Raw genomic sequence first — 72,089 nt, 5'->3', positions numbered from 1 at the left:
CTAAACTTGAGGACTACAATGGATGTTGGTGTCGAGTCTTAGTTTTCTTTTGATTTTATCTTTATGGTGACATGTCTTTTAGCTTTTTTGGGATGTCTCTGACTAGAGATTCTATCTCCAGGATGTATTTGATTAGAAAGGCGAGGATGGGGTATCGTCACCTATTTTTATTTGCCGTCTATGAATTATCTCTTAGTAATGCTATGAGTTGTCCAAGGATATGAGGACACTATGAATCTAGTGTGAACTGGGGCATTCCTTGTTTGTGACTGTCTTATCTCCATGCAAATAGGTACAATGACTTTCAAGGTCGAACATATGCCTTGATTGTCATAACCTATTTTGCCATAATAAAGCTCAATGATGATAACACACAAGAAGCTCTTTCACTTTCATATCTTCTATCTTCCATCCCCCGTTCTTGATTGACTTTCATTGTCCTTCCTGAGTCTGTGTAGTCTGCTATCACATGATTGAGTATAATGACACACCAAAAATATTTGCAATTCATATAGTCTACACCTGCATTACCACATATTAAGCATTTCATACATACATATAGATATCACAATTGCATCACATCCTGTACACAACACATGTCAACACATTCTACATTTTATTCATCTGCATTTCATACATTCACATTTGCATTTGCATAACATTTAAAAACATAAAAGAACAAAAACATTTCATTTCATCATCTACATATTTGCATCCATAACATAAACATCACATAGAAACATACATCATGAAACATCTCATCACATAGTTACACATGCATATAGCTGCCGCAAAGATGAATCATCTCATATATATAATCATAAGTGTCATAATACAATGATGTCAAAATCATATGGCTACAAATCACCCAAAGGTGTCTACATCATCATACAGAAATTGTACAAAACTGATACATAGGGAGCTTTCTAAGGCTATGATGAACTCCCTCCCTCAAAGCTTCTTGACCTCGATGGAGTCTGAGCCCTGGAAGGACCCACCCCATGATCATCTCTCCTATCCCCTCTATCTAGTGGTGGTGGAGGACCCATGACCCCACCACTAGACTCCTGTCTCTTGTGACTCCCTCCAGTGGTCGTCGTTGTCCGTGATGGTCTATGGAAGCTCCTCGCCTGCTGCTCTGGTGGCACTGCCCCGTAGTATAAGTCTCACCAATAACCTATCTCCTCCCCTACCCACATAACATAGGCATATCTAGCCCTTATTTCCTCTGCCGCTTGCCTCCTAGCCCTTAGTGCTGTCTCATCCTCAGTGTAACGTTGGATAGCCTAATCTCGCTCCCGTTCAGTGTCCCTGAGCTATCTCCTGAGTTGATCCCTCTCCCTCTCCAGCTCTTGGATCTCATCTGTCTATCCCTGGTAGATCTCCCTCAGCTCAAATAGCTCATCCTCCTCCTCCTCGACCCCCTGTACCTATGGCTCTACTTGTCCCTACCCCTATACTGGTGGCTGTACTTGTGGCTGCTCATGTGGCTACCCCTACCCTTGTCCCTGTCCCTGCACCTATTTGGGACCCTGTAATGGCAACCCGCTGTGACCTCTCACCACTCAAGCCTATCTCTCCTCTCCACCCTTTCTCCGCGGAGCCACCCTCCTCTCTCCTACTGCACCTCGCCTCCTCCATCGACCTCTACCCCCACCATCTCCATCATCATCCTCATCCTCTCTACCATCTCCATCTATCAACTCTCCTGGATCTGTCAGGCATGGAAATGGATGCTCTACCCAATATGTAGTATACTCTACATCCATCCCTGCATCCTCAATCTCAGACCACATATCCCATGGCATGGGCACCATCTCTACCAGCTGCATCACTACTTGATCATATGATAACAGTGGCCCAAAGTGTGCCTGGTCTCGCACTGTCCGTGCATACATACCGGAACCTCATGGCATCTGCTGGATCCTGCCAAACTACCTGCATACCCTATCTACCAACTGCCTCTCCAGTACATAGGGTGTCCACCCAATTAGATATTTACTCCTGAAGGTATAGGGTAGCTCTTCTACATCATCCTCCCACTACTCGCACTCTCGGTACGACCTCCATATCACAGTGTCAATCTCATCAAGGACTCGATGCCAGTACTCCAACCTACCAATCCGTGGCTGTGATGTAATCATATCATACAAGTGCACAAGGCTGCATCCATGACCCCTACCTCTGAAATGTATCGGTTATGTCACTGACAGATGCTCATAAGCCCATACCTGCAATAATGTCACTCCGTAGCCCAATCCTACAGATCCATGGTATACAAACTGATGGAGCTCATAGTACAAATGTGCCAGCATGCATGGTCCCCAGGCATATCTGGTATGCTATATCACCAGTGTCTCCAAGGTGCTCCCCCAGCTCATAGCCAACCCTCATGTCGCCCTATCTAAACATAGGAACCCACTGATCACTCCTCCTAGCACTGCTGGTAGCACTAGTCTTGTCACTGTCATGGTGTCCTAGGTGACATGTCTTGCCCTCATCTCCAGTTCCAGATCTCGAAACACTCGTCTCAATGCCTCCCTGTCTCCATCTCGATCATAGGGTATCAACTCCCCATCGATCAGTATCCACAGTATCTTGTAAACATCCTCTAAGGTGACTATCATCTCACCCATCAACAAATGGAATGTGCATGTCTCAGAATGCCATCTCTCAGCAAGTGCAGTCAACAAACCCATGTTCGCCCGAAACTCAGGCACATACAGAAAGAATCGCAAACCCATAACCTCAATGGCAACTCGGTCCTCAAATGTCAGCTCCAGTCGTAACCTCTAAGTCGACGGGAATCTCTCTCGTGATTGCAGCATATGTAGGTACTCCTATAGTCAAGCAAATCAACCGTGTCAATCAAAGTGGCATTCCCTATTCATCACAAAATGTTGCTTTTTATCTTAAGTGCTTATGATACTATATCCTAGTGACACTCACTATTCATCACAAAGTGTTGCTTCTATCCTAGTGACACTCACTGTTCATCACAAAGTGTTGCTTCTATCCTAGTGGTACTCCCTGTTCATCACAAAGTACTACGTGTTTTGCACTCCCTGTTCATCACAAAGTGCTGCTCATATTTTAGTACTCCCTGTTCATCATAGAGTACTAGGTGTTTTGCACTTCCTATTCATCACAAAGTGCTGCTCATATTTTAGTACTCCCTGTTCATCACAAAGTACTATGTCTTGATACTCCCTATTCATCACAAAGTGCCTCGATCTATCCTAGTCTTCCCTAGAGGACCTGCTTGAGTGTATCCTCTCAATAGCTTATCCAATAGACATCATATGTTCATCACAGAACTGCCGATTTGCCCTAGAAGACATTGTTACTACTTATCAAATTTCCATTAGTTTCATATCCAAAGTCATACTATATTCTAGTCAGTTAGTATTATCAAATCATGTAGTTAGTACAGACAGAGAAGTCGGTATGAACAGTCTAGTCAGTTACAAAAGAAAGCAGTCACAGAATGCAGTATTCACCGAGCTATTTACCGAGTAAAGTTTCATGGCTACCGAGTGGTAAAGTTAACTCACCAAGTTGATATTCACCGAGTGAAATATTTTACCAGATACATTGAACCTGAACATGCACATGAAAATATGTTACAATATTGAGGCACATCTAACCATTTTTGCATTGGAAATTGCATTAGGAGATTGTGTATGATTACAAGGTCAATCTAACCAATGAGATATTTTGTTTAGTCATTCATTCAAAGAATCTTTTTGTAAGATCGAAGCAATGAATTAAATCACCACTATAAGATATCTATTTATACAACATGATTCTAGGGTTAGAAAGGGGGAATGTGTGTATGCATGCATGAAGGAAGACCATTACAGAGACACAGAGAGGTCACCGAGAAGGTTATCAGTGAACAGTCGAAGAACAAAGTAAACAGAAGGGTTTACCGAGTTTCATTATGGGTTACCGAGGTATGCTACAAGCTAAGTAATCTTATTTAGAGCACATAGAATCTGCTTTAGCATTTCAGATGTAAAGTTGCAGATATTTGTAATGATTTTATTGTAAAATTTGAATTTGTAAGAGAAACCTTTAACAGGGTAAAAGACTCTAACCAAGTCTATAAATTGTAAATGCTTTGACTAGGTGCAACATTTATATAGTGTTGTAAAATCCTTTAGTAAGGTAGATCTAACTGATCTTGATACTCCTAACAGGGTAAGCTATTAGAAATAGCTAAATGTAGCTCTAACCAAACATTCTTTATTATTGTAGTAGTGAGTTGTGGGTGCCATCCCCACCACAGTTTTTCTCTCTAACCAAGAGTTTTTGCGTGACCAAAATATATGTGTTATGGAGTGAATCATGTATGATTGTTATCTGTTGATTTTAGTTTTATTTTATGTTACTACACTATTCTGTTTATGCATAACAGTAAGGTTATTATCAAAGAAAAGTTTTGGAGTACTGATTCACCCCTCCCCTCTTAGTACATTAGCTTTCCATATTGGGCTTAACAATTGGTATCAGAGCTTGAATCTTGGAAAAGGGTTTAACTACCTCAAGAGAAAGATCTTAGCAATGGAAGGCTACAAACAATCTCAGAGGATTGTGCATCTTCAAGAAGAGCTAGATAATGCAAATCAAGTGATTGTAGACATGCAAAGGCAAATGCAAAAATCTCTGAAAGTAAGGAGAAGATTATCTGATGACTTGCAAGATTCTCAAGAGCTAGTGGAACAAATTGAGACATCATCTGAGAACAGTATATCTGAAGAGACTGAAGAAATGATTGGAACGTTGAAAGAAAAGAACAAAGCTTTGGCTGATCAACTAAAAGCAATGAAAAGAGAACATGAACATTTCAGTACACAGATGACTGAAAATCTAGATGCATTAAGGATAGCTGAGGATAAAGCAAGAGATCTACAAAGAGAGAAACAACAACTTGAAGCTCTAGCATCTGATAAGGATGATGAGATCACAAGGTTAACTGGTATTCAACAAAATATGACATATCAACTAGGTTATGCACATCATGAAGCAATTCTAAAGAATGATGAAAATCAATCATTGAAACTTGAAGTATCAAGGTTGACTGGTGAACTTGAAATTGAGAAGAAATCCAAAGAATCATTGGAGAAAAGTTATGAAGTATCAAAGATGTTGGATGAGCAACTGAATACAAGAAGACTCTACAAAGATGGAGGACTCGGTTACAAAGGAAAAGAATCAACTGAGAAAGGAATTCATACCACTGAGAGAGGAGAAAAATCAAAACAACCTGGAAAAAGGAATAACATCAAAAGGAAGAAGCCTATTTGCTACTACTGTGGAAATCAAGGTCATACTGCCAACATATGCCAGATCAGAAAAGGTAAGCAATTGAATATCTCTAAGTTCAATGGATATTGTTACAATTGCAATAAATATGGTCACACACCTAATCAATGTAGGACAAAGTCTATTAACAACTATCAGAAGGCAAAATTCAAAGGGTTTTGTAAAAACTGCAATAGATATGGACATAGTAACGAGAAGTGCTGGTTTAAGCAAAAGAACTACATGAAGTATCCACACCGAGCAAACACTAGAGGTTATCGAACTCACACTGATCCTTACCGACAATATACAACAGTACCATGGGATTACAATACAAGGATATGGCGCGAATGTTGTGGAAGATATGGACATATAAGTGCCAACTGTTTTATAAGATTTGGAATGAACAACCAGAGATCATGGAGAAATCTTGGTATGGCATGTTTTCATTGTCACAAAGCTAGACATTTAGCTGGAGATTGCAGAGATCAACCAAGAAGAGACACCGAAGAGATAAAAAAAAAATTCAAGATGATTTGGAAAAAGAAAGAAATTATGTCTGATGAAGAAAACACCTTACCTACCAAGTTAGGTGCACCTATTTCAAATTAGTCAAGGAAAGGTATGAAGGGACTGCATTCTTTAAAAGTTAAATCATAACAATTCCTATTCTATTATGTACCAAATTCAAAATCTGCATAGTTAAGATGCAATTAGTCAGTTTATATACTATACAGGAAACCTGTCAAGTCGGTGTATATAGGAAACCTGTCAAGTCGGTTAATAAAGCAAAGTTGGGTACTCGGTGAAACAGAAAAAAGAGTAAATCGGTAAAAGGTGAACCGAGTGCATTTAATATCTTGACCTAACTTGCATGGAGCCCGATAAGGTATTTTTGAGTACTTAAAAGTGTTTTCGCGATCATTTTCGTTCACCGAAGTTTTCAAGAAGCAGAGCAGAGCGAATCAAAGCGATCAAACTTCATTCAGAGCGAATTTTGAGGTATTTACATCAATCTATTCACACTGTTAAGCTGGTTTCCGATCTAGTCAAATTGCTATTGTCTACCGAGTGTGAAGCGTCAGTCATTTGTAAACCCTAAGGATAACTTGTCAAATCTTACCCGAAATCTACCATGGCGCCCAAGATCCAAGACCCTATAGTTGTCCAAAATGTGGAGAAGCCCTCACTAAAATATTCTCTAACTCCTAAAGTTGCCTCAGAACCGGATGATAAAACTGCATTTTCACTCATCCCGGATCAAGTCTTGTTAGTGGAAGATGTCAGATTCTTTACCAAATGCCCTGTTGAGGAACTCAATCATGTAGAGCTTAGTGGCACATATGATAAACTGTGCATTGATGGCAAACTAGATAGCAAATTTGAGCATATCAAAATCAAGGGATTAACGGAAGCCCTAGTCTATCCCTGTGTGTTCAAACCCCAGTGGGTTAAGTTTGTATTGAGTAGAGTACATGATGATTTCATGTGGCTACAAGAGCAACCGTTCAAGATCACGAAGGAAGTCATTCACTTGATCACCGGATATCCCATCTACGATCATGCTCGTGCACAAAAAATGATATCACAAAAGGAGCTAATCAGTCTAACTGGAGTAGAATCTTATTATTGAGGACTAAAATTGAATAATGTCACTGATATCGAACTAAAATTTGCAAAGTTATTGGTTACTATTTCTTCCAATCTGCAAGGGAAAACAGTGTACCATGTGTTGCAGTCGACCTGGCCTCCAAAATAGTGAAGAAGGGAGTGAAAGTAGACTTATGTGAAGTGCTACTAAAGAACTTGTTTGAGAACCTGAACACAATAAGGAAGCCAAAGAAGAACAACTCGAAAAACACACTAAAGTTCGGTTCACTACTTGTATGTATGTTTTTCTATTTTGAGAAGTTCTTTCCTTTAGTCGGTAAAGTAGTATGGGAGCTACACCAACCTATCACCCATCATATCAATGACTACATCAAGAAGTTAGGAGATAACTTTAATGATATCATGGATGATTACTTCAACAAATTCCAAGAGAAAATGCACAACAGGTACAGGATCCCACCACAGCTGGGCAAAAAATACAAGGACAATATATGTTTTGAAGTCGACACTGATTATTGCTATGTAAATGTTGTTGAACCAAGGACTCAATCGTTGCAACCAATGGGTTATGAGATTGATTATGATATTACACAGCAACAAATTGATGCCTATCTATCATTGCCAAGGCATGCAACTGAACTAAGGTATGGAACCTATGAAGAGGTGAAGGAGAAAGTAAAAATGAGCATTGTAGTTCCTAAGGCTACAAGAAAAGCTACAAAGATGATAAAGGCTTTATATGAGAAATTCAGAGAAGAATCCTCCTCTACACCTATCAAAGGCAATCTTGCCATTCCCGAAGAGGAATCAGAAGCACAGGAGGCTGCAATAACATTAAGCACAGAGTTGCCAAAGGGTAAAGTTCTGAAAAGAAAGAAACAGGACATCACAAAGGCCCTACCGACTCCACCAACAAAGAGACCCAACACCAGAGCATCAGCTGCATCACCAAGTAAGAAACAAAAGACTATTGCCGCTCCTAAGGTAACCAAAACTTATAAGAAATCTACTCGAAGACTCATTTTGGCAAAAGAGTCGAGTGATACAGAGTCTGATGATGCAAACAAATTCCAGATTGTGAAAAGCAAAAAGGTTAACATTCACAATGTTGAAAATTTTTGTGCCAATCTTAAAGAATATGGTGGATTTGCAGGATTCAGATATGTTAAGTATGAGACTAGGAATAATGATGAGAAACGACAGATTGAAGAAGTTGTCATATGACACTTTTGAAGTTTTTGTTAGCACCATTAGAACTAGCAAAGTCACTTCTGAGTGAACTCTACTCACACATTGATAACAGATGGAAATATGCAATGGATTCAGAGAGACAAATAAGAGAAAGAAGTCTAGTCCATCTATTTCCTGACATGTCCATAGCTGAAATCAAGGAGCATCTGACCACATACAATTCAAAATTTCTTGTGAAACAAAGAGCCTTAAAATTGATGAATGGGTTATACATTGATGTGGAGAATGAGACTAAACCCAAGTGGTAGGAGATCTTCAAACAAAAGGATGTCGGTGAACAATCTCAAATTGAAATTGTTGATGTCACCAAGCAATATCCAGATGTCATTGAGCAAGGTCCAGACCCGATTGACACTATACAAATTGATGAAGATGTAATGGATGAAACAACACCGGAGCAGGAAATGATTGAAGGCACTACTTATGCAAAACTTGTCTCTAGTGAATCTGTCTTAGAACAAGTTTAGCCTTATCAACCGATGAAGCCACCAGTCTCAACCGAAGCTCCCAAGGACACCGTGCAAGCTACCAAAGGCAACAAATCTGAAGCTGTAGGTGATACAACCAAAGATCAGACGTCTCAAGCACAGACATGCACTGCAACTATTACAACTGAGACCTCTAGCACCAAGCCACCCAAAGACACTGCAACGGCTACAAGAATAGACCAAAGTGTTGCATCTACCGAGCAACCTACTGAGGGTCAGCAAGCCTCACAAGCACTTGTATAAGTGCCACAGACCAAAGGAAAATAAAAGAAGGTGAGAAAGCATGGTTTTAAATTTGACTTATCTAAACCGATCGTGTTGCCCAATGTAGACATTTCCAAATTGAAAGGGCAAGCACTCACTGAATTCGGTGAACTATGCAAAGCAAAGGCCAAACAGGAGAAGCAACTGGCCATGTAGAAAAATAATAAAGTACTTTAGAAAGTAAGGAAACTACTCACATAAATGCTACCATCAACAACAATGTCAACCGATGCAGCCATCCATATTCAGTTGGATGAACTCCTCAATCAGATTGAAACATCTAGAGTTGATGCATCTGAGTACTTAAGCAAGCTCAAGGATAAAGAGCTTACAACAAAAATGACAGAGGAAGTACAAAAATCAATTGCTGTTGGCAAGGTAAAACTTGTCAAATTCATTGCTGAGTTGTCCCCTCAACTCAAGCACATTCTTTATTTATTCCAAAAATTGTGTACATTTTCTTTATTTATTAAAGATATCAAAAATAAAACTGATGCAATTGAGAAAGAGATCACTGATCTCTCATCTAAGTTGACCACTGAACCTAATTCAGTTTAGAACTTTTACAAAAAGCTACAACAGCTCATGGCTCAGCAGCTAGAATTGAGGAATGAAGAGCATAAAATAAGGATGGATATAATGACCCTTCAAACATTATTCCTTCCTCATCTCTCATCAGTACAGGAACAACTCAACTGAGCTACACACTTATCAACTACACAAGAGGGAAGCACTCTTGATGGCTTGATATCACTATTATATGATATTCAAGCACAAAACTCATTAATGGAAAGTGTCAAGGACTCACTCTTAGTCGCCCTCACCAATGCTCGGACCAAGTATAAGACTATTTTTGATCAGTTATTGCCTCCAGATGGAAATTAAGTTTTTAATGTTTGTCAAAAAGGGGGAGTAATATTATGATACTACAAAGAGGAAAGCCCAGCAAAGCGGGAGTAATTCTACATTTGGAGAGTAATACAGTTTTGTTAACACAATTTTGAGTATTGTATACAAGGGGAGTATACTGAGAAAAATATATAGAGCATTCAGAGCACACAAGTACAGAACAGAACCAAACATGCAAAATTCAGAGTTATATACAAAATAATGATAAGGGGAGTATATCTGCATATACTATTTTTTTGACTATTGTATATATTGTCAAGTATATAGTTTTTGAGTTATGACTTTGTAAGTAGTTTTTGTCAAACATCTCAACTAATGTCAAAAGGGGAGATTGTTACTACTTATCAAATTGCCATTAGTTTCATATCCAAAGTCATACTATATTCTAGTCGGTTAGTATTATTGAATCATGCAGTTGGTACACACAGAGAAGTCAGTATGAACAATCTAGTCAGTTACAGAAGAAAGCAGTCACAGAACACAATATTCATTGATAAAGTTCCATGGCTACCGAGTGGTAAAGTTAACTCATCGAGTTGATATTCACCGAGTGAAACGTTTTACCAGATACATTGAAACTAGACATGCACATGAAAATGTGTTACAAGATCGAGGCACATCTAACCATTTTTGCATTGGAAATTGCATTAGGAGATTGTGTATGATTACAAGGTCAATCTAACCAATGAGATATTTTGTTTAGTCATTCATTCGAAGAATCTTTTTGTAAGATCGAAGCAATGAATTAAATCACCGTTGTAAGAGATCTATTTATATAGCATGATTCTAGGGTTAGAAAGGGGGATTGTGTGTGTGTATGCAGGAAGGAAGACTGTTACAAAGACACAAAGAGGTCACCAAGAAGGTTATCAGTGAACAATCATAGAACAGAGTAAACAGAAGGGTTTACTGAGTTTCATTATGGGTTACCGAGGTATGCTACAAGATAGGTAATCTTATTCAGAGCACATAGAATCTGCTTTAGTATTTCATATGTAAAGTTGTAGATATTTGTAATGATTTTATTGTAAAATTTGAAGTTGTAAGAGAAACCTTTAACAGGGTAAAAGACTCTAACCAAGTCTATAAATTGTAAATCCTTTAACCAGGTGCAACATTTATATAGTGTTGTAAAATCCTTTAGTAAGGTAGATCTAACTGATCTTGATACTCCTAACAAGGTAAGCTATCAGAAATAGCTAAATGTAGCTCTAACCGAGCATTCTTTATTATTGCAGTAGTGAAGTTGTGGGTGCCATCCCCACCGTAGTTTTTCTCTTTAACCAAGAGTTTCTGTGTGACCAAAATATATGTGTTATGGAGTGAATCATGTATGATTGTTATCTATTGATTTTAGTTTTTATTTTATGTTGCTGCACTATTCTGTTTATGCATAATAGTATGGTTATTATCAAAGAAAAGTTTTGGATTACTGATTCACCCCTCCCCTCTTAGTACATCAGCTTTCCATATTGGGCCTAACAGACATAAATGCATATTTTTGACATAAAGGCGCTTACATAATACATAAACGTGCTTGCTCTGCACAGACATGCCTTAAATACATATCCGTGCCTATGCTCTACACAGATGTGCTTGCTCTGCATAGATGTGCCCACATAGCACAGATGCACCTGCACAACGCAGATGCACTCACATTTGACATAGATGCTTTTTTCGGCACAGACGCGCCTAGCCAACCTAGACGCACCTAGCACCAACGCAGATGCGCCTCAACATTTTTTGACATTACCTAAAAGCACATTTATTGCACTACCTGAGATGCATTAATGACAACAATTAATGTGATAAAGTACAAAGAGGTTTTGTGTTACTTACCGACTCTCCTGCGTTGGCTAGCCTTTGAAATCGGCGAACACGATTGAATCTACGCACCAATGCCATCACTACTGACTGCTGCTACTCTATTCTCTCTCTACACTCTAATCTCTTGCATGTGTGGATGAAAATGAGGATTTTTTCCCCTCATGGTCTATTTTATAGACTGCCCTAGCCCTAGCCCTAGCCCTCATTTCCTGAGTCAGTCTTCATTATCTCGTGACTCTGTCACTCTATCCTATCTAGCCAGTCCATTCTAGCCTTCCTTTCTTATCGAGAGATTGTCTGCAATCTTTTAAGAAATTTTCATCCAATCTCTCGAGGGGGCATATCATTCCCATCTTGGGGCAACTTTGTATCAGTTCATATTATCTTCTTTGAAACAACGCGACAAGCTGCATTGTCTCATAGAGGGGCAAAATGTAGACACCTAAAATTGTCCTGTCTAATTAAATAAATATCTTTATTTATTTAATTATTTGAGCCTAATTCTTCTATTAATTAAATAAATCTTTATTTATTTAATTAATTCGTTTATCCTCTTCTAGCCTTATTTCTCATTTAAATAAATACATTTATTTATTTAAATTCCCCTTTTCCTAAATTAAATAAATATTTTATTTATTTAATCATCCCACTTCTTCTATTAATTAAATAAATCTTTATTTATTAATTAATTCATTAACCTTTTCTACCTATGACACATGTCATTCATCTCTTAATTCCTACACTACCTACCCTCTCATTATTTTCTTATTTTCTCTACCTACCCTTAAATCATAGCCGACCATTTATCTTTTACACCTCTCAATCTTATCCCTCCATTTCTTATAGTGTCTTCTATGTAAGGAGATGCTTTCTTCATTATCAACCCTAATCAATCTATGCATCCTGATCAATTGATGACCCAACTACGCTTTCGATCTTTCATATGTGATCCTACTTGCAACCATATTTCCATTCTTTGTTGAGCTCTTGTGCACATAAAATCTGAGAGCAAATATATAAAGCAAGATCAATGGAGATAGGAAGAATGGAGATCCAAACCCTATTGGACATGTGATGGTATAATCTTTGTGATTTCATTTGATTTGCATTGTCTTAGGTAATCTTCATATGTTATGGTGGATCTTTGTTGTTGTTAGGCTAGAGTTTTGTGGTTGAATTCATTTAGCCTTTCAACATTGTTGTTATCCATTTTCACTGTATACAACCTTTATGCAGGATTTTAAATTGGTTTTTGACAAATTTCACTCATTATTGTCATAAACTTATATTATACTAATGATAATGAGAAACAAGGGTTATTCTGCAATACTTTGTCATTGTTGGCAAAGGGGGAGCAATATTTTGTATTTTAAAATTTTGATGCATGTATACTTTCATGTTATTTCATTAAGGGAGTAGTATACATTGTATTTTCTGCAAAAAGGGATAGTATATATGTTTAGGGAGAGTAATTTTGATTATGGCATATTTTTGTTGTAAAACACTTAGATGTCAAAATTTTTCCTAAGTGTTGCCATCAATGCCAAAGGGGGAGATTGTTGGCATATTTTTGATGATGATGTTGTGACTGTCATTGATGGACACACACTTGCTTTGAGATCACCTTTTGTATGTATAAGTTATGCTCAACCGGTATTTGTCCAATTGGTATTATATATTATAGTCTTTAGACTATTGGTGTTTTGAAGAAAGTGTTTACCGATCTCAAGTGGTATGAAGACCCAGAGTGGTATGAAGACCTCAAGCGGTTTGAGGATCTCAAGCGGTACAAAGGAACTAAAACAGTAGTTATCATTTTCTTAGTCTTCATTTTGACAACCGATAATCGGTTAAATGTATGAACCGATATTACTTTATGATGAGTTACCAATCGGTATTTTTGTGATGAGTTATCATCCACCAACACTTTGGTGGTGATTCTATGTCGTGTTACCAAATGTGTCTAGATGCACTGAACCTAGGAACTTGCAATATAATCCTATTGTACCAACATGAAATCAGATTCTTTTATAAGGACATCATGTCCAGGGTTTTAGTATGTATGAGTGAGGGTTTTAGAAGTGTATGAGGTTTTTGCATGTGCAATCACAGAAGAGAAGATTAGGTCTATGTGAAGAAACAGTGTGGATATATTGAAGATTGAAGTAATGCTGAAATGCATTAAGAATGAGCTATCATGGATCTAACCAAGCGATCTGTGCTATTTGGTAGATCACCCACTTGTTGATTACTCACATCTTGGGAAAGTCTGAAACCCTTAACCGGGTAGGCCCAGAAAAGCCTTTGTAAATCCTCTAACAAGGTGGTTCACAACTGTGGATTTGAAATCCTCTTACAAGGTAGTCTTTAATCGGACTTATCTCCTAATAGAGATTGAGATTCCTAACAAGATTTGTTCTGGTGAAGAACATTGTATGACCTTAACCAGTCTAGTTTCTATTCCGCAGATAGTTACTTGTGATTTTCAGCTCACCATGGTTTTTTCCATTTGGATTTTGATGTCAAAACCTCTTGTGTTATGGTGATTGTGCTCCTATGGGTGAATGCCTTATTTGCTATTTGGTTTGCATTTGTATTAACCGGTTTGTTAGTAAATGTGTTATACCGGTTTACTGCTAAACTGTTTAAGTGTTTGAGTTCAGTATTTTTTGGTATACTTATTCACCCCCCCTCTTAGTATTCATCATCTAGCTGATTCTTCTGTAATTGCATTATAAGGCTGATCCATAGGCTGACATCCTAATAGTGGCCACATGAGAATAGGAGGCTGAAAGATCAGTGGTAGTCAATTGTTGGTCTTCTCTCTGCCTTACTATATATATCTGGGTTCTCTTTGCATAGCTTCTTGAAAATTTTGTAGTGAATAAGGTTCCCCATGCTTCAATTTATCTGGTAAGTTATTCCAGTGCTGAGTTAACCCATCTATTGCAGCTGCACTATCAGTCTGAACTAAATGCTCATATGCCTGGTATATCTCTTCTCTCATTGGAAGCACTAGTTTCCTAACATCATCCCTTACTAGTAATTTCTGCCATTCATAATAAAGAACTCTTGGTTCTTTTAATTCTTTCCTTAATGGCAATGGACAGTCAAACTCTAAATCTTTATATGCTCTGGCTTGTGCCCCCATGCTGATCTCATTTTGGATCCATGACATTAAAGATTTGATATGGATATCCCCAATATATAATAAAGGGTTCCACTCATTGTCTAAGGGTACACCATAGTTATGTAAATAAAATTCACATAGAAATTTTTTTATAGCTGGTGGAGAGGTCTAGTGTTTGTAAAGAGGGGCTGAGGTCCCTAATAATGCGGTTCAATTTGAAATTCACATAGAAATAATTCTTCAGGTGTTTCTAAAGAGGGGCTAAGGTCCCTAATAATGCGGTTCAATTTGAAATTCAAATATTGCTCCTTCAAATGCACAACATAAACCCTTGGAGGTGCCCTACATTGCATCAACTCGAGGACCATACCAGCAATTGTTTCCATCTTAGCCTCTAATTCCTCAATTTTGTTATCCCTCTTTTCAATTTCTTTTTGTTGCTTATCAACAATCCCTTGCATTCTAGCCCTCTCTATTTCCCATTGTCTATAAAATGTTAAAGCAATAGATAAACTGCTTAGGGATGAAGGAGGTCTAATAGGTGTTACCTTAGGCCATGGGATCTCTTCAATAATTTCATCAATCTATGCTAGTATCTCTCCAACATTTTCCTCAAACTGATGTGAAGTATCTCGAACAGTCTCTTAAAACTGCTCTGGAATCTCTCCAATTATTTCTTCAGGCTGCTGTGAAATATCTCCAATAGTTTCCTCAAGATGCAGTGGAATTTCTTCAATAACCTCCTCAAGTTGCTGTGCCACAAAAGCAAGATTTGATAGTCTATCTTCATCAACTTCTACCTAGATTTCAACATCCGCAAGGCTTCCTTCTTCTTGTATTTCAATATTTGTAGGCCATCTTTCTTCTGATGTTTCCACTGCAATAACCTCTGCCAGATCGCCTGCTGGATGAGCTTTCTGTGTCCTACTCCATTTTCTTCTCACATAAACTTTTGGAGTGGTTGCAGGAATGGCTTTAGTTGCTGCAAGAGTTTTTCTTTTTGTCCTATGTCTCTTGACTGCAGGAGAAATTTGAGTTGCATGCGGCTGGGCCATAGGTTCCTTCCCTTTCCTCTTAGCAATTGGTGACTCTCTTTGAAGAGAAGTGGAGGGTTTCTCCACATTTGCTTCACCCCTCTCTTCTTCCACATTAACCGCAACTCCTTCAGCAACAAGCAAATCATCCTCTACAACAACTACGGGGGAAGAGGGTTTTGCAACATTTTCTTCTTCAACTAGCAGATTCTCTACAATAGGAGCATTTTGAACAGGGCCATCTTCAACCCTAAATTGTAGTATATCCTCAAATACTCCCCATTCCATCTGTGAAACATCTCTAAGGGAACATTCTACAAGCAGTTTAACCAATCCATGATGGCTAACGAAACAATTTCCATTTTTCTGAGTCTTCTTAGCACTTGTAGAAATGAGGTGGTATAAAAAATTAGGGAGATTCACCCTTTGGCCATGCCATAAATGACTAAGTAATTTAAAATGTGGTGAATGTAGATTTGAATATCACCCTTCACAAGTAATTTATTTCATGACATACAAAGCTACCTAAGGCCACTCTGTTGGTAGGGAAACTCTTCTAGTTCCTTGCTTGTCCACTTTTAGAGGTCTATCTGTGGGAATTGTAAATTCTGCCTTGGCGCTCCTTGCATCTTTTGATTCTAGAAAAGATTCTCCTTCCTGCGGTAACCCTATTACTTCAGCTATTCACTACTCCGTAGCAATAACCCTTAAACCTTTAACTGTAGCTTCTCCTTCGTTAAAGGAATGCATAAATTCTGCAGCTATTTCTTCATTAAAGTCTTTGATTTTCAAAAAGTAATCAATCCAGCCATGGTGTCTAAAATCATGCACACAAAGAGCATCCTGTAGCAACACTTCATGGATTGTTGGCTCATGGCAGATTGTATCACCACCCATCTCTTACTTTGCTAGTAAGGACACTCTGTAGCTAAGAAACGAAGGAACATAATATCCGACAGACTTGCTAAATTGAAAATTCCATACATATCTCAATTTTGGTGGCAAAATTTATTATTTCCTTGCGTGAAATAATAACTTGTTAAACGATGATGGAAAGCAATCAATTCTAAGTACCAAAAAGGATGGATAATCACTAACTTTTGGAAACCGAACCATAAAGCACCCCCCAACTTAACCTACCACATGTCCACACAAGCTGACAAGATTTCGAGGAGTGTACACAGATTTAGAAAGGCTTAATCATAATGAAATAATAAATGAGTAATTAAAACAAAACACAATATGTACATACCTGCAGTTTTCTGAAAATGATGACGAAATGAAGTGAAATGACATATAAGAAAGTGGGATGGAATGATGTGGATGGAATTTTATTTACGAAGAAGAATATTCCCATAAGATATGAAAATATTTATTATGAAATGATGCGAGAAGAATTATGAAGCGGCAAGCATGTTCACTACAGTGGCTGCAGGAACCTTACCTTTATTACTTTGCTCAATTGTAGCAGGAAGCTAATCAGTTGCTGCAGGATCCTTGTCAGTTGCTGTAGGAACCTTTGTTTCATCCTTTTGGTCAAATTGCTGTAGGAACTCCTCTTTAGTGGCCGACTTATGATACAGACGTAGTCGGTGACCATTCACCAAAAGCTTAAACTGAATAGGATCAATTGTGGTCAAACAAACAACTCCATTATTGAAAACTTCTTTTATCTCATATGGACCTAACCACCTGGTTTGTAGCTTCCCCATAGCATCTTTATATCTAGAATCATACAGTAGTGCCTAGTCACCTGCTTTGAACTTCTTCTCTTTGATATACTTATCATGCCACTTTGCTCTTTGATTTTGAATCAGTTATGTCTGCTGGACAACCATTTTCCTACATTCATCTAGAGTATTCAATTGCTGAATATGTTCTTTCTATTCTTCAAATAATGTCATATTTAATTGCAAAGCTATCCTTAGAGTTTTATGCTCAAATTCAATAGGCATCATTGCTGCTTTTCCATAAACCATCTCAAAAGGTGTAAAACCAATTGGTGTTTTCCAAGTTGTTATGTATGCCCAAATTGCTTCTGAAAGCCTATGTTACCAGTCTTTTTTATGAACAGATACTGTTTTGGTAAGAATAGCTTCAAGATCCCTATTTGTAACTTCTACCCGTCCATTAGCTTGTGGATGATATGGAGTAGATTTTCTGTGCCTTATATTGTATTCATTGACCAAAGCTGCTATCAATGTTGAAGTAAATTGAGGTCCCTGGTCTGAGACAATCTCTCTTGGTACTCCATATCTTGTAAATATCTCTTCATAAAGCAACTCAACCACCTTATTATCTCTTCTATGTGTCATGGCACGAGCTTCCACCCATTTTGTTACATAGTCTGTACATACCAAAATGTAGGATTTGCCATTAGAAGGTGGATCAATTGGGCCAAAAAAATCTAAACCCTATTTATCAAATGGTGTTACTCATATTTTTGGATATAATGGCATCTCATTAGATTTTGTAGGTCTTCCCATACACTGGCATATGTCACATTTCCTTGTATACTGTGCTGCATCCTTGTGTAATGTGAGCCAATAGTATCCTGTATTTAATATTTTGAGTGTTGTTCTTTTGGCAGCAAAATGTCCTCCACATGGCTCATCATGACATGCATGCAGGATATCATATGTTTCATCTTCTCTCACACATCTTCTCATGACTTGGTCAGGCCTAGTATAAAACAAACAATCAACAATCCATGAGAAGTTAAATTTTTTTTCAACTAACAATCTTCTTTCTTTAGGAGAGAAATGAATTGGCATTTTAGCAGCAGCTAAATAGTTGGCAATATTAGCATACCAGGGAGTATGAGCTTGGATAAGAAATAAATGTTCATTTGGAAAAGCATCATCTATCAAGCTGTAGAATCTTCTTGTAACTAAAGTATTGAAAGATAGTCTGCAACCACATTAGACTTCCTTGGTTTATCAACAACTGTGATATCAAATTCCTGCATCAATAATAACTAGCGAGCCAATCTACCAGTAATTGAAGGCTTATTCATGAGATATCTAATTGCAGTATGATCTGTATGCACAAATATGGTATATCCTGTGATATAGTGTCTGAATTTGTTGAGTGCATATATAATAGCTAACATTTCCTTTTCAGTGACTATATAATTTAAATCAGGATCCTATAAGTTCTTGCTAATATAATATATTGCATATTCCAATTTGTCAATCTTCTATCCTAACACTGCCCCTAGTGCATAATCAAATGCATCTGTATGAATTTGAAATCGTAAAGACCTATTTGGACCTTTAAGAACTGGTGCTTGATTCAAGGCATGCTTAAGCTTTAAGAAAGCTTCATTGCATGCATAGGTCCATTTAAATTCCATATCTTTGGTAAGCAATGAATAGAATGGACTTGCAATTTTGCTGAAATCTTTGATAAACCTTCTATAGTATCCAGCATGACCAAGGAAACTTCTTACATCTTTTTGCTTCATAGGGGCATTGATATGCTAAATGACTTCAATCTTTGCTGGATCCACCTGTATTCCTTTTACAGAGATATGATGACCAAGGACTATTCCTTCCTGCATCATGATGAAACATTTCTCACTATTTAATGACAAACTATAGTCCTCACATCGTCGCAAAACTTTTTTCAGGTTCCCTAATGCTTGTTCAAATTTAGAACTATAAGTTGTAAAGTCATCCATATAGATTTCCATAATGTCTTGAGAAATATCAGAAAAGATACTAATCACTGCTCTTTGAAAAGTGGCTAGAGCATTACACAACCCAAAAGGAAGAACAAAATATGCATATGTGCCCCAAGGACAAGTAAATGTTGTCTTCTCTTGATCCTCCAAGGCTATTTGAATCTGATTGTAACCACTGAATCCATGAAGGAATGAAAAGTATCTTTTACTAGCCAAAGAATCGAATACCTGATCCATAAATGGTAATGGAAAATGATCTTTTCTTGTTGCTAAATTCAGGGCTCTATAATCAACACATACCCTCCATTTACCTTCTTTCTTAGGGACTATGACCAAAGGTGATACCCATTGGCTATCAGAGATAGGATAGATAAACCCGACCAATAAAAACTTCTGCAATTCTTCTTTAACTATCTCTTTTAAGGCATGATTGATTCTTGTTTGAGGCTGTCTGAGTGGGCAACATTATTCTTTTATATAGATACGGTGGGTGCAAACTATTGGATCTATCCCATGCATATCCTTGTAATCCCTTGCAAAAACATTTTTATGATATTTCAACAAGTCCACAAGGGCCTCTTTTTGAGTATCTGAGAGATCTCTATTGATATTTAAACATTTATTCAAATAAACTTCTATCTTGATAGTAAGATCAATCTAGTTTATATCAGAAAAATGAGAAGAAGATACTTCCTACAGCAACAAAGTATGCAATATATTGGTGGCTGTAGGAAAGTCTAAACCTATAATATTCAGAACCAACTCCTGCGATTTTTGTTCTTCTATTAACTCATTTATCAAAATTTTATAAAGAATTGATTTTTCATCATGTAATTGCATGAATGGGCCTCGATTAATCATCATAAGGTGATTAATAGAGTCAACTCCCTCAAATTCTTCTCCCAAAATAGGCCAAATGACTTGTTGTTGATCAAGTTGGGGTTGTGCAGGAGAATACAAGGATAATGTTTTTGTAGAATTCCCATCTGAAATAGTCATATCCCCTGATCTACATCCAATATATGTAGACGTATAAAAATGACCATATTCCTAAATGAATATTTTATGTTCATTTCTCTATTTAATTAAATCCAATTTAATTAAATTATCCACATTCTTCTATTTTATTAAGTAAATTACTCAATTTATTTAAATAAAATTCACTATATCCATTTAATGAATAAATCATTTTATTCAATTAAATCCCCCTAGCCACTTTTAATTAAATTCAAATTTAATTAAATAGTTATCCTAAATTGAATAAATCAAATTTATTTAATTACAACCAAATTGAATGAATTAAATTCTTTCAATTAAATCCTATTATCCCCCCATCCACTTGCAAAATCCCAAACCCCTTCCTAATCCCTTCTAGAATCTTCTAATCGCTTCTAATTAACCTAATCCTCCTCTAAACTTTGTCACATCCCTAAGCAAAGGGAAGTCACTTCTCAAAAACCTTAAAGTCTTTGATAACCATTAAAGGTTTTTCAACCTTCAACCACCAAAATCCTTAAAGTCTTTGAAAACCATTGAAGGCTTCCAACCTTCAACCACTTAATCCCCAAAGTCTCCAATAAACCATTAATTGTTAATTCAAACCCTCCCACATGGTTAAAACATTTGTTTTGACTCAACCTCTACCCAACCCAAAGGTCTCATCAGGCCATTAATGCTTTGACCATGATTATCTCTTAATCATTTGCACAAAGGTTTATCCTTGGATTAAATCTTAATCCATTGGGTAAACCTAATTTAGACTTGACCCTTATCCTTTAGATAACCATGAGGTCTTCTCAGGCCTTTAATGCCTCCAACCTCTTCTCTCAACCCAATCCTGTGTTGACAATTGTCACTATTTTATTGGTGCCAATTATGCACATGGATCCCCAACTTTCAAACTTGGCCCATGATTAAACCATTCAATCTTCACCATCCATTGCCCTGTTTGTGCTATAAATAGAGCTCTCATTCCTCCATTTTTAACAATCATCTTTCAAATTTGTAGCATCACATTTATGCTCAAATATATTCAAGCTTTCATTTCATATATGCTCATCATTTAGCCTCTCTTTAGATCAAGAATTAGACTAAATATGCATGTTTAGAGTAATTTCTTTATCATTTTAGCTCAATCATAGACTAAATATATCATGTTAGGATAGTATTCATACTAATCTTGTCATCTTATCATTTAGTTTATTGCATTTTTAGCATCATACATAGCTTCACATCTATTTCATACTAAATTTAGCAAAAGCATCTCTCGTTCTCATATTTGCCATCCCTAAACCATTTTGCTCAGTGATCTGAGAGTAAAACATTGGTTTGAGAGATATTGTGAGATAGAGAACCATGGGACCCTCCTTGGGAAGCTGAGTAATACTACGTTACTCCATAGCTTGCATCAAGAAGTCCTTTGTGTATGTGTGGACTAGTATTTAACTAAATTTTCACATATTAAGTTTTATTTGCCCACTTTTCCTGCATACAATATGCATCAGTTGTGGCAAGCCAAGGTCTTCCCAAAATCACTAGATATCCTCCCAATGTTTCCTTTGGAGATAAAATCATAAAGTCTATAGGGTATTCCTAGGAATCCAAAATAACCACTATATCTTCAATCATACCATCAGGTCTCACTGTAGAGCTATCAACAAGTTGTAGAACTGTGGGTGTAGGCCTTAGACTATTGATTCCAAGCTGTTTCATTACTTCTCTTGTCATCACATTAATGGCTACCCCTAAATCAATTAAACACATTTCTTATCTGACTGCCATTAATGACTATACTTACCACAAGACTAGCTGGATCAGAATATTTTGGAATGACAATCTCGCCTAACATAATATCTGCCAGTTGACCCATAACATGCACTATTTGTGGATCCTTCTTTTTCCTACCAAGTTTTTTTAGACATGCTTCTCTCAGTGCCTTACCATATATGGGAACATCTTTTATTGCTTGCAATAATGAAATTTTAACACAAATATGCTTCAGTTGATCTATAATATCAAAGCCTTGCTCTTGTTCTATGGGAACTTCCTTTTCTTGCAATCTCTAGGGAAATGGTGGTAATATCTGCTTCTGAGGTATTACATATGTTGGATCAGAGATTTCTTGTTCTTCTTGTACCTCAGTGATAACTGGAGGAGATTGATTAGGTAGTTTGTCCCAGATCGGAGGCGAATATCACTTAGAGATAGAGAATAGGCTAGGTATTGATTAAGATTTGCTGAATAAGCTTGTTGTTGTTGCTGAGATTTAATATTAGGATTTGGTAGTGGTTGAGTAGGCAACTGCATTGGCATAGGTGGGACACTAGTGGTTGCAGGAGGAGGCATTAGTGCAGGAGGTTGTGGCTGCTGAATAGGCTGTTGATAACCAAAAGATTGGGCATTCCATGGTTGACTCCCCCTCCATTAAGAAGCAGGTTGCCAATTCCCTTGAAACTGACTTCCTTAGCTTTGAGGTGGATACCAATTCCCTTGTGGCTACTGCCACTGTGGCATTTGATTACCAAAATGCTGCCCTTGGGCTTGAGAACCATACCAGTTTTGATAATTACCAAGATTTTGAGCATAAGGTGATTGCCATTGATTATTTGGCACATAAGAATTTCCACTATAACCAAAAAAAGAAAGTGGATCTGGAGGCATACCATGTCTTTGGAAATTTGGCCTTCTTTGAGCAATGTAGAAGACTTTCTCATCCTCACCTTGTATTGGCTTGAAGTCGGGAACTTCCACGTTTGCAACCATTTTGCATCAGTAGTCCTTCTTTCGCTGTCTATAATGCGGGCAAAATTCTGCAAGAAATGCATTAGATTGTTCATGCTTCTTCTTAGCTACAAGTGTATCCAACTAGGTAGCCATATTATTTATAATGTCCTCCTTCAAGTCCTTCAATAAATGGCTAAGTTCCAATCTAGAAACTCCAGTACCAGATGCTGATGATGGTGCTCCTGGCTTGAAATGCCTGTTCTTCTTAGAAGATCTAGAATACTTCTTACAAATTTGTCCTATTTTAGCCCAAGTGGATTGTGTAATGTCACCTCCTCCCATAAGATCCAAAGAATCAGTGCATTCATCACCGATTCCCTTAAAAAATATCAACTTGAGGGAATCTTCATTGAGAGTACTATGTTTGGACTTTTTGACACTAAATAAGAACCTCTCTAGATAATCTTCAAGACTCTCATCTTCTTTTGGTGTCATTCTAAAGATATCATCCCCATGACGATCAGTTCCTCTACAATAATCTTTGTATTTTGCAAGAAACAACCATTTCATCTCATCCCATGTATTGATTGTGCTACTACCCAAGCTCATAAACCATCTCAAGGATGACTCCTTCAAGGTGGCATGAAATATTTTGAGTCTATGGGCATCAGTAGTATAGTCAAAAATCTTACAGAGAACATCAAACTCAAACAAAAATGTGTTTGGGTCCTTCAGTTACCAATCCATAGAATTTAGGGAGGGAAGAAGCTAGAATGTTCTTGAGATTGGCATTATCATGCTGATCAGATACGGGGAACTCAAATGTTGGGTCTAGTTGTGGTGGTGGATTATTTCCACCAGGAGGTGGGTTTCCTTGCATTAGACTGTGGGGGTTGTTACTATATGAAATTCTTCTTCTTGAGGTCCAAAGAGGAAATGAAGACTACCTTCTAGGAATTCAGATTCAAGGTGATTCAAATTCTTTGGGGTTTGATAAAGTTCAACAAAAGGATTTACATCTAAAGAATTATTTTCAACATGATTAGGATGACTGGGCAAAAATCTACCTAGAACATCTCTTCTTTGTCTATGCATGCAGATTCATGAATTTTTTCGAACAATCAGGTATACCAAAAAAAAAAATTAACTGAAAACTGCAAAGATAATAACCATAACAAGTTCTTAGTTTGACACCATCCCCGACAATGGCACCAAAAATGTTCACCCAACAATAAGAATAATAACTCTAATTGAAGTCTCAATCCAAAGTTTGGTCATTCATTTGGTGAAGTCACTATTTCCATAGCTAGTGTTCATTTGATTGTCAACCTAGGGACGTAGTACTTGAAATGGGTCTACACTATATATGCACTAAGTTCCTACAACAACTATTATGCATTACTGCAACAACTAACATTATGCGGAAAAAGGTCAACAAGAATGGAAACTATGAAAAGGCTACAAGAAAAATTCTAAATAAATTCTTAAAAGCAATGCTGGATAAATTCGATATGATAAACATAAATTAATCTGTTCTAGCTTGGCTGCAAGAACAGTCAGTGGATCTGTTTCCAGTGGCTGCATGAATAGTCAACACAAGAACTTGTACTGTAGCTAAGAAAAGAAAAATAATTTTAACGAACATACAGGATCACTCACCAAATGGGCCCCCTTGGATGAGTGATACAAGGCTTCCCGAAAACAACTCTTAATAGATCAGAATAACATAACTTTATTCATTGCTTTCTGAAAGTGATTACATAGTTTTTAATATGAAAAGAAACTCAAGAATGTTTATAAAAAATCCTCTGCTCTATTCTTCTCCCTTCCGTCTAACTAACCCTAAGAAGAAGAAGAGCTTCCTTTTAAAAAGAAATTAACTACAATAGACAACACAAATCACACCCAAAAGAAGAGGTAGATGATTGACCAATAGAAGAGATAACTGGAGTGACGCTGTAAGAAATGTGGATCTAAACCAAACCACAATCATTGCATGCCATGCAGTATTTACAATTTCAATGCCCACTGAAGTTAGATATTGCTAGTGTCACTTGACTGCTCCGCTTATGGCATCCCTTACACTTGCTCAGCTCTTCTATAGTTTGATCTTCAGTTATCTCTTACATATCCTTCCCTTCATCAGGAACAATAGGAGAATATCCACCACGACATCATTTATAGCCTGCACTACAACAAAAATAACATACAAGGACATACATACACATTTCATTTAATTAACACATCTATTAATTCACATATGATATTGCCCTAAATAATCCGCATGGCAACAAGAACAAATCACATGGCTACAGGAATAAATGGCATGGCTATAGGCATAGACTAGAAAAGATTAAACATGATTTAATGAGTTCAGGCTTAACATATGGAATACATATAGTCAATTTTCAATACATCACTACTACTATGCAAACTAAAAGATTGTAAAAAACTCAAGAGTTCTGAGGATAAAAATATGACAAAGTCTCAACTTATCACCTATTATGTCATATTAGGTTCTATTTATATGACTTGACGTATGCAAAAACATTTCACATTATACTCATGAGCCCCCTTAAAAGGTGAAAGAGTTTGGATGGTACTACCTCAGAAGGGAATTGGGGAATTATGTGTAGAGCTCCTCATTCTAATAGAAATGAAGATGTTGTTAGGAACTTCATGACAAGTTTTTGAAATGATAATACTCGTCCTTCATCAAACAGTATAGATGTTATCAAGCAAAGGATTGGCCTTGATCATTATGATCTCAATGTAAAACATTGGATAGACACAACAAAACATGAATTGTATGTGTTGTTTACTAAAATAAACCCTCATATAAAGATTGGACAAACCATGTTTGAATGGTTAAAGCCATATTATGTGAAGGTAAACAAATTCTTCGAAACTTGTTGTCGTTATCACTTTGAATTTGATCTGTACTATCTGGTGTTTTGAAAGATTATAGAAGATAAAGATGGTTATGAAAAAGCTCCTCCTAAATGAACAAGTCAATTCATAGCATCCATCAGATGTGATAAATCAGAGGATAATGCAACTGGTCAAATAAATTGCATAAAAGAAATTTATGGAACATGTGAGGACTTGGCTAAATTGCCTTTGAGAGATGAAGATACTGACATGAGGAAGATGGTAAATTGCAAGAGTTACAAGTACAAAAAATTTGAAACAAAATTTGGAAAGGAATCTACAAGATTAGATCATGTAGAAGAGGAATAGTGTAAGAAACACTTTGAGCAACCTAATTATCCTGGTGAATCATCATCGAGAACATACAGACCCATTCCATATAGAGTGTTTTGGGACATAACTGGTACGTTTTCTCTTTTAGTGTTTTATTTAATTTTTAAAAAATGTTCCTAGTTCAAATGTTTTAATTTAACAACTTGATCTACATGTATGTTCATGTACATATGTACATTTTGCAGATGTGGATGGAAGATCAATGCACGAACGCAAGAGCATGGAGATGACAAGATCTTTGCATTGTGTCATGAGTAGAAATAATCACCCATGGACATTATATACTAGGGATTATTCATGTTTTTGTTCTGAATGCATTTTGGAAAACTATGTTGATTGCAAGAACCAAGAGCTTCGATATGTTAGTGAATGGAAATTGGTGCCACTAGATGTTTCTGACACATACGAGGATTCAAATGAGGACAAAATATTTGAAAACATTCCTTTGATTTCTGGTGATTATGATCATATTTTAGGATTGATTAAAAAAGGTATATGATGCACACATATATTTAAATTATATATATTTATTTCCTTAAAAATGTTGCGTACATGTAAATAAATTATATATAAGTTTTAAATTGAGTACATGATGTTTTAAATTTATTTAACTTGTTTCAAATTGCAAGAGATATTTTTGCAGTCATAGCAGAAGATGGAAATATATTAGGTGTTAGTTATTATTTATTGCGTTGCACAAAAGAGAGAAAGAAGTTAGCAAAATTTGAAATGAGCGATGCAATATCCTTTCCCACAGGTTTGAACTGATTCAATCTAAGTTTAAATTATTTTATATAAATTTATTTTAAACATGCACACATCTGCACATGTTTTCATTTTTATATGTACACAAATCGCTTACATGCAAATTTTTAATTTCTTGTTTCTTATATACATGTACATGCAGGCTTAGTTGTAGTGCAAGGGACATATTTTAAACAAGTTAAAATTGTTCAACATGGGATTCATTTCACTGAATACCAAATTGACAACAAGGTATATTAGTATAGCCACTTGGTCATTGTTGTTGGCCTAATTCTTCAATCAGTTCCACGTTGCAGGCAGTCTCAAAAGTGGAGACTAGATAGTGAAGATCATGAGAAAATATTAAGTTTTATTGAAGAGCGTTTTGAACCACTTGATGTGGTATGAACTATTTAGTAAACCAAAGTACATGTGGTTCAACCCATGAATTGAATTAATACTTGATAAATTAGAACTTAACTTGTTTTGAAACTTGGATAAATTATTATTTATGTACATTAAAGTATTTGAATTTAATATTTGATATATATATATGGCTTGTGTGGACCATATATTGTTTAGTTAAATATGAAATTTTCAACTATATTAAATTAGGATGTATGAAGTTAATTTGTATGTATGTTAAATAATAATTACGTGAACGTATGCAAAGTAAATTGGGACATATGGATTAGTTGAAAATGTGTTAAGGCCCGATGTATGTAGTTGATTAGGATGTATAGTCTATCTAATTCTAAATGCATGCATGCATATGTAATTTGTAAGTTGTTAAAATAATTTTAAAGCATGTATGTAAAGTAAATTAGGACATGTATTTATTTAATTAAAAATGCACATGTGTAAATTTAATTAAAAATGCATATTTAAATTAGTATGTATGTGTAAATTTGATATTAAATTAGGACATGTGTGTAATAATTGAAGAGCAGTCTGAACCACTAAGTGATGTGTTGTGAACTATTTAAAGTATGTACCTAGAAGTACATGGTGTGAACTATCTAGTACACCTAGAATTTAAATTATTGAATATGTTCATTAACTTGAGTTTGTTCATTTGATATGAACAAGTGTGAATTTTATATTGTTCATGGCTTGCATAGTGGAGTGGATATATATTGTTCACAAATTCTTTTAAATTAATGCATATCTACTGTTTACATGTTACATGTAGTAAAATTTAAAATTTAAATTCTAAACATATCAATCTTTTTTTAATCTATCTACATGTACATGTAAATTCAGTCACAAATATATATAAATTTGAAAGTTTTAGGGAACATGTGCATTCAATCATATATATAAAGTGTGTAAGTAATCTAACATGTGTGCATGATCATATATAATCTGAATATAAATGATGCGATATATAATCCAGGATCAAATGTACAAACTATACATATATAAAGTATAATCTAACCATACATGCATATGATATATATAATCTAGGATCAAACACAAACTGTATAAAGTACATAATCTAACATACATGCATGAAATATATAATCTGATCAAACACAAACTGTATAAAGTATAATCTAGTCTAAACTTCATACATGCATGAATATATAATATGGAAGTCTAAAATGTACATGTATATATAAAAAGATAAACAAATGAGCTATAAAGTCTAACAAATCAACAAGCATCATGTCGGTCACGAACATAGCAACCATCTGAGGGAGACTCCTGGTGAGAGTCTGGATGTCCAATAGACCCTAGGAAAAGTAGAATTTATTTAAATATTAAATATAGATCTCTAGACACATACATCAAATCCAACTAGAGTTAAGTTAAAATTAAAATATAAATTGTAACACACATACATACATGTACATATATACAAAAGACCATAACTAACTTGTCCACTAACATCATCGAAATAATCTCTCCTATGCACACGCTTAGAGCTCAAGCTAGGAGTGACATGAGCTAACTGTTATATATATATATATATGTATTTAAGGATTAGGCCAGGATCAATTTAAATGATACAAATTAACTTCTATTATTTATTAAATGATCTATATATAGATTTATCTTACATTACAACATATACATCTTGTAAAAAATTAAAAGCATGTATGTACATACCTATGTATTAGGAGTAGGTTGTATAATCTGATCATGTCCTATGATCATATCAACCACATCACTCATGCCTGCATATCTCTCTTTGGATGTACGTATGACTGAAGAGTGTAAGGGGCTAACTAGATGACTAGGCATCATGGATGAAGTGTTTGACTGTAGTAGCATATCCATAAACCCAGTAAGGATCAAACCTCACAGCTACTCCTCAAATGAATCCAAGCCCTCATCTATGATATGGACCTGATCATCTCGTATCTCCTCCTCTGCAGCAACAAAGTGATCTATAGGTGGGTCAATGCTTGGATCATGCGTAAAGTGATGAGAATGACGTGAGTGCCTTGAGGTATGCATTGATGTAGCAGTAGCCTGCTTGTCTCTGTGAATCTCCTCTCTAACAACAACCAATGGTATCCCAAGTCAAGATAAAATAAAATGGTAAGAATGTAGCAGGTCCTCGGCTAAATACTGTGACATCTGTACATGTCTACCACCTCCTACTATAGCCGCTACATCATCTTGGGAGGGGATGCCAACAGTAATATACTAAGCATCTTAATTTGAAGCCACCCTGTGACTAGAAGATGCATGATCTGTGGATGATCTGGAACATGGTCGGCTCATCATATATCTGCCTAGCCTGTCAGATGATATGGTGGCTCTTGCTAATGCAATCTATCCAATCCTATCAATTGCTTCTCTCTGAGAAGCAATCACAACATGATTTTCTATGGGGGTGAGGGTTGGGACTACTGCTAGAAATCTCTCGCCAACATGGGCCCTATGTCTAGGCGGAGCTCTATCATGCCTACGATATCTCTATCAACAATCTTGCCCCACCCTTGTCCGTAATATGATGGAATATCAAGGTAGTTTGGTTTCATCTTACAATGAACCTCAACAAATACTTATTGTGCAAAGTATAACGATATCTGGTCATTATTAGGATAATGACCATGGGTAGCTAAGAAGCATGGGTAAATCAATGATGCAACGTGTGGGTCGATACATCTCGTGACCTGATATCCTCTCACCTTACTCTTCTCTTGATACTGTGGAAAACATCTCTTCTTGATGGTCTCCTTTGAGACTACCCTCACCACATAAGAAAAAGAATTAGGACCCCTCACCTCACTCCTCAACTATCTATAAATATCCTTTATAACCTCAGGTGAGAATGAGGTGTGAGAAACTAAGCGGTCCCTCAATGTCTGCAAAATATCAAAAATGGATGTGCATGTACTATTGTACACACCATTAGTACGGGGGTCATCTAATATGACCCTCAACCTATGTAGCTCACAATCACTGTACTGGAAAATGGTAGCAATGTCAAGCAATGGGGGATCTTGGTGTGGATGATCTATATCATCAATGTGTGGCTCTTGATCAGGAGCCTATGCAGGTGGATCCTGATTAGGAGCCTGTGCAGGTGGATCCTGGGACACCATCTATCTAGGTAGGTCATAAAGTTAAAATTAATATGTTAGGGCACACACATGAAGTGCATTCAATTTAAAACATTAAAAATTAAAATCAGTTAAATTCTAGAGAGAGAGAGAGAGAGAGAGAGAGAGAGAGAGAGAGAGAGAAAGAGAGAGAGAGAGAGAGATCATTAATCTTGAGCTCATTAAAAATTAAAATGTACACATGTGAAGTTCTCACATAATTAATACACACACACACACACACACACACACACACACACATGTACATTTTAAATTATTAAAACATTAATGAGAGAGAGAGAGATCATTTTCATGACAGAGAGAGAGAGAGATAACATTAATTTCAGAGAGAGAGAGATCATTAAAGATATATATACATCATGTACTAAATTAAAACATATATGAATTTATCTATATATAGATCGCATACATACATTTTAAATTATTAAAACATTAATTTGAGAGAGAGAGGGAGATCATTTAAATAATGACATCTAGAGAAAGATCTAACATTAATTTCAAAGAGAGAGAGATCATTAAAGATATATACATACAACTTTACTAAATTAAAACATATATAAATTTGTCATTTAAATCAAATACATAAAAAATTCAAGAACATGATATATAATTTTTATAAGTCAATAACAAAAAAAATTAGACCTATATTTTATTATAATGTATAAATATTTTTATGTATATCAAAATTAATTTTTTTGTTCACTAAAACATGGGCATTGATACAAAATGGAATGTAACTTCTCTAAATTTTTTGACTTTGTTTGTTATTGAACTCCATATCTCAAAAAATAAAGGTAATTGTATTTTTGTATTGGGCATATGATTATAAAATTATTAAATCTGTAATATGTGATCCTAAGGGGAATGTCGTATGTACACTAGGATGTTATAAGGGGTCATATGTGGTCCTAAGGGGTCAAGCATGTGTTAGAACACATGTGTGACCCCTCAGGACCACATATTCAACCCCTTAGGACATTGTACATGTGATCTTAAGGGATCGTATGTCGTAGACACTAGGATGTTATAAGTGGTCATATGTCTAGTCCTAAGGGGTCACACATGTACAATGTTAGAACACACATGCATGACCCCTTATGACTGGACATATGACCCCTTCTAGGACACTATATGATTCTAAGGGGTACATGTTGTATACAATAGGATGTTATAAGGGGTCATATGTGGTCCTAACGGGTCACACATGTGTTAACACATGCGTGACCCCTTAGGACCACATATGACCCCTTAGGACACTATGTGATGGAATAAGGGGTATGTCGTTCACACTAGGATTTTATAAGGGGTCATATGTGGTTCTCAAGGGTCACACATATGTTCTAACACATGCATGACCCCTGAGAACCACATATGACCCCTTAGGAGACTATGTGATCCCAAGGGGAATGTCGTATGTACACTAGAATGTTATACTATGTGATCCTAAGGGGAATGTCGTATGTACACTAGAATGTTATAAGGGGTCATATGTGGTCCTAAGGGGTCACACATGTGTTAGAACTGCGTGACCCCTTAGGACACTGTACATGTGATCTCAAGGGATCATATGTCGTAGACACTAGGATGTTATAAGGGGTCACACATGTACAGTGTTAGAACACACATGCATGACCCCTTATGACTAGACATATGACCCCTTCTAGGACACTATGTGATCCTAAGAGGTACATGTTGTATACAATAAAATGTTATAAGGGGTCATATGTGGTTCTAACAGGTCACACATGTGTTAACGCATGCGTGACCCCTTAGGACACTATGTGATGGACTAAGGGGTATGTCGTTCACACTATGATTTTATAAGGGGTCATATGCGGTTCTAAGGGGTCACACATGTGTTAGAATGCATGCGTGACCCCTTAGGGCCACATAGGACCCCTTAAGACACTATGTGATGGACTAAGGGGTATGTCATTCACACTAGGATTTTATAAGGGGTCATATGCGGTTCTCAGGGGTCACGTATGACCCCTTAGGACACTATGTGATCTCTTAATGGGAATGTCATATGTACACTAGGATGTTATAAGGGGTCACACATGTGTGACCCCTTAGGACCACATATTCAACCCCTTAGGATACTATACATGTGATCTTAAGGGATCATATGTCGTAGACACTAGGATGTTATAAGGGGTCACACATGTACAATGTTAGAACACACATGCATGAACCCTTATGACTGGACATATGACCCCTTCTAGGACACTATGCGATCCTAAGGGGTACATGTTGTATACAATAAGATGTTATAAGGGGTCATATGTGGTCCTAACGGGTCACACATGTGTTAACGCATGAGTGACCCCTTAGGACCACATATGACCCCTTAGGACACTATTTGATGGACTAAGGGGTATGTCATTCACACTAGGATTTGATAAGGGGTCATATGCGATTCTAAGGGGCCACACATGTGTTAGAACACATGCGTGACCCCTTAGGACCACACATGACCCCCTAGGACTATATGATCCTAAGGGGAACATCGTACGTACACTAGGATGTTATAAGGGGTCATATGTGGTCTTAAGGGGTCACGCATGTGTGACCCCTTAGGACCACATATTCAACCCCTTAGGACACTATACATGTGATCTTAAGGGATCGTATGTTGTAGACACTAGGATGTTATAAGGGGTCATATGGCTAGTCCTAAGGGGTCACACATGTATAGTGTTAGAACACACATGCATGACCCCTTATGACCACATATGACCCCTTCTAGGACACTATGTGGTCCTAAGGGGTACATGTTGTATACAATAGGATGTTATAAGGGGTCATATGTGGTCCTAACGGGTCACACATGTGTTAACGCATGCATAAACCCTGAGGACCACATATGACCCCTTAGGACACTATGTGATGGACTAAGGGGTATGTCGTTCACACTATGATTTTATAAGGGGTCATATGTGGTTCTAAGGGGTCACACATGTGTGTCCCTTATGACCACATATGATCCCTTAAGACACTATGTGATCCTAAGGGGTATGTTGTACACACTAGGATGTTATAAAGGGTCATATGTGGTCCTAAGGGGTCACACATTTGTTAACACATGTGTGACCCCTTAGGACACTATGTAATGGACTAAGGGGTATGTTGTACACACTGGGCTTTTATAAGGGGTCACATGTGGTCCTAAGGGGTCATGCATGTGTTAGAACACATGCGTGACCCCTTAGGACCACATATGACCCCTTAGGGTCCACTATGTGATCCTCTATGGTCCTAAGGGGACGCATAGTGTCATCAGGGGCATATGTAGTCTTAAGAGGTCATAAGGGGTCATGCTGTATGTGTAATAGGATGTGAAAAGGGGTCAGATTTTAGAGGATTTATTTTATCTAATTTGTTTAAATTTGTTATCTAAGTTTTATAATGTTTTTTAAAATTTAAATTTATTAACTTTTCTAATGTTTTAATTTATTATATTTAGATTTATAACATTTTTCATTTTTTTTTTGCTAATGTTTTTCTTAATGTTTTTCTAAGTTCTAATTTACTACCTTAGTTTTCTAAGTTTTTCATAACATTTTTTTTAAAAGTTGAAAAAAAAATACATATACAGTTATGTAATTTAAAAAATAAATTGACAAATTTAAACCAAAACATTGAATTTTCAAACGTTTTTCTAAAATGCTGAAAAACAATAGATATACAATTATTTAAATAAAAAAAAACTTAACAAACAAATTATTTATTAATTTTTAAATAAATTTAATTAAAAAAAGACATTATTAAACAAAAAAGGGTTATTTTGTGCACCTGAAATAATGTAGGTTGAAAGTTGAAAGGTGAGATGCGCTGGCTGTTGCAGACAGGGAACAGTGACGTGGTGCTAGCGTCGGGTTCGCTCTAACCCCCTCTGGACACAGAAAATACAATTTTGAAAATGACAGTTTAACTGTCGTTTTGGTTTTTATAGAAGTTTGAAAAAAACAATTTAAAAATGGGTTCGATCGAACCCGTGTCCGATGGTGGGTTCAATCAAACCCTGAGGGGGGGCTCGCTCGAACACCCCTAGTTCGTTCGAATGCACCCCCCCCCCAAAAAAAAAAAAAAAAAAAAAAAAATTCTCCACCTTTGCCAATTTCCTTCGTTGGCAAAAGTGGGAACCATTAATGTGGGATAGTCTAACATAATGACAAATCAGTTATGTATCATTACCAGACCAACAACAATTCACAACAAGTTAATTGCAATCACATAAAATCCACAGAGCTGCTCAAGATAGTAATCCAAACAAATAAATGAAATACATATGAATACATTATTCTCCCCCAACTTTATAATATTACTTTTATTAAAATTATATTCACAATAATTTTTAGCTACTCTCGTATACAATATTTTCACACACAATGGCAGACAATCTTTCTAGAAACCAAAATGCAGAGGATAGAAATGCACTGACCTAGAGATCGAAGTGATGACAATGCAATCGAAGAAGAGAAAATCCACAATCCAATAAGCTTCAACCAAATTGAAATCCAAGTAACCAAAATCTCCAATGCATAGAAAAATAATTCCAAAAAGGCTAACCCAACAAGATGCTCACCCGATAAAATTCTTAGAGAGCTCAATAAATAAACTTCATTTAAAAACTATAGAACATGTCGGCTCAAGAAAAATAAAATATAATATAATATTATTTACTTACCCCCAAATCTCAACCAGTAGGAATATAGGGTAGGTAAGATTTATAATATTTAATTACTTAAATAGTAACAAGCAAAATATAATAATGTAAAGAACCAATAATAAATTAAAGCCCCCACAATAAATAAATCAAGGGCAATATAAATAAATGCTCCAATTAAATATAAAGCCACAAATAATATAAATAAATAAATGCATAATTAAATAATAATAATATCCTCATAATCACAACTCCCAAGATGACCAATCATAACAAGTTGTACGTACATAAATAATAACAAATAAATAACTAATAAATAAATAGATAAATAAATAAACCAGGCAAATAAATAAATAATCAAAACAATAAATAACTAGATAAACAATAAATAACCCAACAATAAATAAATAATCAAGGGCTCAAATAATAAATATTTAAATAAACATTAAACCATTAAATAATAATAATACTATAAATCCATAAAATAAACATTAATGAATACTAATCTCCCAACAATATTTATCACACATTAATATTAAATATTAATGCCATCCATTAATTTATTTAATGCTTTATAAACTATACAAATCAATTAATTATTAAATAATCGAATACTCACAACTCCACAAGGCAACCCATCATAGGGTTAGGCATCACATCACTAAATACCAATACAACAACTCACGCCATGACACTTAAACTAACAAGGATGACAACTTAAGCCTAGAGTGTGTAGAGGGAACTCATGCCATCTCCAATCAACTTGCCATTGGGATAAAGACACACTCAAAACTATGAGACTAGGTGGAGTCGATGTCTAGTACCTGCAATCCTACATCCACCAATATCCATAAAGAAACATATGTCATAAATGATTAGGCAAGTGAGAGAAAATCACAACGTCATATCATGCTCGTAATGAGTGATATGATATTATCTCTATCATGAATATAGTAGTAAGACAATCACGACAATCATAGCATCAACTCATCCAATATAATCATGAAGTGGGGTTAGCACTATCAAGATGCCATCATAATCTCGTAAACAATATAATCCATCCATGAATAATAGTCTAGGATATGACATCATTCACATATATCATAATGTATCAATTGTAAATATGGGATGTCTAAGATAATTCATCATAAGAAATAAACATGAACCTCATATCCTAACTAGTGAAATAACCATAGAGCTTAATCATTCACCTATCTTCAATAATTTGACCAGATCATAAGATTAATAATCATAATGAATCCACTAATGTCAGTGAGAATATCAATATTAAAAATGAAATAAGAGACATCCAAAATGTGAACAAATCGAAAAGTGTTTATCACATCCTCTCATAAAGGATGAGTCAGGGAAGGACACTACATTGCATGATTAGTTGTGCATGGGTACCTAATATGGCCTAGTTGCTAAGACCCATCATCATATCATATTTCTTTTTGCATTATAATTCTTCTCCCTAAGTTGCACTTAAGAGAGGGGGAGGAAGGGGGGCCTGAGTGTTAGAGTAAATATTATTTACTCATGCTTAAGTCCAACTTAGACATTGAATTTTAGGCATCAATATTTAATATTTAGTTGTTAGGTGAATATTATTTAATATTCTCTAAGTGCATCATAGTAGTTGTACCTACCCTTGCATCTGATTGCGACACATGTCCATATCATGTGATCTCCTACCTACCACTCTTTCTTATTTAAGCAAGGCTATTGTACATTTCTAATTATCTCAATAATATCATCTATCTTTCCTAGTGAAATCTCTCTCTCTCTCTCTCTCTCTCTCTCTCTCTCTTATTTTAGTTTGGGAGCCTTACTCCAACATCATCATCTCATAGTATGCCTATAAAATGCCATAATGAGATCATATAAATGTAACGTCGTAAATTGTACGCACTTGCTAGGGTGGTACAATTTCACACCTAGTTTAGCACCCGCCTTGGCACATTTTGCATTTTGCATTACATTTCCCCTTTAGCACTTAATTAATCAAATTAATTAGGTCTAAGGTTCTATTTTATCATCTCCCATATCATAAAGTTGGGCCCTTTCACTAAAGAGTGCCCTTTCCATTTTATTCCTCCAATACATCATTTAATCAAAAACCCTAATTAAGTCCTATTTTGAACTTGGGGGCTTGGTTTCTGGGGTCAAAACATCTTGAAATCACCTGTAACTTCGGGATTCTCTCTAAAATCATCATATCCGACGGCCCTGAAAATTTGGTGAAAAGTTGTCGGGACCGTGGCGCCCGGTGCACATGGTTCCAGACATTTTTCCCGAAATTTTGGGAGCATGATCCAATCATAAAATAAAGCTTAACCCCAAGAAATTGGTGGGATATTCAATCTCTAGGTCAGCCAAAATACGAATTTATGATCTAGGGTTTCCTACATAAGATCTCTCTTTCTTCATTTGAAAGGATCCGAATTTTGGTTTTCAGGACCTCATATGCAGCGAAAGAGCAGATCTTTGAAGACTTCAACAACATTCAACATCCATCTATCAAGCATTCATCAATTTCATTCATTCATTTAGGGCTTGGAAGACATTGAAGAACAATAGGAGATTACCGACTGAAGATTGGCTTGTACCCCTCCCTTGGGGGTTGGGTATGATTTCATGTTGTTTTCATGTCTTTGCATAAGCTTCAATATATCACTTATTCATGCTTTAGATCATTTTGCATCTTGATTTGGAGCATTTACATTATCATTTACAAGCAATTAGGGTTTACTTTCTAGGTTGCTCTAGTTTGCTTTCTTGCATTTTAGGACCTTGCACACACACTAGGTCTGCACACACAATATATTTTACAATACAACTTGGCTATTCGTGGAGGTGGAAATCACCGAAGCGGGGGTTTGACTAAGGCAAAACCCTATATAGCCGCCCAAACACCTTTTTAGATATAAGTGAAGGTTTCGGGACTCGGACGACGCCGCAAGTTGCAGATCCGGGAGAAGCAGACTGAGACCGACCTTCCCACCAAATTTCAGAGCAAAAGACCAGGACAGGGGCGTGGGGCACCTTGTTCCTACCAGGACAGGGGCGCTGGGTGCCTTGGTCCCTGGGACAGGGGCGCTGGGCGCCTTGGTCCTCCTGACAGACAGCATTTTCAGCATTTTTGACAGCTTTTCCAGAGTGCAAAACAACAGTTTTCGGAGCAGTTTCAGGGGTAGAATCAGGACAGTGGCGCCCGCGCCCCCGTCCCGAACATTTTTATTCATATTTTAACTCCGGGTACGCATTTTCATTCTTGTCTCATCCTTGTATTTATAGCTTTCCATTGTTTAAGTTCAATTCTGCAATCTTGTCATTAGTTCCTAATTGCATTTTGGGGTTAGGGATTGAACTTGCATCATTTTATCTTTCAATTGCAACAAAGGAATATAAATCCTAATAGGTATCCCGTGGCTCTCTCTTCCACAAAAAGAAGTAGCCAATTGTGTGATACCTCTAGGCTCTTTCGTATTCCACAAGTGTGTGGTTGAAAGTGAGATTAGGGCATGTTTGCTTAGTGTCACTTTTTCTCCCACACATTTTGGTGAACCCGACGTGAACTCCAATCTTCTCTAAATTCTGATTTATGTTTTCAAATTTGAGTGTTTATGCTATTTCAAATTCAAATTTGTATTTACAAGTTTTAGTTTCTTGCAAGATTCAAAAAATTTAGAGGAAATTTTTGCTAAAACCCTAAAGTTTTAATTTCAAATCTGATTTAGGAACTCATTTGAATCATAAATTTCATTTTATAAATCTACATCCTAAGTACTTGCATTGGTTAAAATTAAAACATTTCCTTCTATTTTGCATGTGTTATCATTTGAAAAAGGAAAATTGTTGTCATGATGCATTCATTTCATAGATGTGATAATGGGTTGGCTTTCCTTGTTTCAATTTTTCCTTCTCCTAAAGAACCTCCCCCCATCTATAACAACATTTTAGTGCCTAAAAGAGTTGCTACCAATCCCTTTGAGACTCTCTAATGCTCTAAGGATGAAGACTTTAAGAGTGATCTTGACAACTCTCCTAAAATGTGCCCTTCCTATTTAGCTATCCTAGAGGAAGAGAATGATATCATAAACAAATTTCTTAATGTTACTTCACCTTCCCTACATGATGCCTCTCTAAGTGAAAAGGTATTGATGGACATTGACTTATTTTCTCCTAAAGTTGGTCCTTCCAATGGGGGCATGTTAGAAGAGGTTATGAACACTTCTTTCAAAGATCTCCTTCCTAAGCATGAATCTTTGGAGAAATATGTTCATGTTCCTCCTAAAAAACACTCCCTTCATGAGGATCCTTTTGTGCAAGAAGATGACATTATCCCTACATTTCCTAGTGATGGCATTTCCTTTTCCAACAAAATTCCCACTAGAGATGATGAATTAATGATAAATGCTTACCCTTCTCCTAAAGTTTGTCTTACCCATAAGCATCCCTTAGAGAAAGAAGATGAAATAATAAGCAATTTCCTTAATTCTCTCTCCCCTAAAGATCATATTGAATATATTTTGAGGAAAGAGGATGAGTTTAACACATCTATTGATCCTCTCCCTCATAAGGATGAGGAATTAATAAACAATGTTATCTCCTCTCCCGAAATTGACAATACTTCAAACATTCCTTTCAACAACTTCACTATTTGGGATGAACCATTAGAAGAAGGTGTAGATTATTCTCTATCCCATGAGAGACCCCTAGCCAAAGGGGATCAAATCAAGATTGAAAACTCCCTTGATTGCTTCTCACCTTCCTTGAATCTTAATTATTCTCCCTCTCCTCAACTTGGTTCTACTCATAAAGATACCCTAGTTCAAAGAAAGATGGTTAACATCTCTTTCAAAGATCTCCCTCTCAAAAGTGAGACTTTAGAGAGTAATGTTGATCCTTCTCCTAGAGAGTTTATTCCCCATGTAGATCCTTTGATGATAGAGGATGATATGGCCTTTCCTAGTATTACTTTTCCTACTAGAACATCAATGACTACCCCTTGTCTCTCTCCTAAAATTGATTTAATCCATGATGAGATTTTAATGCAAGAGAAGACTATCAATAATTCTTCCAACACTTTTGTTCATTCCTCTAAACCATCCTCAATCAATTTGATACATGTAAATGAAACACCTAACAAACCTCTCTTCACTGTCCAAGGTGCTTGTCCTTCTCAAAATTCTCAACCTTTAAATAAGCCTATCTTAGTGGTTCAAGGTAGTTATGCTAATGATTCTTTTTGCACTCCTAAGAAACCTATTATTGTTGTGCAAGGAGGTTATTATTCTAAGAGCCCTTATGAGTATGCTAAGCAACTAACTAGAGAGAGTTATCATGCGGTTGCCCATACCTATAACACAAGAAACAATAGGCAACCTAATCCTCCTCCAGTTATTCCAACTTCACTTCCTCCTTCCCAACCTATTCTTCCTCAAGCTCCTCGTATTTCACAAATGCTTAGTAAGGACTATGATCTTATTGAACAACTTAAAGCTACCCCTGCTAAGATATCCCTTTGGGATTTGATCCAAACTTCTTCCGTTCATCATGGAATGTTACAAGATGCCTTGAAAGATTTGAATGTTCCTCCACCTAATACATCTAGTAATATAGTGTCTTTGGTTAACTCTGTGATGAATCCTAAAGCTCAAATTGTGTTTACTCAAGATGAATTGCCTACTAGTGAAATTCAACAACAATATGATCCCTTGATGATTGTGGTTATCATAAATGACACTGCTATAAGATGAACACTGGTAGATAATGGCTTTGGCCTTAATGTGTGTAGCATTAATCTATTGCATAAGATGAATGTGGATACATCCCTTATTGAGCCTGACTCTCGTCCCATTCGAGGCTTTGATAATGTGGCTAAGTCTTCATTAGGTATTATCACCTTACCCGTCACAGTGGGACCTGTTACTTTGCCTACTCCTATCCATGTTATGTCGGGAAATCTAACATACAACTTGTTATTAGGGAGACCTTGGATTCACAGTATGCAAGCTGTCCCCTCTACATTGCATAGACAAGTTAAATTCATTTATAACAATAAGACATATACCTTGATAGGTGATACTAATCTTCAGGCTTGTTTGCAAACATCTACTTCCAAAGGGAGTTCTTCTAAACCTTCCTCTTCTAGTGATGACTCTTTAAACAAGATACCTATGGATGAATCATCACCCTCTGAAGTTCTTGAAGAAGATCCTTCTCGACTTGAATCTACACATGAAAAGGCTTTTGATCCTAAGAAGGTTCTTGCAGAAGATGATTGGGGATCTCTTGATTTTAATCCCACCTTTGTAGGTGAGTATAGGGTTCCCCCTAGAGTGCTTAAAGTTAAAGAGAAGGAAGAAACTAGAGATCAATCAGTCTTACTTGAACCTATGAGTAATAATTTTGTGGCCGCTTCTCAAACTTCTTCTCCTCACACCTTTAATTCTGAAGAGTTTAATTCTTTGTCTTATGAAAAACCACCTTCTCTTCCTGAAATGGCTGATCGTTATGGTCATGGTTTTCGCATTTTTGCTAAGTATGGGTATCATGGAAATGGTTGTGGCGCTCATGAACAAGGGATAAAAGTTCCTCTAGAGACTAATTTTCACAATTATGCCTTTGGACTCGGCTATAATCCCTGCAAACGCACTAAAGCATCTAAAAGACCATCTCTCAATGTGAATGCTATATTTAGTAGTGATGATGATCTCACTTCAACTAAATCATCTTCTACTTCTATCAACTCTCATTCCCCTCATAAGGAAATCTTGGCGATGAACAAATCTCTTTATGACTCCCTTCAAATTTCTAAATCCACTTATGAATCTTTATCTCCTATTCATCATAAAGTCCTTTCCTCCAGGGGTAAGGCTCTAATAAATTACACTCATCCCTCTTCTAAGATTTCTTGTGACTTTTCCTCTTCAATTTTTATCATTTTATACATGTTTTTTATCTCACTTATAGTTGAGAATTTAGCATGTTATATTCAAATACCTCATTCAATCTATCATGTCTTTAAATAACATTAATGGCTATTATGTTGCTCATCATTATGTGACATTGGTAGCTCATTTACTGGGGGCTCATTGTCATTCATGATGGTACAATTTCAAGTGCAATCATATTTTTGAAGCAACATAATAGCCTAATTTTCTATGTTATCCCTTGCCCCTATGAGGACAAGAGTGATTTCATACATCTCTTCTTTTGCTTATGTCCAAATCTCTCCCTAGAAGATTGTGTAAGTCCTTCTCATTGAGGCAATGATCTTTCCTTATTTTTATCTAAGGATCCACTTTTTCCTATTTCGTGGATGGTGTGAACTTTATTACTTGATGTTATTCCTTGTATGCATTTGTTGTTGTTTGTTCAAGGATTCTCTCTTACAAGAGGTGTAAGTCCTTGACTACAACCTCTTTTGCACTTGGTAAAATACATCCATAATGAATTCACTCTCCCAATTGGGTTAAAAAGAGCGTCATCCTTCATTAAGAATCACTTTCACCTCGCAAAAGAAGGAAGTATTGCATTCTTATTCTCTTCTTTGTCTTATTCTAGAAGATGTTATATTTGTCTAAGACAATTCCTCTCGGGGATAGGTGTCTTTTGTACAAAGATCTCTTCTCCTCTACAGATCTCCTTTACACATACTACATGATATCCCTTTTCAACTATCTTATCCTTGCTTAAAGAGTGCAAAAATCTCTTGCTTGGATCTATGACATTGTTGCATTTTTTGGGGTATCTTCTTTTGTGATGAAGGTAGGTATCCTTGTTCTACTTTTCTTATGACATAAACATTACACTTTTTGAGCAATGGGTCATTCTTGGAACCAGAGCACGGACTCTTAGAGCGAGATGTCACGCTTTTGTACTATACATATACAGGTTGTAGCATACTCGAGCATAGACTCCTATGAGGTGCTTCTAACCTCCCTTACACACACATGCACGAGGTTGAGTGGAACTAGCGGCATAAGGCTAGACTTTCTCACTCTCCTCCCTTACATGGATCACCTAGACAGACTCTAGGGGCTAGTTTTCCATGTCCTTTTCCCATGGATCACCTAGACAAGATCTAGGGGCGAGAAGTCCATGTTTTCTCTCTCACTATTCTTCTCATGGATCACCAATGTGTGTATTCATTCTTTTTTCCTTTCTTTTCTTCTCTTTGCATTTTGTTTCCATTTACATCCTTCATCTTGTGTTAGAGAACTCTCAAATCCTCACACTCTTTGTTGTGTTGGAATTGAGATTTAGTCCTCTTTCTTACCAAATGATTCTCCATTAGTTTTTGATCTCATATCAAATCTTCTTGTGAGCATTTGTCATCAATATTCTTTAACAATTCAAAGTGCTAAACATGATACCCTGTTTAAACTCACTAAAATTAGCAAGCCGAAACAGGGGGGGGCATATAGCTACCCTCGAATTTTCATCACCTTCCTTAGTAAGCATTAGGCGATTTTGTGATCTAACGTGTGTTTTGTAGGGTGCGGTTCCTAACTGTGTACTGCAGATACCGCTGGGGGCTTCGTTCGACAGACTTATGGATATATCCTTTTTCAAATAATGTTTACTTTTCTATACTTTAGCTTGCATATGCACGTAGTGTTCATATGACCGCTAAAGTGGGGGCTAAATGTAATGTCGTAAATTGTACGCACTTGCTAGGGTGGTACAATTTCACACCTAGTTTAGCACCCGCCTTGGCGCATTTTGCATTTTGCATTACATTTCCCCTTTAGCACTTAATTAATCAAATTAATTAGGTCTAAGGTTCTATTTTATCATCTCCCATATCATAAAGTTGGGCCCTTTCATTAAAGAGTGCCCTTTCCATTTTATTCCTCCAATACATCATTTAATCAAAAACCCTAATTAAGTCCTATTTTGAACTTGGGGGCTTGGTTTCGGGGGTCAAAACATCTTGAAATCACCTGTAACTTCGGGATTCTCTCTAAAATCATCATATCCGACGGCCCTGAAAATTTGGTGAAAAGTTGTCGGGACCGTGGCGCCCGGTGCACATGGTCCCGGACATTTTTCCCAAAATTTTGGGAGCACGATCCAATCATAAAATAAAGCTTAACCCCAAGAAATTGGTGGGATATTCAATCTCTAGGTCGGCCAAAATACGAATTTATGATCTAGGGTTTCCTACATAAGAGCTCTCTTTCTTCATTTGAAAGGATTCAAATTTTGGTTTTCAAGACCTCATATGCAGCGAAAGAGCAGATCTTTGAAGACTTCAACAACATTCAACATCCATCTATCAAGCATTCATCAATTTCATTCATTCATTTAGGGCTTGGAAGACATTGAAGAACAATAGGAGATTACCGACTGAAGATTGGCTTGTACCCCTCCCTTGGGGGTTGGGTATAATTTCATGTTGTTTTCATGTCTTTGCATAAGCTTCAATATATCACTTATTCATGCTTTAGATCATTTTGCATCTTGATTTGGAGCATTTACATTATCATTTACAAGCAATTAGGGTTTACTTTCTAGGTTGCTCTAGTTTGCTTTCTTGCATTTTAGGACCTTGCACACACACTAGGTCTGCACACACAATATATTTTACAATACAACTTGGCTATTCGTGGAGGTGGAAATCACTGAAGCGGGGGTTTGACTAAGGCAAAACCCTATATAGCCACCCAAACACCTTTTTAGATATAAGTGCAGGTTTCGGGACTCGGACGATGCCGCAAGTTGCAGATCCGGGAGAAGCAGACTGAGACCAACCTTCCCACCAAATTTCAGAGCAAAAGACCAGGACAGGGGCGTGGGGTGCCCTGGTCCTGCTAGGACAGGGGCGCTGGGCGCCCTGGTCCTCCTGACAGACAACATTTTCAGCATTTTTGACATCTTTTCCAGAGTGCAAAACAACAGTTTCTGGAGCAGTTTCAGGGGTAGAATCAGGACAGTGGCGCCCGCGCCCCCGTCGTGAACATTTTCATTCATATTTTAACTCTGGGTACGCATTTTCATTCTTGTCTCATCCTTGTATTTACAGCTTTCCATTGTTTAAGTTCAATTCTGCAATCTTGTCATTAGTTCCTACTTGCATTTTGGGGTTAGGGATTGAACTTGCATCATTTTATCTTTCAATTGCAACAAAGGAATAGAAATCCTAATAGGTATCCCGTGGCTCTCTCTTCCACAAAAAGAAGTAGCCAATTGTGTGATACCTCTAGGCTCTTTCGTATTCCACAAGTGTGTGGTTGAAAGTGAGATTAGGGCATGTTTGCTTAGTGTCACTTTTTCTCCCACACAATAAATAAGAGGTTTAGGAGTTTATGTCATAGACCTAGTCAAACATGGTGAAAATGAAACTATGTAAATTTGAAAAGAGACATGCCAAAAACCAAATCAAAATTTAAGAAAAAAAGCTAATTTTTTTAATTTTGTTTTGTTGTGTTGATTACTAATTTGACTGGGTGCTCTTGCACCCATTTGGAGGGAGAAAGAAATTACTTATACCAAGCTAACACCAAAAGCTCTTCTTTTGTTTCATATTATAGAAAGAGTAGTTAAGACAATTATTTTTCAGGCATTTATGAAATAGAAGTGCAATAACCAAAAGAAATATCTTTCTTTATATGCAACTAATTTTGCAAACTTGTTATATAATCCGTACAAGTTACCCTACTGCCCCAAAGGACCAAAGATAAGGAAGATATTCAACATTATGTTAATGGAAAGAAACAAGCTCTAGATCCTTTATTAGACCATTTTTATTCAAAAAGAAGGATCAATTACCTTATAGACAAGTGGTCCAAACTTAAATATGCCAATAAAACTAGACATTCTCTTGACACACAAGTGTAAAAATTAATACAAAATTTTCTTAAACTACCATATTCAAATATCATGTATTTATCACTAGATTAACCAAAGGGCTTTCTCTCCACCCTACTATATTGATGTCATTAAGCCTCATGCCTCTCTTAGATTACAACCAATACTATTATCATTAATATTAAAAATTTGTTTCTTGATTATAATCAATCTTAATCATATTGGAGCAATAACAGGGCTACCCTGTTTGGGGAAATCTGGCACATCGATGAAAGTCTGATCTCGGAGGTAACGGGGCTCAAGATGGAGGGGACCAAATTCTATAGGGATAGAAAGTACGTTGCTGAGGCCTTCAAAAACTTCCCTAAGACAGAGGATGAGAAGAGCAACCTGGAGAAGAACAATATATCATACTTCACCCCCCAACAGGTAAAACCTTTCTGGCAAAAAATTCTTAGGGCTTTAATGGAATATTTAACTGTGGATGGTAGGTTTACAAAAATTTACAATTATCACTTCGCCATCCTGAACCACTTCCACCATGGGGTGAAAATATCTTTGCCCTTCTATTTAGCCTCTTCTCTTAACGAGAGCTTGGCCGACCATATTAAAAAACCCAGTTCCTACCCTTTAGCGCACCAGGGTCTCATTCTGCTGATTTATGAATATATGAAGGATAAGACTAGGACAACAAAGGATGACCCTTTAATTCTCAATGCTCATATTTTTGAGAAAAGCATAGATTCTGATTCAACTGGGGAGACCAAAACCCCTACCCATAAAAAAGGAAGGTTTATATTATGTAGGAAGAAAAGGATGTGCTTTGTGAGGAAGAAGAGGGAAAGAATAATGAAGAAGTTTCTAAAATGGAGATCAATAAGGAGGAGAATTATGGGGAAGGAGAGGAAGGGGGCAATTATGAGAATCGTCAACCTAATATTGAAGGCTCAGAAACTGAGAAAGAGGTTCTGAAGCCTAAGGAAGGTGAAAACCCTAATGCGGAGGAGACAAAATAGAGAAAGGATTCTGCGGAAACCATTCTGGATACCGCCCGCAATTGCACCCTTGAGTTCTTCAATTTTTAGAAGTGGATGGTGGAAAACATTACCAGCATGCAGGGTAAGTAGAGGGAGTTGGAAGTTAAGATCAACAAGCTGATCAACATGTCTGACTCTGGGAAGTAGCACGAGGAGATGGAGAATAGTGAAGCAGAGGAAGAAATGGAAATGGAAGACAGGCTGGAGAAAGACTTGATTAAAGGTGACCTAAAACATCTAGAGGACGTCATCAAAATACTGAAGGAACAAGTGGAGGAGGATAAGGACAATGTCAATGCCCAGATGGCTAGAAACGAGAAAGCCATGAAAATCCTTATGGATCATAGCCTCCAGGTTCTAAAAGTCTCCTCCCAAAACATGAATGCGCTGGTGAATCATCTAGAAAAGAAATTCAGGAGAAGAACCTAGTTGTTATTGAAGATGCTCCTACTTCCAGCCTAAGCCACCAGACCCCTAGGCATAGAACCAGGCAGACTATGACGGAGAAGGAAATGAAGATGAAAGAAAGCCAGACTACTCAGGAAAATACTGATTTGAGGGAAGCGGCAAAGGCAATGATGCTTTTGGTACAAGATGCAGAAGAAACCATGAAGAATTTCTAAATTTTGTTTTTTGCTGGGCTTGGGGCCAACTTCTTGGTGGCCTTTTGCTGTTCATTCCAATGTTGCTAGTCTTTTTGCTGGTGTTTTGCTGCTGTTGTATTTTGTTGCTTTCTTGAATATCTTTCTTTTGTATCTGGGTTTCGGGTCCCTTAAAACCTGTTTTTAATTAATCAAAAACATTATTATTAATTTTCCAAAAAGACAATTATCTATATACTTTAATCATGCTATACAAATTAATATTTATTTTACTATCATTATAACTACTAACAAGGCCATTATTTAACTTTTACCTGACAACATTACTTGCATTCATTATTCGAATATCTCCTATCATTATTTATTATGATTTATAATTAATATTAATTTTAAAAGCATCATCCATGGATGGCACTAAAACTCCAATAATCCACCAAGTCATCTTGTTAAGATAACTAAGGGATCCCTCATGAGGATTTTGCACCACTTCTACTAAGTCTCACGCCTAGTAGAGGATTGGCCCTGCAAACCTTGCCATAAAACAAAATAGTTTTTGTTTCTCCCTATGTCTTTATTTAATCACCAAAACTTAAAGTTTGTTCTACTTTATTTACTCTCTATCATTTACTTATATAGTTTTATATCTATACTATGATATATATTCATATTCATACATATGCCTCTAACACATGTATACATATCTAGCATATTGAAGATATACATATATACACCATTATATTGCAGGGCTTACTTTCAACCTATTCTCAACAGTGACTATTGTACTACAAATCAATAACTTGTTTGATTCATAGACAAGCATCTCTAGTCTGCCATGGGCAATCGGTATGACTTGAGTGTGACTTTAAACATTATTATATTTTTACACACACACACACACACACACACACACACACACACACACACACACACACACTTGTGCATGTGTGTGTGTATGGGTATATATGTGTATGTATATGTATATGTATATGTATATGTGTATGCATATGTATATGCATATGTATATGTATATGTATATGTGTGTATGTGTATATATGTATGTGTGTGTGTGTGCGCGCACGCAAAACCTTTAATTTAGCATTGACATATTACAAGATTTGTGTATTATGTTTTATAATCAAATGCATGTGATTGACTCCATGCATAGGTTAATATGTATCGGTTAAGTAAGCTTATTTATTTAGATGCACTCTTGATAGATACATCTAGATACCATAACGATGAGCTTTTATATTTTATTTAATACCTTATAAAGAAGAAAATCTCTTTGTTTAACTTTTACGATGTATACAAATATGCTTGGGAACATAAAGTAATCAATAATATATCTTATCACTTTTAATTTAGTCTTTATGATTAATCTTATTTCCTCAAGACATGTGATTTTAATTAAATAAACTTATCATCTATGTTGAAGTGATTCAAAGAAGAATTTATATACACCAAAAATACCAGAAGTCTATAGGATACATCTAAACAAGTGGATGCATATTGCTATGAAATATTTGAAGGGCAAAATAACTTTGCATATTGCTATGAAATATTTGGAGGGTAAAGAAACTTATATTAAGTTAATACAAGAATATCATTTTTAGTTTCATATTACAACAAGAGTAGTTAAGATAATTGTTTTCCAAACTTATTTATGAAATAAAAGTGCAATGCCTAAAGAAATATCTTCCTTTATATTTCAACTAATTTTACAAATTCATTACCTATGTGTACAAGTTAGCCTAGTGTCTACAAGGACCAAAGCTAAGGAAGGTATTCAAGATTATGTCAATGAAAAGAAATGTGCTCCAAAACCTTTATTTACACCATTGTTCTTCAAAAAGAGGGATCGAGCACCTTATAGACAAGTGGTATAATCTTAAATACACCAGTGAAACTAGACTTGCTCTTGACACCCAAGTGTAAAAATTTATACAACCTTTTCTTAAACTACCATATTCAAAACATCATGTGTTCATCATTATCTATATAGCCAATGAAAAAGAATCAACAAGAGCTTTCTCTCCACCCTACCATATTGGCATCATGAAACCACATGGTATCTAGCCAAACCCTCAACCAAGAAAAATAAACATTATGCACCATGAGATCAACAGTGCTAGCTTATTTAATAACATATTTATCATTAAACAACACATCTTTCTAGTATTCTCTCTAAATCATCTTTCTTATACTCAAAAGATAGAACAAGCAACTTCCTTATTATTAAGCATACGAAAGGGGAAAGTGACTTATCTCTCTACAAGCTCCACACTTGGATTTATATCTTCATATGCAGTATCATCTTCCCAAACTCTCACCTCTCCTACAACAAAGATTCTCCTAAAGGAAAAGTGGACAATGCCCAAATCCCAAGTCTCACAAAGATATAAATGAGTTTTAGAACCAACACATTGGCCCAAAAGTTCTCACACATGTGTTAGGTCTTGGGGTGTGTGGGGTATACTTGTACACTCTTTTTAGCACCACTTGTGTCTTACACATGTGTGAGCCCTGTTGCTAATCCCAAGTCCATTAATAAACTTTGGGGAGTGGAAGGTTGTCCTCAAGCCCCCATACTTCAAACTCATCATATTTATAAATGAGGGTTTTGAGGAATTTTATCATACCCCAAGGACAAGGCCGCATGTCAATAAGGTCCCCATATCATAGGTATAGACCTTAGGGGTTTATTTTTTTCTCAAAGATCAAGGGAATTGACCACTTGACTTTATTTAAGGACTCATTCTTAGGTCCATCCAAGTTTAAACTTAACTAAGGGTTTCCAACCTTAACCTAACTTACCTCATATGGTTTATGATTAGATGCCCTCTTAAACACAATCACACCAACAATAATAACCAAGCATTACCTTCTAATTCAGATAGGGATACACTTGTAACTTCTCAAAGATGTATTTGATTCAATTTTAATATTTCTCTATCTTTCTATCTTCATACTTAGTTTCTTGCATAATACACTCATAAGTATAGTTAGATTGCCATAATAAATCATACTAGTTGTTAGCCAGATTCATATAATCTTGTGAGAGTTGAGAAATACAACACCATAGGAGTCCAAATGATCTCTGCAAGTTGAAATAAACCCATTACAAGGAGAAGCAAGGAAGCAATAGAGAAAAACCAAATACATAGAAAATGCTCAAAACAATGAGAGCTCTGTATTCACAAAAATGTGTAATAGAATCAATCATACAAAGAAAAGAATTAACCTCTAATAGGTCAAGAAACCCTAAAAGGGAAAACCCTAGGCTACACATAATAATTAATAAAAGAATTAATTATTATGCACCTAATGTTAGCTTAAGTGTAAAAGAGATAAAGGGGAACTTAATTAATTAAACAAATGTCATTTAATTAATCAAGTAAAGACCCGATTACTCTAACACCCCCCCTTAAGCTAGACTTAGAGAGAAGCTAAAACATAGAACAACTACTAAAAGCAGGAAAGATGGGTCCTGGCAACAAGGCCTAATCAGGTACCCAAATACAATGAAATCTTTATGAAATGGAGAAAAAGGAGAAAACCCAACGGGAAAAAAATCCTCTCCAAAAAAAGATAAAAGAACATGCTGAAAGAAATAAGAAGGAAGGAAGGAAGGAAGGCCTCATAAAGACCCACCAAGGACAACTTCCTGCACCCCAAGCATAGAGCACAACTGAAGATAGCATGGTGATGTAAAAGGTTTCATGAAGATTTCTGCAACCTGCTTAGCAGTGGGAATGCACTCTAGAATGAGAGAACCATCCTGAATCAACTGGCGGATGAAATGCATGTGAAGCTCAATGTGCTTCATCCACTGATGCTCTACTGGGTTTCAAGAAATGTGAATAGTACTCTGATTGTCACACCAGAATAAAGGGACTATCAGAAGGAAAACCAAACTCAGTCATCAACTATTGAAGCCATAAGATCTCCTGACTGGGGATCACAATAGCTCAGTACTCAGCCTCTATAGAGGATAATGCATGAGCAGTCTACTTCTTGCAAGACCATGTGATAGGACCAGAGCCAAGATACAAAACAAAGCTAGAAGTAGACTTCTAATCATTGACATCACCAACTCAATCTGAGTTAGTGTAGCCAACAATGTGAGGTTCCCTTGATGTGTAGTGAATGTCATGAGAAATAGAGCCCTGAATGTACTACAAAATATGTTTGGCAGCTTGCCAATGACTCTCATCAGGATCATGGGAGAATTGAGAGACAAGGCCAATCACAAAGGAAAGATCAGGACGAGTGTGTGTTAGGTACAACAAACTGCCAACCAACTGCCTACAAAGTATAGAATCTACAGATGGAGTGGAGCAAGTAGTAAACTAAACAACCCCTAACTGAAAAGGAGTGGGAGAAGGCTTGTAATCAAGCATGTCAAGAGCATACTTCTGCTAGTAAATGAAGATCCCATCAGAAGGCTGAATCACCTGAAGACCAAGAAAATAGTGCAGAAGACCGAGATCTGTCATCTCAAACTGGTCCATCAAGGCTTGCTGAACATGCTAAATCATAGAGGATGAGCTACGTATGATGAGGAGATCATTAACATATAGCACAAGAATCAGGATCTCACCCTCAAGAAGCTAAATGTATACTGTGTGATCAGAATGACAATGGGTGAAACCAGTGGAGAACAAGAAAGAGTCCATCTTCTCATACCAAGCCTAAGGGGCCTGTATGAGACCATAAAATGAATGCCAAAGTCTGAAAATCAAAGAACTGTCCTGCACAAATCCCAAAGGCTGCTCCATATAGATTTCCTCTTGTAGGTCTCCATGCAAGAAAGCACTCTTCACATCCATTTGAAAAACGGGCCATCCCCTAGAAGCTGCAAGAGATATTACAAAGCGAATAGAGTTCATCTTGGTGACATGGGCAAATGTCTCAGAGTAATCAATACCCTCAACCTGCGAGAAACCCTTCGCAACAAGACGTGCTTTGTACTTATCAATCGAACCATCAATATCATACTTAGTGCGATACAACCAACAACACCAAAATATCTTTCTACCCTTAGGAAGAGGACAAAGATCCCAAGTATTATTCCTCATCAAAGAAGAATACTCCTCCATAGCACAATCCCACTGAGGGTGTCTTGTAGCCTTTGAAAAACTTCTGAGTATCATCTAAAATGGCATGACTCAAAAGACTAGAACCCACATTATGAGAATGGGTCTGACAAGTATCTGAAGGATCACCGACCATAGATCCCGTCGCCTCAATAGTAAAGCGAGCCTACTTGGGCATTTAAGGTTGAGCAAGTGGAGGTGGGGATGGTGTATCATCAACAACACCATTAGAATCATCCTCAAAATAATCTTGAAGAGATGCAGTGGGAGGAGTAGGTAGAGGAGTAGACACTAGAGATAGGGTATCCACTGTGGGAAGGCACTCATCAAACTGAACATCCCATTGAAACAGGACCTCTCTGGAATCAGGATCAAACAACCTGTACACCTTAACATCCTCACAGTAGCCAACAAAAGTAAGGGGGTCAGCTCTTTCACTCCATTGCTTTCCTTTGAGCATCAGGAATAAATGCCCATGTCTCACTAGAAAATACTCAGAAAAAAGAAACATTGGGCTTGTCATGAGACCAAGCCTCCTCAGGATTCATATGTCGAATCACCTTGTGAGGCATCCAATTCTGAATGTAGTTGGCACAATTGACCGCCTCAGCCCAAAAAGATGAATCCATGGACCTAGACTAAATCATACAATTTGCCATCTCCCGTAAAGTTTCGTTCTCTCAGTGACACCATTCTGTTGAGGGGTGTAGGGAACAATAAACTAATGTTGTAAACCATGCTCAGTGCAAAAATATCTGAAAGCCTCATTCACATACTCCCCCCCATTATCTATACGTATCCACCGAATAGAACAAGACTGCTTCTGTACAAATATCTTGAAGATTCAAAATGAATCAAAGACATCAGACTTGTACTTAAGCAAGTACACCCATGTGTGTCTGGAGAAGTCATCAATAAATGTGAGTACATACTTGGCCCTAGAAATAGGAGTAGGGAATGACATGAGGTCACTGTGAACCAACTCCAAAGGTGCCGAAGCATGAGGGGCTCTTCCCTTAAGAAAGGGATCCCTATGATGCTTGCCAAGCACACAACCATGACAAACACCATTAGTGCAGGAAATATGTGGGAGCCCAAGAACAAGTGTTTGTGTACTCATCTACTGAAGATATCTGTAATTGACATGGCCCAAGCTCTCATGCCAAATCTTACTCACTGAATTTTCATGTGCTATAAGAGATGAACCTGCACCCACAGAGGGCTCAAATCCATCAAATCTGTAAAGATGAGATGCAGTATCAACACTCCCAGTAGCCACAACCAAATCAGAGACATGGAGGTCCCGAATAGCCACATCATGTGGTGAGAAATCAACTGTCTTACCAAAGCCAAAATGGCAAATATGATAAATGGACGGGAGGTTCGTCGAGATGTAGGAACAACCAGAACATCTTGCAGAGTGCCCCCATCCAAAGAGATAGAACCTGAACCCAAGACTGAAAGCTAAACTGAGTCACCCACTGCAATATGTGAAATACCACAAGAGGCAAGAGAAGTAACCAACTGCTGAGTGTGAGTCATATGGTGAGAAGTGCCAGAATCTAAAATCCAAGTGGACCCATAGGTTGAAGCTCGAGTAGTGAGAGCATGACCTTTCCTTGTGGAATGAGAAGATGCCTAAGGTGTGGAGATGAGATGCTATTGTATGGCTTCCTCTAAAGCCTCTAAGCATTTCCAACACCTGGAAACTAGATGTCCTCCCTTACCACAAAAATTGCTAGTATCGCCTAATTTCTTCTTAGTCTTGGAGGAAGACTTGCCAGACTATGAAGATTTCCCATGTTTTGGAGGAAATTATGGTTTAGAATCAGACTTTGGAGGTGGCTTGGAGAAATGCCCACTACCTACAGAATTCTTCTTTGGCTTTGGTTTCTGCTTTGGCTTCTCCTTAGATGACTGAGCAACCAAATCTTTGTTCTTGGACCCTGAGAGCATGTCCAGTTGAGAAAGGTGAGACTGCTCACGAGACAGATGCTCACAAAACACATCAAACGTAGGCATGTTAAAACGAGCACCCAAGCCATCCATGGTGGAGTAGAAAGTAAAGGCAAAAAATTGAAAATGACCCCGAAGCTTCAAAAGGATCAAGTGAATACACTCTATGTCTGTCTTGGTCTTTCCAGACCACTAGAGAACAGATTTGGTAGTCTTGAATTTGTTCAAAAAATCTTCAATGGTGGGAAAGGAATCAGGTGACAAGGAAACCAACTCTGCCTCAATATGTAATGCTTGGATCTCATTAACTCTCCCGAAGAGAGTCTCAAAATTCAACCACATATCACGAGGAGTGAGAAACTCATCAAGGTGAAACATAAGACTGCCATAAACATGTAAAGAGAGCAAACCCATGGCCTCATCTATCTTATTTCTATGGTGAATAATCTCAAAAGGATGCTACAACAAAGGCTGAACCTCATCCAAACAAGACCACAACCCTCATGCCCGAAGAATTCTCATGATGTGAGGCTTCCAGGTGTGATAGTTGTGTGATGTCAACAACTCAACTGAAGGATCTTCCATGAAATTCTACATTTGTACCTGCTTGTATTTTTATTATTATGTGATCTTTCAGAATAGACAAAAGATGTAGAAGGGTTTGTTGGTTTTGAGAGTTTTGGTGTTCTAGAGTTCTGAGATAAATGACAGAAAGTGAGAAAAAAAACACCCCCCCATACGAGATAAACCCAAACCCTAGTACATACTGGTGAGAAGGAAGTAGTGCATAAGAAAAAAAGATTCAAATTGAAATCTCATGTACCTGATGAAAAAAATGAGAAATAAGATCACATATTTGAATAGAGCATGCTGAGAGATTTCCAATGCCTATTCATTTTTGAAAAATGAAGTCTGTTTGCCCATTCTATGACCCCGGAAGTGCAAAAAAGTGACCCCACTTTGATTGGAAAAAAGTATAGTCAAACATCCAAATTGGAAAACAATTCCAATACCACAAGGTCTAGTTGGGAACCAGCTTTTTGATGCCTATTCATTTTTAAAAAAATGACTCTGCATGCTCAAGTTATGAAGAAAAAATCAAACCCCCAAAAAGGCAAGAGGGAGGCTGTTTGGTGGCAAGTCCGAGTGGAGGTGGCCCGTGGGCAGTGCTTCGGTGGTGAAGTGGTAGAGTTGAGTGGTGATGGGGCTGCAACGATGAGTGGGTGGTGTAGGGCAGTCGGAGAGGAGGTCGATGATGACTAGAGACCGGCAGGGAAGAGCCGGCGGACGGGGGTCGGTGTGTTGGGCCCGCACTGACAGGGCTGGCAACCGTACTGTCAGGCCGACGGTGCTCCAAACCAAAAGATTTTTTGATTTAAAAAAAAAAAATTGTCTTCTCTTTTTTAATGTTTTTTAAAATATTTTTTTCAAAAAATAAAACAACTTTTGGCATGCCATAAAAAAGGCAATTTTTGTTAAAATTTTTCTTCTCGAGGTACGTGCTAGGGTCGTACGGCCTGGTACATAAAAAATACCCCTAGAGGCTTAGGTGTTGAAAGTGGTCAATTTTTATATGACCATAGGGGTTTTGGGCCTTCTGAGCATGATGGTGAGGTCCGTTTAGGTCCAAAGTGCTCAGAAAAAAGGCCTATCCCTAGGTGCACAAAAAAACTTTTGAAAAAAAACTAGATCTACTTTCAATGCAAAAAACTCAAAACAAGAACATGTAGCTGCAAATCTGAAGCTCTGATACCATGTGAGAGTTGAGAAATACAACACCAGAGGAGCCCAAATGATCTCTGCAAGATAAAATAAACCTGTTACAAGGAGAAGCAAGGAAGCAATAGAGAAAAACCAAATACACAAAAAATGCTCAAAAAGATGAGAGCTCTGTATTCACAAAAATGTGTAATAGAATTAATCATACAAAGAAAATAATTAACCTCTAATAGGTCAAGAAAACTTAAAAGGGAAAACTTGAGGCTTGCACATAATATTAATAAAAGAATTAATTATTATGAACCTAATGTTAGCTTAAGTGTAAAAGAGATAAAGGGGAGCTTAATTAATTAAACAAATATAATTTAATTAATCAAGTAAAGATCCGATTACTCTAACAAATCTTACTTGTGAAATATTTACTTAGTATGAAACTAGAGTGTTCAACTCTTCATTTTTTAGAGAGTGGAACTAGCATAACACAACTTGACATAGCTTGCTAGACTATTGTGTCTCTCCCTCTTTACATGAATCATACAACATAACATAACTTTTTGTCCCATGAGAATTCATGTTCTCTTGGGTCACCTACCATAACACAACTTGCTAGAATGTATATTCCATGGGCTCTTTTACTCTTCTTCTCATGGATCACCTAACATAGTGCAACTTGCTAGCCTATGGCATTCATGTTATCTCTTTTCTCCTCCACATAAGCTCAAAGATTAACTATTTGTGGAGCATGGTTCAGCACTTGATGCATGATATTTCTCTTTTTATGTGAGCACTTATGTTCTTGTGATAACATTCTGAGAATGATATTAGTGATTGAGACATTTGATTATCAAGGTCTCTTCAACCGATTGACTTGGAGCCTTTTTGTTTTAGTACCAACCCCTTTGTGTTGTGTGTCTTTTGTCTTCATTTTTATTTGTTAGTATTTTTTGTATTTGTTTTGTTTTGTGTGTCATTGCATGTCATTGTGTGAATTAAGATCCTAAGATTGGGGGCTTGGTTCCTTAAAATTAGTGACATCTTATCTCCTTGAGATCTCGCTCTTAAGTGCTCCTCTTTCTCATCTTTATACTTTACCATGAGTATCTGAAAAGCCTCATACTCCCATTAAAGTGGGGGCCAAATGTAGCATTGTAAATTGTAACCAGTACAATTAACACATCATGATTGTGCTCCTACTTTAGTGTGTCCCATTTTCATTCCCCCTATGCCTATTTTGGTCCCATTTTTCTCTGACCCTAATGTCACCTATTGAAACTATTGGGTGGGTCCCATTTTGGATCTATCCTCTTTCAATCTCTTAGTTTCTGGTCCTAATTTTTGAGGACCAGGGTTCTCCATGCCTTGGTCTTGGACTAGGGTGCCCCATAGTGCCCCAGTCCTCTTAATCAAGTACTAACTTGGGATTGGGTAGGTACTCCCTTCCTCGATGGCATTTGGCCCCATGGTTACACTTGATCATTGTAGGTTAGCCTATTCAATAATTTACCTAGATAAACCTATATAAAGACATCCTATCAGTTCATTTTAGATCTAAGTATCCATCTATCACATACCTTATCATTTGTGCATCTACAAAGCATTCATCACCAAGAATTTTTAGACATCACAGGCTGAATTTCATCCTTCAAGAATTGTGGAGAAAAGTTGCATCAATCTTCATGCAAGCATGTGTGTGTAATTAGGTCTTTCATATTCATTTGTTTATTATGACATTACATTCAACATTTATGATTACATTCAAAGAGCATTGCATCATCATTAACAATTGTAGATCTACGGTATATCTCCTAGCATTTACTTTAGTATTTACATTATTCAACTCAAGTTTAATTCCTAAACCGAGGTTCAACCTAAGGAAAACACCTATCCACAACCTTGTTTAATTTATTTTTGTGTGCACTAGGATTCTAACAAAGTCGACATTGATGAATAATTTTAGCTTTCAACTTTGGAGGGCCAGGGCAAATCTATACTATCCAGTCTTGAAAAATTAGGTTCAACTTCTAGGAACAAGTTCTAAATATCTTAATATTTTCCTAGATCCTAGTTTGTGGCTCCCTGGGATATTTGTAGCAGTTTATTTTTGACAATTTACTTCAGTCATTCCTTATTTTACCCTAATTTCACAATTACCTTCCAATTTCAACTAAGAAGGAGGGTAACAAATAAATATCCAATGAATCTAATTGAAATTTTAGCCCTTTCCGTATTTGGATTGTGGTTAGATCTATTGGTTCACCCTCTCTTTCAGTGTAGTGTTCCCTAAGGTAAAATTACTGGTCTTGCTATCTTAATTGGTGAAATCCTAGTTTTCCACCATTACATGTAGATAAATAGTTAGATTTGAGAGGATAGAATTGAGCATTGCCACTCTTCCAACCCATGATAACCACTTCCTTTTCCATGAAGAAATATTTTTATCCAGTTTCTCTTCAGTAGGGTCCCAGATTTTGGTAGACGTGATCCCTTTGTCAAGAGGATGACCCAAGTAAGTGCATGGTAACTTTCCAAGTTTAAAACCCAAATTATTTAAAATATCTCTTTCCTCTAATGGTTTGATGAAGAAAAAGAAAATTTTAGAATTTCTTGACTTATTAGCTAACATGAAGCCTTCAAGTAATGGTTGAGGATATTCTTAAAGCAACCTACCTCTTGCTTGTCCCCTTCTCTAAAGGGCATAATATCATAATAGACTGTTGATGGGAGATAGCTTGCACTGAATTGGTTATCATAATACTTCTAATTAATCTTATTTCTTGAGCCCTCTTAATAGATCTACCTAAATCCTCTACCATTATGATAAATAGAAAATGGGAGATTAGGTTCCCTTGCCTTAATCCTCTAGACAAATCAAAGAAACACTCATGGGAACCATTAACAAGATCTACAAATCGATGGCTAGAAATATATAAGAAAATCAAATTGATCCATTAATTGTAGAAGCCAAAGGCCGCTAATCAACTTTATCATATGATTTCTTAATATCAAGCTTAATTAACATACTTGATTGTTTGTTGTTTTGTATGGAATGAATAACTTCTTGAGATATTATCACCCCATCTAGAAGAGATCTTCCAAGAACAAAACATGTTTTCTCTTTGAAAATGATAGATGGAAGAATATTCTTCAATCTATTGGCCAAGGCTTTAACCAATATATTATATAAGGTGTTGTAAAGAGAGATACGTCTAAAATCATCCAAAATCATAACATTTTACTTATTTGGTATTAGTACAATGAAGGTGTTGTTTATCTTTCTCAAGAACCTTCCTGAGGTTCTAGCAACTTCTAGAGCCTCCACAAGCTCCACCCCTAGGATATGCAAACAATTTTGGAAAAAACTTGTTGGGAAACCATACGGTCCAAGTGCTTTATTTGGATGCAATTGCTTAAGATCTCATTCTATCTCTAAGACTATAATGTTTTTTGTAAGCATCTTATTTTTATCCTGCAAAACTAGCCTAGGAATATCCCCCAATAGAGATGATTGAGAAAGATAATTTGATCCCTCCTAGTTGTTTAAAATATTGTCAAAAAAAGAGATGAATTCCTCATCAATACCCTCTAGATCTTCTCTAAAGATGCCAACACCACCTCTTAATTTTATAATCCTATTGATAAATTTTTTCAACTTTGTGATATTATAGAAAAAATTCAAATTTTAATCTCCTTTTGCCAACCAACTCTCCATTGTTTTTTGCCTCTAGAATATTTACTCCTTTACCAACACCATTTCATTTTGACCTAACATCTCTATATTCAATTCCTCAAAAGATTCCTCAATATTACTCTTAGTTGAAAATATATTTTTGAAATATTCCCTATTCTAGTTTAAGTTTTTGCTTGATTGATTTTAGTTTAGAGACAAATTAAAAAAGCTTTGAACCTTCAAATTTCTCCTCCCCCACCAAATTTCAATTAGTTCAATGAATTTACTATGGACTTCATCCACATCTTTTAAAAATTGAAGGGATAGTTCTGGGGTTTTTTTGTCACCTGTAATGTTCAGTTGCATAAGACAATGGTCTGACCCTAGGAGTGCTAATATGGAGGACTTCATATCAAAAGGAAAAGTTGACAAATCCCCCTTGAAGAGAAACCTATCAAGTTTCTCAGCTATATGATTGAATCCCAATATCTTGTTATGCTAGGTATAAATACCTGATGCTCTACAAAAAGGATATGTTAGGGGACACAAAAACACACAATATCAAACGTTAATGATGTTAGTCTTAAATCAGAAACAAAAGACAAAGGAAATCACTATCCTAAGCAAGCATATCAAGAGGGATATCAAACATCTAATAGAAAGCATAACAAAATGAAGGAATGCAATAAAACATCCCCAAATGCCCTCCAACATGCTTGCAACTGCTCCTCCCTTGTTCCTCTCCTCTCTAAGTTCCAAATGAGTGTAGCTCTCAGTAGCTTTTTGCTCTATTCTAGATGTCTTATGGAGATTCAAGATTTTAGAATAAAAAGTATGATAATGCAAATGTAAACAAGCTAAATATGAGAGATTATTTAATTATCTAATGTTAATTTTAGCTAAAAATAACGAAAGGTGAATGTTCCTAAATGCTCTCTCAAATTTCACTATAACTTAGATGCATACAAGATTTCTGGATTATGGCTAGATGCTAGATACTTGAGGATTTGAAAATTAGGAATGTGAGCTCTATTTATAGATAAAATGGAGCAATGGATGGTTGAGATTGAGTAATCTCAACAAGGGTTAGGATTGCTGGGTTTATGATCCATGTGAGGGCTTTCAATCCAATCCCAGGATGACAAATGTCATCATGAGATGGCTTGAGAGGAGAAGAATCCAATCCCAGGATGACAAATGTCATCATGAGATGGCTTGAGAGGAGAAGGAAGAAGCATTAAATGCTTGACATGACTTGCATTTGTAGGAGAATGCAAGTGTGGGGGGGGGGTAGTTTAGGGATTTAAATAAATGTTTTAATTATTTATTTAAAAGAGGAAAGGGGGTTAAATTAAATAAACATGATTTATTCATTTAATTGATTTTGAGTGTGGCTTAATGAATTAATTTAAATAAATTGAATAATTTATTTAATTAATAAGAGAAGGGGTTAAGGATGAATTAATTAAACATTAATTTAATTAACTGGTGACTGATGGTTTTAATAATCAAATAAATAGTAAATGATCATTTAACTAAATGGACAGATTTATGTGACTACATTTGCCTTTATGGCTTCATTTCAAAGAAAGAAAATATGTTGAATAAAATGCCCCATAAATGTTAATTTAGTGGGTGGTATGCCCCCTCGAGAGATGGGCCAAAAAAATTTCAAAAAATTAGGCAATCTCTCGAAAAAGGATGAAAAGTGGAGGGGAGGTAGAATAGAAAAATTAGAAATAAAGGTGAAAGAACAAGAGAAAATGGAGTTAAGACGGAGAAATTGCAAGCCAGTGAGTACCCTTAGGTCATGTAGGAGATATGGTGCAAATGCGGTGTGTGCTTTCGATGGATGCTGTATAATTGATCAAAATTGGTTGGACAATCTGGTGCAATCGGTTAAATTGCCCCAGTCGAGTCAAAGTGTGACAATTGATGTCAGTTGTTCACTTGGATAGGATAAAGTCCGAGTAAGTGAATCAAAGTGAACTATTGGTAACTTAGATAATTGATGTAATCGTCCGATAAAGTCAAGATATATGAAGCAAAATACTCGTTGAGACTTGGACAATTGATGTAATTGTCCGTTTTGATTGTGTTTGATTCGTTGATCAATTGATAGTGTTTGTGTGTGATGGATGGTTGTTTGATGAATCATAGTAGCCCCATTGAGACTAGGTCATTATGAGAAATGTCTATTGTAGTCTAGGTTTTCCATGATCGATTACCTGTTGAGACCCAAAGATACATGATCAAAGTATCTGTTGATAGTCTAGGTGTGCGGGAGTCGATGTGCCTATGTAGACAGAGTAACTGGTTTGATTGGGTTGATGGGAACCGATGCAGGGTATGCAATTTATGATGATGACCTAGATAGGGAGGGTGAGGGGGGGTAATTCAATGTTAGATAGAAGGTATGGAGGACCTAGGACCCATTCCTATGTGAGAGGAGAAAAATAGAGTATACATTGTTATGACTATGTATGAATGATATGCAGTTATTATGAATGCATGGATGGATGGAATGCAACATAATGCAATATATACATATGAGATGAAATGACGATCCATAGTGCTTTATTTTTCATCATTGATCATGGTAGTATCAATCTTGAATGAGGAAGTAGGAACCAAGTTTGGAGCATTTCACCTACAAGAAAGCATTTGAAGACAAGTAAAAGAATGGGACCCTCCATTCCGGTTCATGTGCAGATAGTCGAGGTATATGCTGTAGTTAGTAAGCTATAGTGATCCATGACTAGATTTTTGCATATGATCACGTAGCTTAGTGAACTTCCCACGTAGACACCATTAGTACATGCCCCAGAACTTCATTGGAACAATTCGCAAATAATAAACAAAACAATACTTATGAACCATCCCAGCTACTCTAATAACTTGTGGATATCTCGGAGTAGCGTAGGAACCTGATATAAATGAATAAATAACTAACAAACAAACTAAGTACTTGATAGCTTAAACAAGATTTTCTTGTCAAAGAAAATGTTATCACATGTCTTTGTTTTGGTAAGGAAGGATACATCCTCGTTAAGACAGTTGTGTGCACCTGTGTTGATTGTGTGGTTGATTTGATAAGTGATCATTATTTGAGTAGCTCAAAATGTTTGTTTGGTGTATGTTGCGATGTGTATGTACAAAGGATTTTATGTGTTGCCATGTTTTTGATCGATGATTTTTTTTTTTGATGTTTAATCATGTTTTTGGATTTTGTGAGTGTTTTTGAATGTTTTTGGTATTTTGTGAGTGTTTTTAAATGTTTTTGGTATTATTTCTAGACAATTTTGAATGAAGAACTCAATGAATCACAATTAATGTAGAATCCACTTCCATCAATAGGTTAAGAGCATTGAGGCATTACTATGAAAAGCAGGATGCAGGACGCATGAAGTAATAACCCTGATTGCAAATCAATAATAAGCCATGGTTTGAATGATGGATGAATGGATGTGATCGCAACAAGTCTGAAAGACAATGGAGCTATAGCCTTTACGAGTGGTGCCTATTTTCTAGGTTTTCACCATCACACTTACCCAAGGTGCCACCCGAGTGGTTGATCACCATTTGGATGAATGATTTTTCTTTACTATTTTCTGATTTGATTTGATTTTTTATTTTTTTTGTATTTTCTTCAGGACATTTTTTTTGAATGTTTTTGGTTTTTTTTTTGGTATGTATTGGAGCCTGATGCTCTACACAACTTATGTATGAAACCGTTTGAGGTCCATGTTGTTGATTGGATTTGCTAGCAGTTCTCCTTCTAAAATAGCCAACTGATATGCCCCGGACCCAAATACAATAGTGATAACATATGGACCCAGCCAGTTTGATTCAAAATTGCCTTGATTCTCTCTGTTTGGTTGGTTATGAGGGTTCTCCCTGAGAACAAGTTCACCTACCTCAAATATATGAGGTTTAACCTGATGAGTATATCTTTTTCTCATTCATTGCTGATAGGCTTTGAGGTAGTTACATTGTATGCAGCTTGTCGCCTTTCATCAAGTAGTTCCAAGTCTTGAAGATAGGAGACTTGATATGTTTCACCATCTATCAGATTGTGCAAGGAAACTCATAGAGATGGTATCTCAACCTCAATAGGAAGGATGACTTTTGCACCATAGACTAGTGAGTAGGGAGTTATGCCTGTAGGAGTTCGAATGCTAGTTCGATACACCCATATTGCTGAATTTAATTGAACATGCCAATCATGACCAACATCATTGACTGTCTTCTTGAGAATTCTCAATATATTCTTGTTTGATGCTTCGGCCTGACCATTTCCTTATGGGTAATAGGGAGTAGAAAAATGGTGTTGGATGTGAAACTTCTCACAAAGCTCACAGACATCCCGATTTTTAAAAGGAAGCCCGTTATCTATGATGATGGACATGGGTACACCATACCAGCAAATGATGTAATTAAGGATGAATGAGGTGATCTACTTATCAATGAATTGGGTAAGTGGAACAACTTCGATCCACTTTGTGAAGTATTTGGTGGTGGTAATGATAAATTTGTGGCCATTGGATGAAGATGGATGAATTTTACCCAGAAGGTCAAGTCCCCATTGACAAAAGGGCCATGGTGTTGTGATTGGTTGCAATTACTGTACTAGTGCATGTATCAGGTCTTTGTGAACTTGGCACTTCTTGCATTTTCTGACAAAATAGTTGGAGTCTTTTTCCATGGATGGCCAATAATATCCAGCGTGCATGATTTTCTTTGCAAGTGAAGGACCACTTGAGTGAGCCCCACAAATTCCTTCATGTACCTCTTCCAAGGATTTTGTTGTCTCATCCTATTCCAAACATTGAAGGAGAGTACCATCAAGACTTCGTCGGTATAGGGTTTCGGCAATGATGGTGTATCGAGCGGTTTGGCGAATGAAGGTTTTGGTTTTGGTTATTCGATTGGTTAGGAGGGAGTGTATGATCACAGAGGTAGGTGTAGAACTCACTGTACCATGGGGATTCAAAACCGACTAGGTGAAATATCATCTCAGATTTGGGGATATCATAAGCGGAAATCCAAAGTTGTTCTACCAAGAACTTGTAGCATGTTGAATTCTATGGAAGATCTAGGAGAGATGCAATTGTAGCCATGGTGTCAACAACTCGATTATGATCTCTGGGTACTTTCTCAAAGGTGATAGTTGTAAATGATACTTTGAAACTATCCACCATTTTCTTGTATGACATAAGCTTATCATCCTTGGTTTGATATTCATCCGTGACTTGTCAAATGACCAGTTGGGAGTCGCCATATACTTGTAGCTCTTTCAGTTTCCATTGTATGGCTAGTCCGAGTCTTGTGATCAAGGCCTCATACTCTGCTATGTTGTTTGTATAGGGAAAGTTAGCTTGTAAGACTTCGGGATGGTGTCACCTTGAGGTGTGATAAATAGAATGCCTGCCCCCGAGCCATGTCTAGTATATGATCCATCAAAGTATAATTGCCAAGGTTGTGCTGCTATGATCATGAAGATCTCTTCATCTGGGAAGTTAGAAACAAGAGGATGATCATCTTTTAGCGGTGCATCAACCAATTGATCTACAATAACTTGGCCCTTGATAGCCTTACGACCCACATACTAAATGAAAAATTCAGTTAGAATCATCACCCATTTGGCCAAGCGGCCTATCAATGCTGCTTTGCTGAGTAGGTACTTTAGCGGATCGATCTTTGCAATGAGTTGTACCTTATGTGTCAACATGTAGTGCCTTAATTTGGTGGCAGCTAAGATTATGCTAGGCAAGCTCACTCAATAGGTGTGTAATTGAGTTCATAGCCAACCAATGTGTGAGAGATATAGTAAACTGTACACTCTTTCCCTTCTACATTGTGTTGTGCTAGCAATAATCCTAATGTTGTGGTTGTAGCTGAGGTATATAGAAAAAGAGGTCTACTTGGATCTGGTGGGATCAACAACAATGTATTCATGGGATAGTCCTTAAGAATTTGGAATTCTTGCTAGCATCTGGCATCCCATTGAAAGTGGATGTTTTTGTGTAACAAATGTGTAAAGGGATGACACTTATCTGCCTATTGTGCAATGAATATCTGAATTGATTGTAGGTGCCCTTGTAATGTCCTTAATTGATTGATGTTCTTCAGAGGTGGCATGTCCATGATTTCTTTGACTTTTTCCAGATCAACCTCAATGCCTTTGCTTGAGACAATGTATCCTAGAAGCTTCCCTGAGGTTACTCCAAAGACACATTTCTTTGGGTTGAGTCAAACATGATATTGCTCTATTCTGTCAAAGATTTTATCTAATATGGCAAGATGACCTTCCCTTGTTAATGATTTTTCCAATAAGTCATCGACATAATCCTCCATTATGGTATGCATCATATCATGAAAGATGATGGTCATAGCTCTTTGATAGGTCACCCCTGCATTCTTTAGACCAAAAGGCATCACATTCCAACAATATGTTCCCCATGGTCATGTGAAGGCAGTTTTATGTTGATCTTCTGGAGCGATCTTTATTTGGTTGTACCCTGAAAATCCATCCATAAGAGAAAGCATGGCATGTCATGTTGTTAGGTCCACGATCATGTCGATGTTTGGTAGGGGGAAGTTATCCTTAGGACATGCCTTGTTTAGATCTCTGAAGTCAATGCAAATACAGATGCCCCCATTAGGCTTTCTGACATGTACAATGTTGGAGATCCAATCTACATAATCGATTGGTCGGATGAAACCAACATCTAAGAGCTTTTTGAGTTTTTCTTTGACAAGCACAACGATCTATGGGAGCATCTTTCTGAGTTTTTGTTTTATCGGTTTAGCTCCTTTTGCCATAGTGAGGTGATGCATGACCAAATCAATATATACACCAGGCATGTCTGCGTAAGACCATGCAAAGTTGATTTGATGCTTTTGGAAGAATTCTACAAATTTTGGCTATCCCTCTAGAGTAAGTAGAGATGCCAAATATATTTGGTGAGTCTCAGGGGTCACCACATTGAATTCTTTTGTTTCCTCAATTAGGATCGTCGATCTCTCCTAATTTGTACTAGAGGGGAAGATGTCAAACCTTTCATCCATAGGCACCTCAAAGAGGTTTTCACCATTGGATACACTCTTTCTTTTTATTTTTTGGGATCAAACAGTGCCACAGTGTGGTTTTCACTAGAAGATCCATGTGTTATTGTGATATTTTTGCAGCTAAAAGGTTTGGCATCCACCCCAAAGTATGTTGTGCTATTAAGTTCGATGATGAATCCAGCTTTGTGATCCCTGCTTAGTATGTTATCCCATAGTTCCAAAAAGTCAATGATTGCCTTATTGTTTTGGAATTGGTTAAGGCATGGGGAATTAGGTTGGTTCCATTCAATGAGTTCAGGATGGATAATGGGTAGTACCTCATTGATCAGGTTAAGTTCATGGGATGCATCAGTGAGGGTTGAGACATTGTGGTGAAGGTCATTGATGGTACTCTCCCTGTCAGAATCAGGCGTAGGATGTGATGTAGGGTCTATGGAAGGTGTTTCTAGTTCAGGAACCCAAGAGATTTTAATCTATGACTCTCCGTAAACAGGGATTTCTTTGCGAGGTGGAGGTGGTGATGTATATTCCTCATCTAATGTGTATAGATGTATAGAGTCAAATTCCCACTCATGTGAGTCATTCTCTGAGTCACTTTCTAGTATCCGATTACTATACCAAACTGAGATATCTTTTGAGCTGAACACTACAGTTGTGATCGGCTGATGCACTGCTGGTGATGGAATTGCTAGTACTATGGGTGCCACTGATGTTGCTGATGGGTTTACTAGTTCTATCGATGCTGCTGGGGGTACTGATACTGCTAATGGTGTTGTTGATGCAGTTGCTACTGCTGATGGGGTTGTTGGTTTGATTAGTGGGATGATTGGTGCTGTAGGTAGGATTATCGGTGCTATAGGTAATATTATTGGTGCTGCTAGTGGGATTATGGGTTTTGCAGGTATTTTTAGTGGTGTGAGTGGTGCTGTGGATGCTATTGATGGAATTCTCAGCCTTGTTGGGGCAGTTGGTGTTGTTATTGGTGCTGCCGATATAGTCAAGGGTGGCCTCTTTAGAGTATTAGGCTGATATAGAGGTTTGTTGGGTTTCCCTTTGAATCCAAGCTTAGGAAGAGATTCCTTTTGAAAACCTAATCCAATGTTATCTTTGGGTTTTAATTCTGGTTGTAAGGGCTCGTGTCACCCTTGCTTGCAAGGTCCCAAATCACTCTAACCATCATAGCCCATTCTTTGCATAATGGTGAGGCCTTTGCCATATTTATCAGTAGGAAGCTTAGCCTGTGGAATTTTTGTGGTGATAGGGTCTTTGTAGATCCATTTTGCTAGGTCCTCATCTCTGGTCTCCTCTTCCTGACTTTTTCCAGGGATCAATTATGCCAAAGTACATGTTGGCTTGACCAATGGTGGTTGAAGCAACCTTTGAGGCTTGCCATAAGTTCTAGGGGAAGTGGGTAATTGCCCAACACAAAAGAGTTGGCTTCGATTATATTCCCCAGGACCTTCCTCGACCATTTTTATTTTCAACTTCTCTTTCTTTGGTATAGGGGTGATTGAACTAGAAAGAGAGGTTGGAATAACATATGATGTGGACAGGATGGCTTCTCTATTGTTAGGAACATTGATCTCTGGTTGATGGTTAATATTGTTACAATATGCAAATGGATTTGCATCACCCAGGATTGTGATTTCTACACCGTTATGGGGAAACTTGATACACTGATGATAGGTGGATGGAATGAATTGCATGGCGTGTATCCAAGGTCTTCCTAACAAGAGATTATATGGTAGAGGAAGGTCCAAAACTTGACAGATGTTGTGCTCCACCACTGGGTCCACTCTGATAGGTAACACAAGAACTCCTTTTGAAGAATGCTCTGCATCATCATAGGCTTGTATGGTTATATTTTTGCTAGGATCCACTGATTCTATTGCATATCCCAATGCTATAACCAACTGTAATGTACATATATTTAGAATGACACCATTGTCAATCAAGACTCACTTGATCCTGTGTTGGTTTACAAATCCTTCAATATGGAGTGAGGCATTATGAGGTTGTTGGAAGGATGTATTGTTGCTTTCAAAGAAAGTGAGACATGGTGATGACCTCAGATTACCAACCATAGCTTGAAATTGATCTGTATTAAGATTGGTAGGGACTGACGCTTCTTGGAGAGCTTGGTCCAAGATATTTTTGTGGGAGGGAGATAGGCGTAAGAGCTCTAGTATGGAGATGAGTGCATGCATTTTATCTAATTGATCCATGAGATTATACTGCTTAGGGATGGATGTTGTTCCTTGTGGACCTGCTTTAATAATGATCTTGCTACGACACATAACAACATTGTAGGCAGGGTTTGGATCTTTGATGGTGAGGGTTAAAATTTGTTCATTGACTTCATAGAGGCGATTCACAGTATAACTATAGGTAGCTCATGTATAATTAGTTGTATCTATGTTTCATCCTAAGGTGGAAGGATCCCTTTGATAATGTGATGGAAGCAGATTCTTGAACATGAGATGATCATCATTTGAGGTTTTTGGGTCGTGTCCTTCGATTTTAATTTCTCCTCGGTCAATAAGATCTTGAACAAGATCTTTTAGTCTATGGCAGTTACTCATTTTATGCCCTTTCCCTTGGTGGAATTCACAATGTTCATTATCTCTCTACCATGGAGCTTTGACCTGTGGTTCATAGTTAGATGTCTTTGGTAAGGTCACCAGATTTGAAAAGACCAATTGATGCAATACTGTTTCGATGGGTTCCCCTAAGGGTGTGTATGTACATTTTGGTTTATAGTTTTGTTGTCGTTGTCTTGGTTCCTCTTGCGGTGCATTGCGACCTTGATTTTGTGGAGGAGAAATGGTGTTGTTTTTAGGAGGGGGATTTTGCCCCCCAAATCTGACCACAGGTTGTGCAATTTTTATGGTCCTTGCATCTATGACCCCGTCATTGATGATGTTCTTGTTCTTATTCTAGAAGTTGGGTTTATCACTGTTAAAACGCGGGTGAGGGCCATCTTTTGGTTCATTGTATATATTTATAAGTCCCTTTTTGATAAGGGCGCGTTCACATTTTAATCCTTGGATGATCGTGTCTTCAAAGGACTTTATGCCCTTCATGTCTAGATGGAATTCCATTTCATCATTTAAGGTGGAAATAAATATTTCCACTAGCTCTCGTTCAGTTAGATGAAGAGAACGTCTGCTAGACAATTGCCTCCACCATTGTAGGAAAGTTGAAAACAACTCCCTTGTATTTTGCTTGGTATTGCACAGATTTGCCATGGTAACATTGCATTCTATGTTGTGTGAATAATGCGTGATGAAATTTTGGACTAGTTCCTAGAATGTTCTAATGCCGCATGGTAATTAGGAAAACCATTGTGTGGTTGTTCCCCCCAAACTCTGAGTGATGTGTGTCTTCATATGCCACTTTGAGGCAAACTAAGTGAAATTCCTGAACATGATCTCTAGGGTATCCTTTTCCCCAATAATTTTCAAACTTAGGTGTTTCAAACCCTCATGGAAAAGGTGGCATATGTAGGTTCCTATCAAAGGGATAGGGAAAAATATCATTAAGTGAAACTGGGTAGTCTTCACACCACTGTGGAGTTGTTGACTGAGATTCTCGACTTGTTGCCTCAACATGTCTATTTCATTAGGAGGAGGAGGTGGGGGTTTCCTTGATTAAGGTCATATAGGAAGTAATCTCTACCTCTTCCACCCTCATTACAACTATGGTTTTCTGATGTTTTCCATATTTGTGCGGTATCGAAATCAGAAGGTAGTTTAGCTCCCTCTTGAGCAAGTCTCAAAAAATGAGCATCTACATTGTTTTTAAGGATTTCATCAAAAAGTCGATTGAACCTGGGGTTGTGTTGTGCTCTTTCTAGCTTCTTGAAAGACATTGAGATTTTTGTCCTCTTCTTCTTCGATCTCTAGTTGTCTAGCTTTTGATCTGGTTTGAGCCATTTTGTGTTGAAATTTTTTGAGGTTTGGTAAAAGTGATTATGAGTTGGTGATGGAATGAAACATAAGTGTTTTGTGAAGTATTTTAGAAGATGGATCTCTAACACTAAAGGTTGGATGTTTACCAAAGTTCTTTGTGAATTTCTCTTTGTGTTGTCAACAATGTTTATGTGATAAGGTATAGCGAGGTTTGAGATGTGTTACAAACCAAGCTACCTAGTAATGAGAGGATGCACTAATAGACTAGTTTTAACCCGTGTAGAAATGCCTCTTAGGATGATTTATCCTAGATGTAGAGACACTCTAAAAAGTGATGTGTTGTTTTTTATTTAAGCAATATCTAAAAATAACTTAGGACGGGACCTTTTTTATGTTTTGAGAGTTTGAAATGGATTGATGATGTATGAATGTGAAAGTGGATAGAATGTGAGCCTCAATAAAAACTTTGTGTCACAAATAGGAATTCTTCTTCCTCTTCTCGCTTAGGGGTTGGTGGTTCTTCTTGAGCTATGTTATATGTAATGCAGATGTGTGGAAAGAAAGTAGGGTTGATTTTGTCTCCTTTGTTTTTGTGATAACTCAAAGCTCTATACTGAGTAAAAGCCCTTTTTTTCAAAGGCTCTTTATCAAACTCGTTGGATTTCTCTTGAAGATATAGACTCATATGAGGAAAGAAATCTCTATGTGAGATAAAAATTTGTCTA

Source organism: Cryptomeria japonica, chromosome 7 (genome assembly GCF_030272615.1).
Source record: "Cryptomeria japonica chromosome 7, Sugi_1.0, whole genome shotgun sequence".
NCBI lineage: Eukaryota > Viridiplantae > Streptophyta > Pinopsida > Cupressales > Cupressaceae > Cryptomeria > Cryptomeria japonica.
This window is presented reverse-complemented; position numbering follows the sequence as displayed.